A 72,089-nucleotide genomic window follows, 5' to 3' on the forward strand; every position below is an offset into this window, starting at 1 on the left:
TGACAACCCTCAATGCTAAATGTGCTTTGATGCTGAAGATCTACCCACGTGATCCTGAAATGCCACGTGCAATCTGGCTTTGATGAACACGATATTAATTAATTGTTATCTATTCATACTATTTGGTAGTTTATTTATTTACGTTGCGTTACACAATTATCGTATATTAATTAATTCATTATTTAAATTATTAACCGGGTCTTAACACGAATAATTTTATGGCAAATAAAGGTCTCTCGACGTTTCGACTAGCCATAAAATTATTCGTGTTAAGACCCGGTTAATAATTTAAATAATGTATATTAAACACGAAAGTTTAAAATTCATTCATTCATTCACACACATAATGGACCTTTTAAGAATTAAAACGAAGAGATGCGGCCGTTTTAATATTACTCATCTACGTCTTGAAATATTCTCTGATTTTGTAATAAGCTTTATTTCTTAACTTTTAATATTTTAACTGCATAATGAATTTATTATATCTATTTTCATTTTTTATAATATAAGGTAATTTATTATTTATTCTTATTGTTATGAAATAAGGGCTAGAACCGTGTATTTTTAATTATGATTGGGTTTTCTAAAGTAATTTAACTTAAATTTGTAAAATTACATTTGTTTCAAATAGCAACACCCAAATTACTTACTAGTTCTTTTTGTTCTGAAACCCTTCCGAATGTTTATAGATTAAAAAAGTATAATTATTCAAAAATGCCTACATAAATGTAAGTTTTATGAATAAAGAATTTTCTGTTTATATTTTTATAGCTTTGTCTGTTCCCTTAAAAATGAATACATATTAAAAATATAGCGAAAAAACTATTTTACCGTATGACCTTTTTGTTATTGTTTGTGGAGAATTTTATGTATTTGCTTTATACAAATTTGGTTTCCGATATATTAATAAATACTCAGAAACGTGTAATAAAAAATATTTGGGCATGCAAACATTTTTTGTCAATACAGACAGATATCTGTTATTTATTGTTAATATATACTACCCATTGAATACCAGCTATATACCTTTTCAAAGAATATTTTCATTATAACTATTTTTCAGCAGTAGACACAAATACAAATACATACTTCAAAAGAATATAAATGTTTGGTTTAATTAAATTAAATTTTAAAAAGCACTTCTGAATAATAAATGAATATTTAAATATTTTTGAAGAATGTTAAAACATTTTTATTCCGTACTTAAGTATTGAAACTCTAGTAAAATCAACCAAACTAACACACAGATTATACTGGATGCTGAAAAACTGGAAAAATAAACAACATAACTACCCATAGATAAAAATATAGTATTGCATGGAGATCGAACTAGTAACCATCAGAGGTAAGACCACGTGCTAACCTAAAGACCTAAGAACCTAAACCTAAAGACTACCAAGGTCATGAAGAATACAACCATTCTCAGATATGATTAGTACACTTACCAATACTCACAGATTTCTCAATTCTTATCAAATCTCAATTGCACGATAGACAATCTATTAAGTGTTTATTATGAAATGTGTTGTATAAAAACATTTCATATATTCACCTAGATACAATTTATCTTGAACGTGTAGGTAGCTATCATGGAAGCCCAAGGTTAAATTCTAAATGTTTATAGTTATTATTATTAATAGTGGTCGTTGGCTACAGCGAAAATCATAGACTATTGCTATTGAGTATGCATGATTACTAAGTCCCTCACTGCACACTGGAAATTGAACAAACTTATGACAAAACTAAGCCTATATACAACAAAAATCTGCAGATTTTCCTAAACTGAAGAGGAAATGCCACTACACATCTATATGGTTCTAACCCACTCATGCATAAATGTAATATCTCCTTTGGAAAGTTAGTAAGTTTTCTCCCGAGGAGATAAAAACCATTGCTAATAAGAATATCCATCAATTCTTGTCCCTGAAGGGTCTAGGTTGTGAACTCTGAAAAGGTGCGAGCACAACAGATCTATGTAGATCGCAGTGCTGCTTGTAAGCACCTGACAATAGCCGAAACAACCTAATAAAAAATAATAAAAATACAGCGAAGACGTGACTTGATCCCCTCAAACTTAAGGAAAAATGATTCTGATTCGGCCTTTTGTCCGGTAGATTATTAGAGTGTCGACCGTAAAGGCGACGGATGGGAGACCGAAATGCAAATGTTGAGTCGGATGTGTGGTGTGATAAGAATGAACAAGATGAAAAATGAATACATTCGAGGAAATATGAAAGTACCATCAGTGTCGGAGAAGTTGCAAAGTAATCGTCTGTCATGGTATGTGGAGCATGGTGATGCAGAGAAATAAGAGTGTATTTTAAAGACCTACTGTCTTTAAAATATTCTCTTCACATATGAAAGTGTGGTTAAGGGCAGAGGCAGGCCAAAAAAAGAGATAAATGGACTGTGTGAAGATGATATAGCAACAAAGGGACTAAATATCGAGATGACTGCGAACAGGGATAAATAGAAGAGAAAAACATGTAATATATACATAATACCGTACCGTGCGAGGGAAAGTGATGTGCTAAACAACTAAACTACCGACCATCGGCCGTAATGTATTTACAAATAAATAAATGTATCTAAGTATTTATATCAGTTGTCTAGTACCCATAACATAAGCTCTGCTTAGCTTGGTACTAGATAGCGCTGTATGGATTATCCAGGGTTATTATTATCAATAATAAATTATTATATAACTCCTATGTAATATCGTAAGAACTTCATTGTCAATTAATAAAAATTAGTACATATTTGCGAGCGCGCCGTGTATTTAAGATCATATTCACTTAGATATAATAAAATTTATCTTAAACGTGTGTGTATCGCTATCATAGAAACTCAAGGTGAAATTCTAAATATTCAGTTAATAATCTTACAAAATAGCCTACTTAGGATCAACCTTGTATCACCATTTTGTAGTACTAAATATTGATTATCGACTTTTTAGGTGATGATTAAAACATTTACATACAATTAGGTAAAATATATTTGCATTATACAGTTAAAAAGGATATACATATATTTTTAAAAGTAGATTCGTATAAATAAATAAAAATTAAACGAATATGGTAGTGGAATACATTCAGAACTTAAAATCATGAGAATTTAGTCCTCAGAAAGAGCGACACATGTGAGGTCCCACGAGCGCTCAATTCTAATGTTAGAAATGCTAATGTAACTCTGTCTGTCTGTCTCGTTTTCACATCAAGACTACTAAACTGATTTAAATTAAAGTTGGTACACAATTAGTCTAAACCCTAATAAAGGGAATAGTATAGTTTTTAATGCAAAGGAAAGGTTTTAAGGGATTGAAAGGGGAGACGAAAGTTTGTATAGAAAGTCGTCATTTTTTATGCTAGAAAATGAACCTTTTTCCTTGTCTTTTATTGGGTTAGATTATGGAATTTTGTTTTATGTTATCAAAGTCACTATAACATGCGGACGAAGTTGGTACAGCTAGAGTATAAATAAAAATGTACTAGTTGAATTTATGACAATTCTTTAAAGTGATGTAGTTAGGCGAACTCAACAGTATATATAGTGAAAAAAAATATGACATGCAGAAGAGGCCGTAAGGTTACGTGTGAATTTCTGATTTTTAATTTGTTTATAGATCTGATGAAAGTTAGCAGTTTATACGTGACCGTTATAGTATTCCTGGTGGAGTTGTATAACCACAAAGGAACAGGACATTGTAGATTGTATTCGAATCAAAAGTAACATGACTTTGAGGGTGACGCAGCTGGAATCGAGTCACAATGCGAGCTTCAAAACGCTCGCGGTCCGGGTCCCCACCAACATGCTGCCCATCTTCTTGAAAGAGTCCTCTATCCGTTCCGTACTGGCTGTATTAAATATATAAAAAAAATAACAATGTTTAAAGTCCACTCTAATTTTGTTATCTTGTGATCACAATTTTTTATTTGTTATATTAACATAATTAACAGTAAGTAAATTGCATTACATCATACGTTAAATGGCATGAAATTAATTTTTTTTTTTTTATAAAATTACCTACGAATGATACATATAAACCTTCCTCTTGAATCAATCTATCTATTAAAAAAACCGAAATCCGTTGCGTAGTTTTAGAGATTTAATAGGGACAGACAGCGATAACGACTTTATTTTGTACTATGTAATAATAATGACGATGATGATATGTAAGTAGCTACTTGTTTATCATTAGGGACAATATTTATATAAAAGTGATTATTGCCAATGGCCGTCCGGTAGTCACCCTATTTACATAAAAAATATGGCGATCTTTAATAAAAGATTAAGCTAAATTTTAATTGTTCAACAGATATTAATGTGCTGTACATAGTTAATGGCTTTTACCATTTCAGTTTAATAATATCGGCCATTTTATTTTTTCTACGGATATCCCGGTTCTTAAGAACAGTCCATTATCTGTGCTTCCTATGGAAATTTCAGGAAATCCTTCCTAAGTCGGCGTAATAAAAAGAATTTTTAAACAAAATTTCAAGTTACCGGATAGAGCCATTTAGGTTTTGTGATAATGAGACAGTCTATCAGTATTTATAAGTTTCATTAAATGATCATAATCATCTGTGTTTCCTTGTTCCAGATTTTTTATTACTATCATTATCCTTATATAAAATAAAGTCTACTAATATACTATAAAATAAAGTCGCTGTCGCTGTCTGTCACTATGTATGCTTAAATCTTTAATCCTACGCAACGGATTTTGAAGCGGTGATATTTTTGAATAGCTAGAGTGATTCAAGAGTATGGTTTATATGTATATAACACACCCGTGCGAAGCCGTGGCAAGTAGCTAGTTACATAGTATAGAATAAAGTTGCTGTCGCCGTCACTATCTGTCCCTATGTATGCTTAAATCTTTAAAACTACGCAACGGATTTTGAAGCGGTTTTTTTAAGTAGATAGCGATTTAAAAGGAAGGTTTATATGTAAAATATATGCACACCTGTGCGAAGCCGGGGCGAGTAGCTAGTATGTTAAATATTATTTATGTGACACATGCATATATTGGTATACTCTTTTGTTTAATTGTTGCAGCTGGTTCTAAGATCTTTTGATATTTAATTTATTGTCGTCAAATTGTGAGCATTGGGCGACCACTAGTATTAGTTAAAGTACAATAGAATGGTGAATTATAATCAATAGGGCCTGATTAATAAATCAATAGTTTAATCTGGTGACGACGTTAATCTACACTTACCTGCACTTGAGACCTTGACCGGTGTATTTATTTTGATACAAATTAAATCTTAACGCGACGTAATAAAGTTGAATATTATTTTGTGGTGTACAATAATTTGTCACGCACACTGTAGATCATGTCGTTGCACGCTTGAAAAATTAGTCGATTCTCAAATGTCTTACAAACATCACTATTGTTATGTTTTAGAAATTATATTCTAATATTTGTGAGTGATAATTATTTCTTGCTTTATTGTTAATGGTTTGTATCACTGTCACATATCACATATTTTTAAGTTCTTTTCTTGTTAATTATGACAAATTCTAAATTTATAAATTAAATGACTGGTTATGTTCTGTAGATGTTTTAATAAATTACAAAAATAACACTTAGGTAAACATTTCCCTCTATTTTTAAAATCACTTTTAGAAATCAAACGTTAATATTTATTATAATGTAGAATACATATTCATGTTTCAAGATATTAACAGATATAAATTAGTCTTTTAAAAAGATTATTATTCACTAATTATAGCTAACATTGTAAATTAATAAATGTAACAATAGACTTTTAAAAAAACATAGATTGAATAATGTATAAAATATACTACTACATTTTTTGTATCCTCCCAGCAAATATACCTAACCCATATTTAATTCTATATCAACTTAAATTTGCGGAAAAGGATCTCAACACATATTAACCCTAATCAAAGTAGGTGCAAATTTCTGAAAAATTTCTCAAAAAAAAATTATTTGATTGAAAATACACCCAATAGTCAATCGAATATAGTATTTACTACCATAGATGTAATTCTTGCTCAGACACTTGCATATTCATTTAAATCTTTAATTTAATTTACCATTTAAGTTCCAACCATTAAATCATATTGGAATTGTAATTCAAATATTATTTATCATTGATAACCTTTAGGTTATCAAGATACCTTCACAAACGACACTTTTATTAATTTAAACCAGCTCTTATTTATTTATTTATTAGCAAACAAAACAGATTACAATCAGTACAAGAATTTGATTAGTAGCGTGTAGTTTAATAAATATCTGGATTGTAATCCAGCACTATGTATGCCTAAAAGCTAAATTACATATACGCATGTAATATACGCTTATCCCAGACTTCGTCTGCGTGGAAATAAAAGAAAGGTAGTCTAAGCTACTGCTTATAACATTAGCTATTTGCGAGTAATAGTCCCGTTCAAATCGGTCTACTGTTTCAGAGATAAGCAGGAACAAACAGGCAGATAGACAATCTTTTTCAAAACCAATGTAGTAGTAGTTGTACAAACAATGCGTTTAGTTAAAAGCTGGTCAAAAAAATTTATCAGGCCTTCAGGAGTTGACCTTCAGGCGCTCCAGAAGTCCTTCCGCGGGTTTAGTGGCATCTGGACTCGCTATCTACATTTGAGTGAAATTGTGACCGACAGCATTGATAGTTTGTTGTTTATAAAAATAAAAATAGTTTTAACCTTCATAAAGATATATTAAACATTTTTAGTATTTTATTACAAATATAGTAAAGCCTTGGTAAGAATATACATAATATAATTGGCTAAGTTGTTTGATAAAAGATTCTCCAAAAATATATGCAAATATTACAATTTTTATTATTTTACGTGCTTTTTTGTAAATATTCAAGGATAATTTAAAACAATTGCATTATAGATAAATATATTCATAATTCTATAGAAGGTAAGACATTTGTTCTCTTCTTTATTCATATACTCTTGACACAATCGGCCGGTGAAGATGAAGGCCAGCTGCGATCAACAGCGTTAGTAGTCCGAAAAAAAAACTCATGATGGAGATAGATTGAGTGGATTATCTTTAATTATATTCCTTGATGATATAGCACCTCGCAATTTAGTCTTCATCTGGTACGGTTCTTGGCTGTACGAAAACATTGACTGCTGTGTAGCCAATGTCTATCTGATGTATCCATTGAATTGGTAATCTATACCGAAAACATTTGCTGTCAGAGATCTTTTGGGCAAGATATCTAGAGAAAAGAGAATAATTTAGCTCATGCTCTTTTAAATAATTTGGTTGTAACTTTACATTTTTATAAATGTGTGAATACAACATACCAGTAAGAACTAATTAATTATCAAAATAATGAAGGATCAACCAACTACTTGAGTGACTAAATAGGAGTCAGAAAAAAAGGAAAATAACAATTATCTTTTTTAATATTATATCTTCAGTACTTGTTATACATATCAATTCGTATATATATATATTCATAATCGTATAAATCTTACTAATGTTAAAAACGCGAAAGTTTGTGAGTATATATGGATAGATTCTTAGATGTTTGTTACTCTTCCACGCTTTTACATCAATATATTGACGATTCGGTGGTCTAGCGGTCCGTTTTCGTCCGACGGTCGCGGGATCGATTCCTCGCACGGTACAAACATTTGTATTTTGAGATTGATTGTAAGGGTCTGGATGTTTTCTATGTATATTATGTATGTTTGTTATGTTATATTATGTATTTGTATCTAGTACCCATAACACAAGCTTTAGCTAGCTTAACTTGGATCTACATGGCGCTGTGTGAATTGTCCTGAGATTATTATTATTAAAATAAGACATAGGCTATAAATTTCATGCGGATGAAACTGTAGGCACAGCTAGTAATGTTAGATAGTACTGCAATATCTATTAATAGTCACGCTTTACTTTTTTTATAGTTTCTAGTACTTTTCTTAAGTACTTGGTTTTCTCGTCATATATCACAATTATACTTTAATAACGAGAACAGATTGAGTAAATATTACTTAGTGTGGACATCCTCTTTGAAGTCGGTGAAATACAATAGTCAATTGTGTAAGGTATTGGCGAAATCTACGAGTATCTATTGTCGTTATCGGTCGATGTCTGCAGATGTTTGATGATAAAATGCGATACTGTCATAATATTGTTACTAGATGCGATTTTCCTGTTTCGGAAATCTGTTCATTTATATATCTATTTGTTTCTTACGACTTTATCTGAACAAACAAAATGTTTCTGTTCTCTACTTATTATAGTTTTTCGAGATAAATGATATAACATCTTGTTTGACTTAATTAGGAGTATTGCTGCTGTAAACCTACTTTAAAAGACTGAGAAATTTCATGCCAGCTCGTTACTAAATCTGACACCTGAATGGGATAAAAATCTTGTAAAAATAATCAGACAATTGTAATTAACCCAGGATTTCACATAGCGTCATCTAGTCCCAAGCTGAGCAGAGCTTGTGTTATGGGTTTTATTATAAATAGAAAACACTCAGACCGATACATTAGATACATCCTTATAAATAAATGTATTTACATCGAGCGAGTAATCAAACCCGCGACGTTCGGAAGTAAATTGGTGTGCCAAACAGCTAGACCACCGAGGCCGTCCATAATAAATAAACTTTATTTAAAGATATTACTTTCAGCCTTTAGTATTACCCCTGTCTAATATCTTATGTGTGATATGGCACCCTATCAGCAACCTTTTTTGATAGTTTTTCTTTTATATATATTTATTGTACTTTATTCTTTGACCCTTTCTTGATTTTGCTATGTTTTTTTATTGTGAAGCTGATTTTAATGCATAGATTGGCGATACCAGGAAACGTCTCTCATTTTTAACCTATTAATACAGATGTCAGTCATTGAAATTATAATTCAAACTCAAAAATCATTTATTCATGTAGGACATTTTATCTGCTTATGTACGCCATATTTTTCATATTAATTTTTCCCTACCGTCCATTTCAGTATATATATCCATTTGAGAAGTACTGGCAAGAAACTTAGTTAAATTACTTTTTTTTTTTAAAGCTTGTATATAGAATGTATATTGTTCAAATAATCGACATTATGTATCGACGTTGCCCCTAAAATTGAATTATGTAACTAATTATAGTATATTATACTTTATAAGTACAATACTAAATATAGTATATTATAGTATATTATACTAATTATACTTTACGTTTAAAAGGAGTCTTCAACAAGTACGAGAAGAATGTAGTTGTAAAAATGTGTTACATAAATGAAGATGAATGTGTTACCTAAATAGAGATGAATTTTGAATATTGTAATTTGAATTTGGAATTATGAATTTTGAATTTTGAATTACTTTAGCCAACATTTTCATTCACAGCCAAATTCACATTGACCTCAGTTACATAGCTATTATTTTTTTAAATTAAATTTAAGACTTTAAATTAGTCAAAAATATATATAGACTTAATTATTATGTCAGTAGGTATGTCTAGACTGTTCTATCTTACGGTACAACCATATATTATTCTTATTTAGCGTTCTAAGATCTAAAAGTATAAAAAATTGTCGATATCGTGGTATTGAGTATTATTATTGCTTAGGAAACACGAAGCGTGAACAATACTATTATTGTCAATGTCATGGTGTTTTCCTCTATAAGTACACCATGGTGTGACGAAAATGTACTTGTCTCAATGAAACCAATAAAATCTATCCATTGAACCAAGTTCTTATTATGGAAATAAACTTCTCAGACATAAAAGAATATGTAATAAAAATAATCTCAGGACAATTCACAATTCCTCTAGATTCAAGTTCGCTAAAACTTGTGTTATGGTCACTGGATAACTGATATAAATACATGTGTATTTTTCTTTTCGTAAATACGTATTAGATATAGAAAACACCCAGATACAAATAATTATACTCATGAAGACAATTGTTTGTGCCGTACGAGGATTGGAACCCGCTACTATTGGAAGTAAGGCGGTGTGATTTAATTTTTATGTTATATAATGATGATGATTCTTTATATTACAGATACATTGAAAAATGGAAAAGGATGAAAAGCGAGCATCAGTTGATAACTTCAATTCAACGTAAGATAATTTTAAGTTTTATATTAATACAGTTATCCTACGGTCATTTGAAGGTGTTGTCATCTGTTGAGATTATGGTAATTGTAACGCTTATATGCCCATGTTACGCTCAGTATATTTGTTTTTTTTTCGGACTAGCTTAGCTTCAGACGTTAGGGGCGAGTGCAGATGGCACTCCAAACCCGCGGAAGGACTTATGGAGCGGCTGAAGGCCAACTCCTGCCTGACGGATACGACTTTAGTCTGAGGGCACCACTAGGGGTTCGAACCTCGGCTCAGGCCGTCGTAATTTCGATCCCCGTTTGAATTGGACGGGAGGTCGATCGGAGCAGGATATTTGTGTGATTGGAGCGAGATGACTTTACTTTACTTCACAATGTGGGTACGTCGCGGGTTCGATTCCTCGCACGGTGCAAACATTGTATGTGGTATTACTGTTTGTATCAGTCTGGTGTTTTCTACCTATATTTATGTATGTATTTACCAACAAAAATATCTATTATTTATGTCAGTTATCTAGTACCCATAACACAAGCTCTGCTTACCGTGGGACTGCACGGCGCTGTGTTAATTGTCCAGGATTGTTATTATTATTACCTATATATATAAATAAAATTGGAGTGTCTGTTTGTAATATTGAAATAACCGTTTTTTACTACATGCATATGAATATAAATATATAATTGTCTGTCTGTCTGTCTGTCTGTTTGTTCCGGCTAATCTCTGAAATGGCTGGACCGATTTTGATGGGACTTTTTTTGGCAGGTAGCTGATGTAATAAGTAGTAATTTAGGCTACTTTTATTTTAGAAACATTAATTTTATTTAGAAAAATAAAGTATAATTCACGTTTCGTCCACGCGGGCGAAGTCGCGGGTACAGCTAGTTAAAAATATACAGATTCAATCAAAAATATCAGTGGGACTAAAAAGGCGCTGTATTAATTATCCAGGGTTATTATTATTACTAAGAAAGTATAGATTCAATCAAAAATATCAAATGTAAAAAAAATACAATGTTATTATTTATTTTGCAACATCACAGTATCATAAAAAATTGTGTGAGACCACGCAGTTCCCAAGTTAGTCATTTTATTGAATGACCGAATAAAAATAATGTGGGTCGATAACTAAAACTATGTACTGAACCGTTTTTTTTAATCCTTTATATTCTGAGACATCTTGACTTTTTAATGTTATATCTCTGGCGACCTCGGTGGTCTAGCTGTCTAGCACACCGCTTTACATCCGACGGTCGCGGGTTCGATTCCTCGCACGGCACAGACATTTGTATTCATGGGTATTTTTGTTTGTATCGGTCTGGGTTTTTTCTATGCATAATATGTATGTATTTACGAAAAAAATATATGTATTTGTAACTGTTATATATAACTAGTACCCATAACACAAGCTTTAGCTAGCTTAGCTTAGGTCTAGATGGCGCTCTGTGAATCGTTCTGACTTTATTATTATATCTTATATACAAAATTGTATACTAAAGTCGAGATAAAGTCTTTACAAATATCAATTGCAAGTCTTATATATAAAATTCTCGTGACACAATATTAGTTACCATACTCCTCCAAAACGGCTTGACCGATATTGTATTATTAGTATTTTGTAGCTACCACTTAGGGGTGTAAGAAATAGCTACAAAATAGGGTTGTCCACTCCTAACATTTTTTTATTTTTTTTAATAATGCGGCATTAAAAATACCTTGAACCAAATAATAAAATTTTCATCCTTCTACCAACAACCCCTATTTTTAATAGCAATTTTAATTTATATGGCAAAACAACTTTTGCGAGTATACATTGGAATCTTGTTTTATTTTTATTAGAGTATTATTTTAAACTTTAAACGAGATTGTTTACTGTTCATATAATCAGTAAATGTACAGATAACATAATATTGTAAATGTAACAATATAGAAATTTACATTTTAACATGTATGTATGTTGAATAAAAGATGTTTTATTGAACAAAGATCTAAACTATTATAAATACATGCTCATATGAGAAACTTTGAATATATCGCTCGAGGGAATGAGTGAACTTCTTGGTTCAAGTAGTTATATATATATGTATATACCTGAAGACAGAAGTTAACTCAACATCTTATTTTTATTCCGTACATTTTGCATATTCTGGAAAACTTACTTATAAAGATTAAAAGAAAATTTGATAAGAAAATAACAATTTATAAGGTATTTCCGCTTTTCTACCGTACATTTGTATTTATGAGTATTGTTTGTATCGGTCTGGGTGTTTTCTATATGTATTTACGAAAAAAATATCTATGTATTGTATCAGTTATCTAATGCCCATAACACAAGCTTTAGCTAGCTTAACTTGATCTAGACCCAAGTTAAGCTAGCTAAAGCTTGTGTTAATTGGCGCTGTGTTAATTGTCCAGGGTTATTTATTTATTTATGATTCTTCCAAATCATCTTAAGAGTTTCTAAGATTATGTGTACCTATATTACATATAAAAGTTGCTCGTTTCGTATAGATATAGTGTGTCGATTTAAGCAAAAATATCAGATATTCTGTTTGTAAAAAATATGTTGTAAAAAATTTGGAAGACTCAGAGTGTCATCTAGGATAAAACAAAACTAAACCTTGTTATGGGCACTATACCTACAACTCATAGGGATTTTCAAGTATTTTTTAATTCTATAACATTTATTACTTAATATCTTATTAATATCATAAACACGAAAGCTTGTGAGTATGGACGTATGTTTACTCTTTCACGCAAAAACTACTGAACGGATTTTGATGAAACTTTACAGTAATATAGCTTAAATATTAGAATAACATATAGGCTATAAATTTCACGCGGCTGAAATCGCGGGCACATAGTACGTATAGTACGTAATACATATATAGCAAACTCAAGTGTCCTCTAGTCTGAAACTGGGCAAACCATATTTTGGGTACTATACAACAGACATTATTAACTACATTTTGTCTCTTATATATTTACACCTTATATATACAAAGACAGGCATTAATATAAATATTCAACCTTATAAATATGAGTGGCTGTATCGTAATCGAACCCACAATCATCGGAAGAAAGTCATTGTGCTAAGTCACTATACCATTTGCGCTGTAGCATATTGCGAGTGACAGTTTCATTAATATTTCGTTTCACTCTTAAAAGTTGCCGCGATTTACAAATTATAATTTAGTATTTCAGCTGTACCACATTTCTATAATATTAAATCATTAATATAATTATTAACTTAAATGTAGGAATAGTTAAATGTAAAATTAGTAACTGTCACCCTCACCATAATACGGTGCACAGAGTATATACCATTGAGGTGAATGTTTTAAACCAATTGTTCATTAAAAGTTGTTCAAATTGTTAATAAATAATTTTTACTCGTTTACTTCATTAACAAAACTATTACATACGTCTGTGTGTAAATATCAAGTCGAGACGTAATTAACTACACCTGTCAATTTTGTATATATTATTATTGAAATTTCTATTATTTGTAATATTTTTAGTTTACAAAAATCAAAAGAACTCTTGTATTACATAGTTAGCTGCTTCTGCTGTGTCTTCACAATTTGCGTCATAACCATATACTTACGGATAATCCGTTGTGTAGTTTTAAAGATTTTAGCATACATAGGGACAGACAGTGACAGCGACTTTGTTTTATACTATATAATGATAACGAGCTGTGGCCGCGGTTTCACCCGCATTAAATTTCAATATATAAATTTTAATAAAATATAGTCTATATGTCATTCTGATGTCTAAGCTATATTACTGTATTTTGTAAAGTTTCATCAAAATCCGTTCGAGTAATTTTTATATGACAGAGCAATAAACATCCATACTTACAGACTTACGCGTTTATAATATTATATCAAGATTATATGAGCAATAAGAGTGATATATAATGGTCATATTTTAAATAAGTCCTCACTTAATCCAATGACAATTTTTGTATTTTCTTTATTGCGTAGCATTTGTCCTTGTTCATACTTTAGACCGTTTTTATGTATATATTTTATTGAAGCATTGCTACTAATTTTCTATTGTCATTCATGGCTCACTACCTGTTCATTGTGTAGTAATTTAGTGCCGTGAAACAAAAAAAGAACAATCAGAAACAGATTTGCCGACATGGGAACCGATTGGCGGTCGTCGTCTTTCGCATTGTAACATTCCCCCCCTTACCTATGAAATTGAACTAAACACCCATTCTAAATATCCGAGGATCATCTAAATAATAGATCATATAACGATGGAACACTTAATCTTTAATCATTTGGCCATATAAATAAATTATTGTGATCGTCTAGTATCGGTGGACCCGTTGTGTATATGTAGTAACTATAGATTCTTTTATTGGTATATGATGGAGTAATAACTGCGAGATAAATACATATCTCAATAATACAAATTATGATACAGAGTATATGTTATGAATAATAATTATAAGGTATATATTTGAATCATTGAACCATTATGATTTTAATAAATAAGGTGGGATATGCAAAGTAGGGTTGCAATATGCACCATTTGAAAGTGAAATGGGATGAGTATTCTCAGCACCAAAACAAGATTAATTTATATTATTAATTCAACATTACAAGTGGTTTCACCAAGCTTGCGATGCTGAAAGTAGGTAGATAAAATATAGTTGCCATAGGCAGATCGAAACTGAATTCAGGATCACTCACGACACAGAAGCTTACTTATGGATATTGACTCCTTCGGTTCTATGTGGCGATAGAGAGACTGTCAAAGAGACTGCCCGATCTCGAAACTAAATCCCAGCATCACTCGGTCACGTAGCTTACTTAATGGGGAATACCCTTCGGCTATATATAATGTGACATTGGAGATCAGACTGTAGATACAGTACGAGTCGTAACAGAAACTAGGAGGTCAATCAAATACCAGAACTTACTAATGGATAATCCTTTCGGCCCTATAATGTGACATTGGAGATCACCAGTAATTGCAGTACGATAAATAATAATAATAGAGTAGTGTGATAGCTCAATGCCATCAACACCACAATATTGGTCAATCCAATATATAATGTTGATAATTGCTATATTACAAACATAGCATATAAAGTTTATAAATTTACTTAATACCAAGAATACTCAAGGAATTAAGAATTAGATATGTGTGAATAAGAGCTGGGCTCTAATATGATTGATTATATGTAAATTAGAATTTCTTGCATGGCGAAGTAATCTTTATATTGATGAGATATTATAAGCGAGAAATATAAGTCCCATATCTGAAAATAGATGTCTGGATGCTCCACATAAAGAATCAACCAGAAGGTAATGTTTAGTTTGTAGAAGGACTGCATGTCCTGATATAGTAATCAGTAGAATTTGATTAATCACATAGTGAAATAATCATAATAATATAAATAATAGTGACAGAGGTCTGTGACCTGGATGATTGTTATGTATAGACAACCACTAGGTGGATAGTCGATATGATAGAGGACCGGAGTCCTGGATATAAAAGCCATGGCTTGGTAATTGATAAAATGTTTAGCCATAAAATGGATAGTCATAAAATATATTTTCATTGAGGACCGAAGCCCATAGATGTGATTATGTGTATGTATTTATATTTATATATGTATGTATTTATATTTATATATGTATGTATATATACACATATAATATGTATATATAAATTAAAGGACTAAGAGTCCTAATATTATTACACTGAATATTTACGCTCAAGTAATTAGTATTTATTATTAAGGCCAAAGACCTTAAAATAAACCTTTATTTTATTGAATTGACTGGAACAAGAAGAATAATATTAAATATATTAATTAATAAAGAACCGAAGTTCCTTAGAATTGATTGTAGAATAAAATGTAATATTATTATTACCGATATCTATATGTATATGGTTGGTCTTGTATTTCAATATATTCAAAATTATATAATAATTTTGATAATGCATCGCCCACATGAATCCGATTGCCCAATGGGTGATTGATAGGAATGACTGGAGATGTTAAGATCCCATGTCTTATTTATAGTTAGTTTATATATTATTACATTGTAGTTTTATTAAATAATAAACAATATAGTCTTATTATAATACTGGCTTAATTAGCAATTATACCTTATATGTACATGTTTATTAAACCCACTAGTTATGATGACGATTAGCCTTCATACCGGCCACTGATGATTCAGGGAGAGAACCACAAGTGGTGCCCGAGACTTGTGACTCGGGTGTAGGTTTAAAGAGCTCTTTTAGAATGCATTAACACTCACCTTCACTACTTCTGGGAACCTCCCAGAATTCATCTAATAAACCCCCCAATGCCTACAATATTCACAGTTACATATATATCAATGTAATCTCTTACAACCCTAATTATTAATTTATGCTATTCATATAAAATATATTTAACATAAAGGTTGTTACAACATTAAGTGCATATACACTTAATATTACTAATCTCAATGTGGTGATCTAATAAATGCATTCTTATACTTCAATATAATAATTCTATATTATAATTTAGCAATTCCTTTATTTATGAAATGCAAGATATATCTATATATCTATAAGGAAGTCATAGTGAACCGCATTGCTATTGCTTCTGCTGGTTAATATAATTATATTCAATGGTTAATTCGTCTATTAATTACTTATTTAATTTGTGCAATGTGTAATAAGTTGTAATATAATAAATATAATGCGTCCTAAACTTTACTCACACAATGCTGCATATCCAGAGTAGCAATATATCTCTATATTGATACACCAGCCATACAACATGCATACAATAAAACTTAGGGTGTGTGTCCTAGATAACCACTCAGTTATCAACTAAACAGAAATCCCTATTGGTTGTAGAAATCTCCACAGGGATCGTGGTCTAAAACCTTCATTACGAGCTTTGACCCATCTCTCCTCAAATGATGGAACATGTGACTTCATCATAAATTCATCGATCTGAGCCTCTCTCTCCTCTTGATGAAAACTTCCACAACTATTACAGATATTATATTTCCTTACTAAAGCCTCCATAGAGATTTACGGATCATAATATATCATCAAAAACTATTGGAAAATGTCACTTCAATAGTTCAATCATCGATACAAGTATTTTCCTCCTTCTAGTGAAGCCTTCAGTAACCAGAACCCTCCCCCAAGCGACATCTTTTGTGGAATGTATATAATCTTCGTATGGGTTAATTCATTTATTAATTATCTATTTACTTTGTGCAGTGTATAATAAGTTGTAATATAATAAATGTAATGCGTCATAAACTTTACCCACACAATGCTGCATATCCAGAGTAGCAACATATCGCTATATTGATACACTAGCCATACAACATGCATACGGTAAAACTTAGGGTGTGTGTCCTAGATAACCACAGTGTTATCAACTAAGTTAAGTCCCTACTGGTTGTAGAAATCTCCACAGGGATCGTGGTCTAAAACCTTCATTGCGAGCTTTGACTCATCTCTCCTCAAATGATGGAACATGTGACTTCATCATAGATTCATCGATCTGAGCCTCTCTCTCCTCCTGATAAAAACTTCCACAACCTATTTATTATAACTTCACTTACTTGCTAAAGTCTCCATAGAGATTTACGGTTCACATTTGATCATCATAAATTATTGGAAAATGTTACTTCAATAGTTTATTCATCGATACAAACATTTGCCTCCTTCTAATAAAGCCTTCAGCAAAACTATATATATAAGACTCAAAGATCTTCCTCTCATTACATCTTCCGTGTAATATAATATAGACGTGTACTAAATATTAACCATGCAATATCTACATATTCGAAATAGTAAACGTAATTTACTATCCCAAATAAGGAACACCACACAGCAAGACATTCAGTGTGAGTAATGAAATATTTGAAATAAGTAATAAATAGTTGAAATAAGTGAATGAAATATTTATTTTTGATAAGTAACTGAACTATTATTAGCCATCATTATAAGTACAATAGGGTTTTACTATAACTTCCTTAATTTACTTTTAGTTTAGTCGTAGTAAATTTATTATTAATATAATTCTCATATAAAATATTAGAGTTATCAACAACTGTTAAAGGACACAATTAAATTCATTAGCATCTAACGAGTAAATATACACATTTAATATTAAACTCCTAACCTTTCAACCTAACTAAAGAAAATAAATCAATATAACTCAGATTTATGTAGGTACAAATTGAGACTATTATCGTAATATAAGAAAGACACAAATAAACCATGCTCGTTAAATTTTATATTATAAGTAATTAAACTAAATCAATGTATTCGTCAACATATTAATTCCACGCAAATCATAAAATAAATAAACACATTTACATTTCCTATTTAACTTGGCAGTTTATCTAAAATATCCCAATAATACAGTCAAATGATAACAGACATACAGTATATTATGAGCACAATAAATAAAGTGAAAGAATTAAAATGACTTACCAATATGTTGACAAGAACGGATATTAAAGTATTAAAATCACTTACTAAAATCTCCTTATTTACGAATAGTAAAAGAGTTAAATATACACTTGTTACTCCTACGGAAGCTCGCCGACGACTAACCTTTCTTTTGATTCTTCATCCTTCCTAACAACCTTCTACCGACTTTGTTTTTGCCAAATATATATATCTAAACATAACTCAACGTGAGAACTTCGTTCTTAGGCATTTCACACTAATTATACAGGATGATTTTTAAATTTATTTTGTAACACTTTTCTTTATCCTAAATTTTATTTTGTTTTACAAATATTTTTCCTATATAATATATAAACAACCATTTACCGAGTTTACATAATATATTTACTTGTTTATTAATTTAATGCTGATATAACATTATAATAAATCGCAAACACATATATAATATGTAATTAATATTAAAGTCTGTAATAAAAATAAAAATGTAATTTATAATTTACTTAATAAATCATTATAATTATATAAACGTTAGTATTCATATATAACCGCTCATTCTGTTGATACTATTATTTTACATACTGTGTTTTTATGAAATTCTAATAAATTCCTTTCTATTATCAAAACCTGAACTAATGTTTCAATACAATTAATTCCTTAGAAGTCGTTTTCTATTTATCTATTTAAATCATGATCTCTTACAACGTAGTAAATTGGAACATCCTATGTATGCATGTCGGCTTTCTTTTGTTAAACACAAAGGATGCCGTTCTATTGTTCTATTTGCTAGTAAATATGTTTACAGAAAAATATTTAACAGTTCTTAATAGTTTTGTTTTTAACACACGTGTAATATCTGTAGATAGTGTGTTTGTCGGCCTTCTTTTGACGAACACAAAAGGATGCCGCCCTATTGTCTTTTCTGCTAGTAACCATGTTTACATATATGCATTTAACAGTTTTAATGGCTTTATTTTGACACACATGTAATACCTATAGATAGTTATAGCGAACTATCCTTTTCTGGTGTTGAAAGCTAAATACACAATATTGATTTTATTTAATATTTTGTACTATTTTACATATAACTTATTTTATGTATTTTATTTATCAAATAAGACGATGCTTCTACTACAATTATTTTGTCAATTAAATAACGGAATATATGCTAATTTATTCTATGTATGTATAATTTTTGAAGTGAATATTTTTAATATGTACATTTTTCTTGTTATTTCCTTTTATCGCCCATTTTATGCAAAATATGACGTAAAACTAAAATGAGTACTAGGCGAACCGTCACAGTCGACCCCCTAATTATCATGGAGTTTATCAGAATGATAATTACATTAGAATTTTCTACTAATAACTATTTCTTTCTTTTGTTTTGTTTGTTTTGAACTATTATTATTATTATTTTCTTTTATCATAATTTTATAAAATACGGTGTTAACTGAAATGAATACCAGGCGAACCGTCACAGTCAACCCCCTAATTATCATGGAGTTCACCAGAATGATAATTACATTAGATTTTCCTATAACATATTTTATTTTCATTATATAACATATAGTTTTTAAACTTTTGACAATTTATTTTATATTTATAAGACTGTTTCCTTTTATTAAGAATGACCAAACATAACTCTTTTTTTTTTCTTATGTGGTTATGTTTTGTAATATTGTTCCCAAAGCTATGCAATACAATATCTAACTTACGTATTGACGGAGATTTCAGTATGATTGACAATTTAATAAAACATATGCATCATTTATTTCTAATGCTACTAATAAGATAATATTATATACTAACGCTAATTGCAACCTGTATAGCATTCTAACCTATTTGGTGGTACATACTTTGTAGCAAATATTAATATCCAACCCTACGGTTTTTTTTTTTTTTCGACCTCAATGTTATTAATAATAATTCAAATTCAAATTTTTTTTTTTTTTTTGGAGAATATGCCACTCCCATCGATGCATCAATACAAAATATCTAAATTATGATACATTTCTTTCGATAATGCCAAATTTGACTATATTGATAATTTTGAAGGCCTTTTCTATTAATGGATTATTGAATATACTATTGCAGAGGCCGATGCCATTTCTAATAGAAGGTAGCAATTCGAAAATATTTATTCATTTCTAATAAATCTTTCTATCAAACCCCTTTAATTTCAAATTATAATCGACCCCCAACCTGCTACCAACGTGTAAACAATAATTAATAATTAGTTTTATGCATAATATTGTTATATCAGTATTTCTATCGACCCCAACCTCTTAGTAATTTCGAAATCAATGACATAATAACTATTTTGATACATGTATTATTTATATAATTAATTTTGTTATAAATATTTCTGTCGACCCCCCATCCTTTCGAAAAACCAATAACACAATAACTAGGTTGATATATATTATTTATATAATTAATTTTGTTTTAAATGTTTCTATCGACCCCAATCCTTTATTAATATCTAAAAACCAATAACACAATAACTCGCTTGATACATGTATTATTTATATAATTAATTTTGTTGTAAATGTTTCTATCGACCCCCATCCTTTAGTAATTTCGAAAAACCAATAACACAATAACTAGCTTGATACATATGTATTATTTATATAATTAATTTTGTTGTAAATGTTTCTATCGACCCCCCATCCTTTAGTAATTTCGAAAAACCAATAACACAATAACTAGCTTGATACATATTATTTATATATTTAATTTTGTTGTAAATGTTTCTATCGACCCCCATCCTTTAGTAATTTCGAAAAACCAATAACACAATAACTAGCTTGATACATATTATTTATATAATTAATTTTGTTGTAAATGTTTCTATCGACCCCCATCCTTTAGTAATTTCGAAAAACCAATAATACAATAACTAGTTTGATACATATTCTTTATATAATTAATTTTGTTGTAAATATTTCTATCGACTCCCAACAATTTTAAATTATAAGCGAACCCCAATTGATTAATAATTCGAAAACAGTAATTAATAATTAGTTTTATGAATAACATATTTATATAAATATTTCTATCGACCCCCAACCTCTCATTAATTTTAAAAAAAAATAGCATAATAACTTTACGTTTTATAAATTTTATTTATATAATTAACATGTTCTAATTTATAAGCGACCCTACAATTAATAACATGGTAACTAATTTGATACATATACTTTACATAATTATTTACTTGTTGCACTTATTCTATCGATTCCCAACAAGTTCTAATTTATAAGCGACACGCAATATTTTAGTAATTTTGAAAGCAATAAATATTAAAGGTAGTAACTAGTTAACACATTTACTTTATGTAATTAATTATTCGTTAAATTTATTCTATCTCCTCAACAGTTTTAATTTCTAAGCGACCCCAAAACTTTAGTAATTTCGAAACAATAATACATATTAACTAACTTAACACATTTACTTATATTTTAACCAGTGGACCAATTATCTAACTTCGATCGCAAAATTTCGCAATTATTTATTGTTAAAAAATGACGTCATCTGTAATATCAATTAGATTCGTACTAGTGGATTAGTTACCTAATATTTCACCTAATATTCCACTAGTCACCTAATATTCCATAAGTCCCCTAATATTCCACTAGTTACCTAATATTCCACAAGTCACCTAATATTCCACTAGTTACCTAATATTCCACAAGTCACCTAAATTCCACAAGTCACCTAATATTCCATAAGTCACATAATATTCCACTATTTACCTAATATTCCACAAGCCACCCAATATTCCACAAGTCACCTAATATTCCACAAGTCACCTAATATTCCACTAGTCACCTAATATTCCACAAGTCACCTAATATTCCACTAGTCACCTAATATTCCACTAGTCACCTAATATTCCATAAGTCCCCTAATATTCCACTAGTTACCTAATATTCCACTAATTTCCTAATATTCCACAAGTCACCTAATATTCCATAAGTTACCTAATATATTCGTAAATTTATTTTCATAATAGTATAACATATTAAATTACATATATTTACTACTCTCATCATATTTTAAAACCAATTCACTCAGTCACAGACTCCAATTGTGATCAAGTGTTCGAAGTGATCTATTTTAATAAAATTTTACTTATATCCCAATTCTGGCATCCTGGTAATCCTGGTTGCGGCGCCACACCAATTGTAACGTTCCCCCCCTTACCTATGAAATTGAACTAAACACCCATTCTAAATATCCGAGGATCATCTAAATAATAGATCATATAACGATGGAACACTTAATCTTTAATCATTTGGCCATATAAATAAATTATTGTGATCGTCTAGTATCGGTGGACCCGTTGTGTATATGTAGTAACTATAGATTCTTTTATTGGTATATGATGGAGTAATAACTGCGAGATAAATACATATCTCAATAATACAAATTATGATACAGAGTATATGTTATGAATAATAATTATAAGGTATATATTTGAATCATTGAACCATTATGATTTTAATAAATAAGGTGGGATATGCAAGGAAGGGTTGCAATATGCACCATTTGAAAGTGAAATGGGATGAGTATTCTCAGCACCAAAACAAGATTAATTTATATTATTAATTCAACATTACAAGTGGTTTCACCAAGCTTGCGATGCTGAAAGTAGGTAGATAAAATATAGTTGCCATAGGCAGATCGAAACTGAATTCAGGATCACTCACGACACAGAAGCTTACTTATGGATATTGACTCCTTCGGTTCTATGTGGCGATAGAGAGACTGTCAAAGAGACTGCCCGATCTCGAAACTAAATCCCAGCATCACTCGGTCACGTAGCTTACTTAATGGGGAATACCCTTCGGCTATATATAATGTGACATTGGAGATCAGACTGTAGATACAGTACGAGTCGTAACAGAAACTAGGAGGTCAATCAAATACCAGAACTTACTAATGGATAATCCTTTCGGCCCTATAATGTGACATTGGAGATCACCAGTAATTGCAGTACGATAAATAATAATAATAGAGTAGTGTGATAGCTCAATGCCATCAACACCACAATATTGGTCAATCCAATATATAATGTTGATAATTGCTATATTACAAACATAGCATATAAAGTTTATAAATTTACTTAATACCAAGAATACTCAAGGAATTAAGAATTAGATATGTGTGAATAAGAGCTGGGCTCTAATATGATTGATTATATGTAAATTAGAATTTCTTGCATGGCGAAGTAATCTTTATATTGATGAGATATTATAAGCGAGAAATATAAGTCCCATATCTGAAAATAGATGTCTGGATGCTCCACATAAAGAATCAACCAGAAGGTAATGTTTAGTTTGTAGAAGGACTGCATGTCCTGATATAGTAATCAGTAGAATTTGATTAATCACATAGTGAAATAATCATAATAATATAAATAATAGTGACAGAGGTCTGTGACCTGGATGATTGTTATGTATAGACAACCACTAGGTGGATAGTCGATATGATAGAGGACCGGAGTCCTGGATATAAAAGCCAATGCTTAGTAATTGATAAAATGTTTAGCCATAAAATGGATAGTCATAAAATATATTTTCATTGAGGACCGAAGCCCATAGATGTGATTATGTGTATGTATTTATATTTATATATGTATGTATTTATATTTATATATGTATGTATATATACACATATAATATGTATATATAAATTAAAGGACTAAGAGTCCTAATATTATTACACTGAATATTTACGCTCAAGTAATTAGTATTTATTATTAAGGCCAAAGACCTTAAAATAAACCTTTATTTTATTGAATTGACTGGAACAAGAAGAATAATATTAAATATATTAATTAATAAAGAACCGAAGTTCCTTAGAATTGATTGTAGAATAAAATGTAATATTATTATTACCGATATCTATATGTATATGGTTGGTCTTGTATTTCAATATATTCAAAATTATATAATAATTTTGATAATGCATCGCCCACATGAATCCGATTGCCCAATGGGTGATTGATAGGAATGACTGGAGATGTTAAGATCCCATGTCTTATGTATAGTTAGTTTATATATTATTACATTGTAGTTTTATTAAATAAGAAACAATATAGTCTTATTATAATACTGGCTTAATTAGCAATTATACCTTATATGTACATGTTTATTAAACCCACTAGTTATGATGACGATTAGCCTTCATACCGGCCACTGATGATTCAGGGAGAGAACCACAAGTGGTGCCCGAGACTTGTGACTCGGGTGTAGGTTTAAAGAGCTCTTTTAGAATGCATTAACACTCACCTTCACTACTTCTGGGAACCTCCCAGAATTCATCTAATAAACCCCCCAATGCCTACAATATTCACAGTTACATATATATAAATGTAATCTCTTACAACCCTAATTATTAATTTATGCTATTCATATAAAATATATTTAACATAAAGGTTGTTACAACATTAAGTGCATATACACTTAATATTACTAATCTCAATGTGGTGATCTAATAAATGCATTCTTATACTTCAATATAATAATTCTATATTATAATTTAGCAATTCCTTTATTTATGAAATGCAAGATATATCTATATATCTATAAGGAAGTCATAGTGAACCGCATTGCTATTGCTTCTGCTGGTTAATATAATTATATTCAATGGTTAATTCGTCTATTAATTACTTATTTAATTTGTGCAGTGTATAATAAGTTGTAATATAATAAATATAATGCGTCCTAAACTTTACTCACACAATGCTGCATATCCAGAGTATCAATATATCTCTATATTGATACACCAGCCATACAACATGCATACTATAAAACTTAGGGTGTGTGTCCTAGATAACCACTCAGTTATCAACTAAACAGAAATCCCTATTGGTTGTAGAAATCTCCACAGGGATCGTGGTCTAAAACCTTCATTACGAGCTTTGACCCATCTCTCCTCAAATGATGGAACATGTGACTTCATCATAAATTCATCGATCTGAGCCTCTCTCTCCTCTTGATGAAAACTTCCACAACTATTACAGATATTATATTTCCTTACTAAAGCCTCCATAGAGATTTACGGATCATAATATATCATCAAAAACTATTGGAAAATGTCACTTCAATAGTTCAATCATCGATACAAGTATTTTCCTCCTTCTAGTGAAGCCTTCAGTAACCAGAAACCCCCAAGCGACATCTTTTGTGGAATGTATATAATCTTCGTATGGGTTAATTCATTTATTAATTATCTATTTACTTTGTGCAGTGTATAATAAGTTGTAATATAATAAATGTAATGCGTCATAAACTTTACCCACACAATGCTGCATATCCAGAGTAGCAACATATCGCTATATTGATACACTAGCCATACAACATGCATACGGTAAAACTTAGGGTGTGTGTCCTAGATAACCACAGTGTTATCAACTAAGTTAAGTCCCTACTGGTTGTAGAAATCTCCACAGGGATCGTGGTCTAAAACCTTCATTGCGAGCTTTGACTCATCTCTCCTCAAATGATGGAACATGTGACTTCATCATAGATTCATCGATCTGAGCCTCTCTCTCCTCCTGATAAAAACTTCCACAACCTATTTATTATAACTTCACTTACTTGCTAAAGTCTCCATAGAGATTTACGGTTCACATTTGATCATCATAAATTATTGGAAAATGTTACTTCAATAGTTTATTCATCGATACAAACATTTGCCTCCTTCTAATAAAGCCTTCAGCAAAACTATATATATAAGACTCAAAGATCTTCCTCTCATTACATCTTCCGTGTAATATAATATAGACGTGTACTAAATATTAACCATGCAATATCTACATATTCGAAATAGTAAACGTAATTTACTATCCCAAATAAGGAACACCACACAGCAAGACATTCAGTGTGAGTAATGAAATATTTGAAATAAGTAATAAATAGTTGAAATAAGTGAATGAAATATTTATTTTTGATAAGTAACTGAACTATTATTAGCCATCATTATAAGTACAATAGGGTTTTACTATAACTTCCTTAATTTACTTTTAGTTTAGTCGTAGTAAATTTATTATTAATATAATTCTCATATAAAATATTAGAGTTATCAACAACTGTTAAAGGACACAATTAAATTCATTAGCATCTAACGAGTAAATATACACATTTAATATTAAACTCCTAACCTTTCAACCTAACTAAAGAAAATAAATCAATATAACTCAGATTTATGTAGGTACAAATTGAGACTATTATCGTAATATAAGAAAGACACAAATAAACCATGCTCGTTAAATTTTATATTATAAGTAATTAAACTAAATCAATGTATTCGTCAACATATTAATTCCACGCAAATCATAAAATAAATAAACACATGTTCATTTCCTAATTAACTTGGCAGTTTATCTAAAATATCCCAATAATACAGTCAAATGATAACAGACATACAGTATATTATGAGCACAATAAATAAAGTGAAAGAATTAAAATGACTTACCAATATGTTGACAAGAACGGATATTAAAGTATTAAAATCACTTACTAAAATCTCCTTATTTACGAATAGTAAAAGAGTTAAATATACACTTGTTACTCCTACGGAAGCTCGCCGACGACTAACCTTTCTTTTGATTCTTCATCCTTCCTAACAACCTTCTACCGACTTTGTTTTTGCCAAATATATATATCTAAACATAACTCAACGTGAGAACTTCGTTCTTAGGCATTTCACACTAATTATACAGGATGATTTTTAAATTTATTTTGTAACACTTTTCTTTATCCTAAATTTTATTTTGTTTTACAAATATTTTTCCTATATAATATATAAACAACCATTTACCGAGTTTACATAATATATTTACTTGTTTATTAATTTAATGTTGATATAACATTATAATAAATCGCAAACACATATATAATATGTAATTAATATTAAAGTCTGTAATAAAAATAAAAATGTAATTTATAATTTACTTAATAAATCATTATAATTATATAAACGTTAGTATTCATATATAACCGCTCATTCTGTTGATACTATTATTTTACATACTGTGTTTTTATGAAATTCTAATAAATTCCTTTCTATTATCAAAACCTGAACTAATGTTTCAATACAATTAATTCCTTAGAAGTCGTTTTCTATTTATCTATTTAAATCATGATCTCTTACAACGTAGTAAATTGGAACATCCTATGTATGCATGTCGGCTTTCTTTTGTTAAACACAAAGGATGCCGTTCTATTGTTCTATTTGCTAGTAAATATGTTTACAGAAAAATATTTAACAGTTCTTAATAGTTTTGTTTTTAACACACGTGTAATATCTGTAGATAGTGTGTTTGTCGGCCTTCTTTTGACGAACACAAAAGGATGCCGCCCTATTGTCTTTTCTGCTAGTAACCATGTTTACATATATGCATTTAACAGTTTTTAATGGCTTTATTTTGACACACATGTAATACCTATAGATAGTTATAGCGAACTATCCTTTTTCTGGTGTTGAAAGCTAAATACACAATATTGATTTTATTTAATATTTTGTACTATTTTACATCTAACTTATTTTATGTATTTTATTTATCAAATAAGACGATGCTTCTACTACAATTATTTTGTCAATGAAATAACGGAATATATGCTAATTTATTCTATGTATGTACAATTTTTGAAGTGAATATTTTTAATATGTACATTTTTCTTGTTATTTCCTTTTATCGCCCATTTTATGCAAAATATGACGTAAAACTAAAATGAGTACTAGGCGAACCGTCACAGCATTAAACATAAAAGTTATTATCATAATATATACTTTTGAATTGTTCCAACTTGTACTGGTTATGATACTCATATATATATTCGGATTAACATTATAAACGAACTAATTCGTAATACCAGCTGTTGAGTTTCATCACCGTACCACCCGCCAGAAACTAAAATACCATCCTGATCATCTGGATGAATGACGGTCCTACATAATACAGTTTTGTAGAAACTTTTTACCACGCACAACAACATTTATATTTATCACAATGTTGTTATGCAGAAAATACCAATGTGCGGAAATACCAATTTCCGAACCGATACGATATTGAAACCTACAACAAAAGAGCTTATTCTTTTTTAAAAGACCGACAACGCACTTGAAATTCTTCCAGTGGTGCTCATGGGCAGCGGTAATCACTTACCACATGTGAGCCGCCTGCTCGTTTGTCCCCTGTGCTATAAAAAAAACACAGAGCATAAATAAGGATAAAAATAGACTACATTTTATTTTAAAAAATAACCTGGATATAATGTGTTTTTAATATATAGTCTTGTTACATTCAAGACTATACATTAAAGATAAATATAAATAGTATACAAAAGCTGCTGTTCATAATCAAGTAGATAGAAAAGATGGCGCCAGTTTCTTATAAACCTAAGAGACTTTTCATTAGTTAATGCACCCGTACTCGAAACAGGGACCTTTATGTTAATTAGGCTTAATATAACTTGGAAATTACACGGAAAATATGCTAATACTGTGCTGAATAGAAAAAATGTGAAAAGAATTTGCGATTTAATTTAATTTGATTTCTGAATTTTATATTTGGCTATATTTTTCATGTGTCTATTTTAAATAAATATCGTAATTATTGCTTATCGGTAGAGTCTGTATTAAGCTATACATATTTAATTATACTTTAATGCATAATAAACATGTATAATATTTTAAATTACCCAGTGCTGAACGGAAACAAACAACCGTGGTTAATATAAACAATTACTTGTATAAGTGGCCTAAAAGTCTTAAAGTACTTAACTTAATTTTGCGTATGCATATAAGTTTGACATCAACTTCTACTTTAAATTTGACTTTAATTGTGACTGCAGCTGTAAGTGTCAAAGACTAAAGTAGTCTAAACTAACTACTTTGATGTTAACAAAATAATCTACTTAACTAAGGTAATTTTGTCATTCCTTCGAACTTCTTCTCTTATTTTCTATTAGGAATTTAAGGAAATTGAAGCTTGTGGATGACCGTATAATACAAAGAATTACCGCTAATCGAAATTCAATAGTTAAATTAAAGTAAATGTTGTGTGAATAAGAAATCTCGTTTTCTTTTTCAGGGCTGAATTGACAAGTAATCCTGGATTCCAATCGTCGCTGAGTGTAACATCGAAAGGAGATGAAAATTCATACAATCCGTTTGAAAACCGCAATTTGGAACATCCTAATTCGTGAGTTAATAAATTAATGTCTATTTTTATGGGATGCCAAATAAAGTATCGGCCTGCACGATGGTAAGTGACAATCATGGAAAAAGCCTCTAACAGTGACATTACGTTCTCATGTGATGCCCTCATGCGTTGCTATTCCTAAAGACTGAGAGATAACGCTTCCGTATTCAGTAATTTTGTTATTTCACCTCCATATCTTCCTTTAATGGAAACATATTTTACAACCTAAACAGGAAAAACCTCAAAACAATAGGGATAATAACGGGCCACTGTCCTTTGAACAAATACTTGTATACAACAGGTGCCACAGACAGTCCTCTTTGTCGGGGCTGCTTTGAAGCCGAAGAAAAGCCTGGCCACCAGATCCTGTAATATGTAGCAGTGGCTACAAATCCTCGGAATTGTAAGGTCGCTCCGTAAAGCCTGTGAAGAATCCAGGGGGAGCTTGGCTAGATACTATAGTAGCCTTGGCGAAACGAGAGGCTAAATGCGGAAACAGAAACCAACATACAAAATAATACAACATATTTTACAAAGCAAGCAGAGGACATTGTTCAGAGTCTTCTTTTATTATCTTATTGATTATCTATTTAAAATGTTTATGGCGTATACTCAAAAATATCTAAAGAGAACCGTTTTCTCTTTACAAACAATACTCGCTTCATTTACATTCATAACTCGGCCCAAGCATTATCATTTGATTTATCATTAGTCCTAATTCCAACCCAAAACCAACTGCTCTAAAAATTATTACAGGTACGAATATGTGACACGTTTATCCCAATTTACCTTTCCGTGCAACCCTAAAAGGCTTAAACCTTTTTACCTTCGCAAGATACCAGAATATAAAGTGAAAAACAGTATTGTAAATCGTGAAATATAATTCTGTCATCCATTTTCAACGGAGAAATATTCCTATGTCAAATTGTTTTCTTTATGGTTATATCATGAGCAAATTATTTATGTTACATTTAATCTATAAATATAATTGAATGTTTATTATGATTTTTAGATGTAATCTAATAACCATAATCAATTATGTTAAATAAATATTATAGGCGATAAAAGAAATCAAAGAATTGTCGTATCAAAGAAACATCACAAACTAAGTCCAAGAAGGGAAACCAGGAAGAAGAAGAAGAGAAGGGACTGATCAATAAAATGAACTGACAATTTAGACCTTGGTGTTCGAAATATATAGCTTCTAATATAAATAGACTAAGTGGACTGTATTCCACAAATTTACCTATATCTCACTGATTTCTATGCTTGTTATATGTTATATATATATATAACCAGGAATACATTTTTTATATAATCTTACAATAATTATTGCTACAAAATATATACAAAATTATTTAACTACTTTTAGTATTGTTTTAAATAATTTAGTGCTCCATTTATTTTGTAATGAAGCACGTTCATCCATGCTTATTATCTTTTTATTATAGCTTGTCACGAATAAAGATAAAAACTAGACCAATGTAATGTATATAATTATGCCGACATAAACTTTGTAAAAAGTTGCCAGTGTGAGTACAGTCACACTTAATCCAATTGATTGACAGCCAAGCAGTAAGATGTATAAAGCAGTCGAATTACAAGATAAAAGACATAAATACCCCTGGACAATTAACACGGTGCCATCTAGTCCCATGGTAAGCAGAGCTTGTGTTATGGGTACTAGACAACTGATATAAATACTCAGATTTTTTTTGTAAATATATGCATAATATACATAGAAAACACCCAGACCGATACAAACAATCATACTCATGAATACAAATGTTTGTGTCGTGCTTGGAATCGAACCCGCGACCATCGGAAGTAAAGCGGTGTGCTAAACCACTAGACCACCAAGGCTGTCATGATGATGCATGATTACCTTGAAGATATTTTCCTGTGGAATACCAGAGCATGAGTGGTATCGTAGGTGTCAAAGAATATCGTAATGTCGTAATGATGTTCATGTATTTAGACGATAGTAAACACTTACTTCCAGGACCATCAGCTTCTTTGACATTCCTATTTAATAAACAAAAGAACTTAAACAGTTTGCATAAAACTAGTTCTATTTGCGATTATTTTAACTAAATTTATTCTTTTGTAATTTTAGCAAATCTGTTTTCAAATTAACAGAGCATATATTTTAGTTTTTTTAACAACTACGTATTGACCTCAGCAGTCCAATGGTTTAGTAAACCGTCGTCCTTCCGATAGGCGGGGGTTCGATTCAAACATTCGTACTTATGACTATTGCTTATATTGATCTGTGTTTACGTATTTATAACACAAGCTCTGCTTAGCTTGAGACTAAATAGCGATGTGTGGTTTGTTTATGGCCACTATTATTATGGTACAATATACAGGTACATCAAAATTATCTTAATCTATTGCCACAGTTACGTATGTATGTATATATTATTATATGTATAGATATTCATGCAGGTATACAAATGTTTGCGTTGCGAACAACTGAATATCGGAAAATAAGGCAGTGTCCTTACCACTAGACCGTAAATAAACAAACTTTTGGAGGCCGATCGTTTACAGGATGTAAGGTAGGACGCTTCACAACTTTCCGTCATAAAAAAATATTATATCGTTACTGACGATCGACATCATACATTCATCAGTCATCACATTACACGCTCTATTTTCCATTAATCGTAACTGTCACATAGGTAAAATGTACAGAAAAGGAAATAAAATATAAATATAGCTATTCTACTGTTGCTCCAAAATATCTCGATGTTTATCGATTGTATAATACATACAGTATCATTTTACACCTGATAGGTGGCAATCATGCATATCAATCATTTGGTTGTAAACGATTACTGTAGCCCAGGGATTCCTGAAATACCAAGGGTGTCACGTGCACATTTCATACATCGACCCTTAAGAAACATTAATATACCCTTCTTGAAAAACCCCGTACTGTAGTCTCTAAAGAAAACCTCGGCAGGTAGTTCATTCCGCAATATATGTACGCGAAGCTTGTCGGAAACCACTCAGATTCCTGTGTGTGGGGATGAATTTCCTATCGATGGCGAGCGGTGGTAAAAAGTATCTGTAGCCATCATGTCAAACAGTCCTTCAGAACATTATACATATTCTACAGACTGTCCGTTGAATATTCCGTTGTGCATTCTTCAAAGCCTAAATCTAAGTGGCTCGGTACCGTCCGAGATATATGAAACACATAATTCACAAAATAAGCTGTTTAGCAACAGGAATATGGAATGAACCTTTAATATTTATCTACCGTGCTAAATGTCAGCAATAGTCAGGGGTAATTTATAGTTGTACAGAGTACTTTTCCTACACATTTTGACACGTGAAGAAAGATGTTTGGTGCCGGTTATAAGTCGTCAGTTTGTTAAGGGTACGGAGGTATGACAGCTTAGATCTCCGCAATGGCAAGGTTGAGGTATTTAAATCAAAATGCAGCATATTCAGCCGCTGAAATGGATGAAACATAAACATCAACGCACATGACTTTATACGGATGCAATGCATAATAAAAACAATTAAGTTTTTTCGATCTATTGCAATGCTGTTTGATCGTAACTACAGAAAATGTTTCAAGATCTGAAAATTTCAATATCATATTACTTCGGAAATACCATTGCACAAAGTCGTTGTGTGTGACAAAAGTTTCTGGAAAAATATCTGGTGGAGAACCGCCAATTTTCCAGAGTTATGAAGCGGCTGAGGAAAAGCTCCTGACAGACAGATACAACTAGAGTGTGAAGGAACCGATAGGAGTTCCAATGTTCTGCTATTCTGGGATTGTGGAAGTCTATTATGAGATCGTTGAGTGATGGAGAATACTATCAAATAATCATTTTTCAAATTTCGAAGTCATTGGTTGACGCTAGTTCGCAAGATTCGCTGTTTATGCGGTTTTAAATATATAAGAGTAGATACGTATCTAGTAGACAATACAATCTATTCCAATATTAAAAGGAGAACTATCTTCACTTTCTAAAGCAGATATCTAATTAAATTCACGAATTAATTTTGATAAATACGCAAAATTTTTCAATGCTTCATCCAATTACTATTTACCGTTAGATGTCTTCTATGGAATTTCAATTAAGAAGGTGTCTTTAGAAATCAAACGTGAGAGTTAGAAGTACAGCCAGCTTCATAAATATTTTAGTAACTAGCTGTGCCCGCTACTTCGTCCGCGTGGAATAGTTGACGAATGATGAATTTTCATGCAAACTTATTATATATAACTTATTTTAATATTAAAGGGTAAAATTTTGTACAAACTTTGAATGTCATATGTATTTATATTTAATCAACATTCGAAAAAATAAGTTTCAAACTCCTTAAAAAGACGATATTTCCATACAACCTTTCATCACCCCATTCAACCCCTTGCAATCGTTTTTTTATCATTAAACTAATTAACCATTAAAAATAGCATATGTTCTTTCTCAAGGTCTAGATTATCTGTGTACCAAATATCATTTAAATCGGTTCAGTAGTTTTGGCGTGAAAGCGTGACAGACACCCAGAGTTTCGCATTTATATTAGTAAGGATTATCGTGACTGTATTCGCGTGCCCGGGATAATGTGATTAACCATAATAAAAAATAATATCCGTTACCGTCCTAAATACAATTGAGTGTCAAATTTCATGACGATTGGTTGCGCCCTATTCAGAGGCAATAAAATAAACAAACTCGCTTTCACATTAATATTGCTAGTAAGGATAATATAAAAGAGCTCTCTTAATCCTTTATTTTAAATGATATAAAAAAGATATAGATAGAAAGATAAATATAGATATAGATAGATTTTATAAACATATATAAAAATACTTTAACTAGTTGGTCATTTTTATATAATTAAAAAAAACAAGTATAAACTATTATGTAAAGTTATCACATCAAAATTAGGCCAGTACACAACAAAAATCTGCAGATTTTGCCAAACTGAAGAGAAAACGACACTACACATCCTATATGGTTGTAGCTCACTCATGTATAAACGTAATATCTCCTTTGGAAAGTTTACACTCTATCTTGAGGAGGTAAAAACCATCGCTCGTAAGGATATACTTAATTTCATGTCCCTGACGGGTCTAGGTAACTCTGAAAAAGGGCGAGCACAATAAATCTATATAGGTCGCAGTGCTACAGATCCAAGCACTTGAGAATAGCCTAAACAACCCAGTAAAAAAATCACATCATGCATTGGAAACAACTAATGACCCTTCTACAAATCATTGAGCAGTTAACATATAGAGTTGGTATTGCCCGTAAGACAACATATGTATATGAAATGATATCAATATAATAAACAGTAATAGAATGATCTTAAAGAAAAAGATCTATCACAGTTTTATATATTTCCTGTTTTTTAAGATGAATCTATACAAACAACGGTTTAGATATATGTATGCGCAATAAAAAAAATGGTCACAGAAAAATATTTTGTTTTAAGTGATTGAAGCCTAACCACCATTTTGAATATATTCGTAATAGTACTTAATTAAAAAAAACTTTAAAATTTAGAATGTTTCAATTTTAAATTAACGGATCGTTTAAAATTGGAACATTCTAAATTTTTCCAAAATCCTGGTATCCTGGTCACCGCAATATACCCAGTTCTAGTAGTGTATTTATATGAAATGATTTTATATGCTTTAATTAAAATTGTAATTGACTGTACTTGATTAAACATTTTCTAATTAAATTTATTGTAATTTCGGTATATTTTTAATAGGTCCACTGAGATATCTCTGAAAAAAAAAATACATCGCTATGAAAGCACTTACGTACATTTGTACTTTTAATTTATTAAATTTTGTTAAACTTTGATAATAAGATTGATTATATTTAGGTAAAGGATAAAAACAATTAAAATGGAATAGAAATAATCTTCATTCAAACAAACTTGATATAAGCACTTTTGAATAGTCAGATTTTTCTACCACTCATTCGGAATGCAGTCTCATCACATAAAGAATAAGAAAGAATCTTGCGTGTCTCTTTCAAATAAAGGTTGATCAGAATTATTTATTTAAGAATTTTATGTGAATACAAACTACCAAATAGAAACGTTGAAATAAATAAATACTCACTTGAATAACAAAGTGAACATCTTTAAAAAATCTACATAAAACGGATGAAAATTATGGAATGTATTTAGATAGATTATAGAAAAGATGCCAATTTAGCACTTACTGCATTGATTCTATCATCTTTGTACTGTTTTAGCTTCCTATATTAAATTAGGCTTTAGGTAATACTAGGTTGATATTATATACTCTACGTTTCACTCCAGGCTGAAACATCTGTGGGAACAAAGAAAAATATATCTAATTACATATAATGTGGTAAAATAGCTACGAATAACATGTACATTATTAGGTTTATGTCTATAATAAAAGATATAAGAAAAACTACATATTATTGGGGAACTTTATCAACCTAATAAAACCTAAAGTAATGATGATTAGCATTTATGCTGTTTCTCCGAGCACTTGTGCTAGAAAGATCGTAGTCAGGGAACGGCCAATATCTTGAATTTATATTAAATCAATATACAAAGTCGCGGGCACAGTTAGTGCCGTGTGAAATAGTAGCCATCGATAGCATTTTTAATTATTTGAGCTAATTATAAAACGCTAAAGACACCAAATTCCTTACAAACTTTCATCCCCTAATTTATTTTACTCCCTTAAGGATAAAATTTTTTCAAACATATATATTTGAATATAATAATTATTTAATATACAACCTAATAAATAAGAATCAAACTTCTAGCTTTAAAAATGACGATACCTCCCTACAATCTTTCGTCTCCCTTTTCAACCCCTTAAAATCCTTTTTTCGCATTAAAGAATAGCCTATGTGTACTCTTTCTCTGGGTTTATACTATCTAAGTACCAAACGTCGTTTAAATCAGTTCAGTAGTTTTACCAGAAAAGCGAGACAGATAGAGTTACTTTCGCATTTATAATATTAGCCATGATAATGCAATAAATAGCGCGTTCAGACAAACAAACTTTTCAACTTTACAATATTATTATAGATTTATAATATTTTTTGCAACAGGGTTTTTGGATCAATTCTCCACCTGCTAAAAGCATGTCTCGGCTCTGGTATCCTGGCAATGCCAGCTGCCTTCAAGAACTGCGGGATGGTAACCGGCACTATAGGAACACTGCTCGCTGGCCTCGTTTGCACTCATACCATACATATATTCGTAAGTATTTATATATTTTTTCATACACATACAGACTTACAGAGACAGATATTGTACAATTCTATTGAAATCCTACGTCTGTCTCACGTATTTAAGTTACCAAGGTACAAAGCAAGATACTCTATACGCTGTGTGTATGAAAACATACAATAATAATAATCTCATGACAATTCACACAGCGCTATCTAGACCCAAGTAAGCTAGCTAAAGCTTGTGTTATGGATCTAGATAACTGATACAAATACATATATTTTTTTTTCGTTCAGTAGTTCATTAGTAGTAGTTCTTCATGAAGGTGGAAAGTATGATATGATATTGATAACGGTTGGTACTTACCACCAAACTAATCCTTACTGCACTCCTTACATTATGAATCGTATAAAAATTACAATCAGATATAAATAATTGCCTAAATTCTATTTTTATAAAAAAAAGCATATATATGTATATGCAGTAATTTTAGCATATATGTAGTTACTGTATGATATACGGCCTCTGTACACATAAAGCTATTCTGCATTAGCATATAGTAATTAATTCACTTATAAATAGTTTTGATGTTGTTCTTGAATACTCGTAAATAAATATTCACATTTAGTATTACTATGGATAGTAATTAATTTATTTATAAATAGTTTCTAATGTTGTTATTGAATAAATATACTCATATTTATTATATCTATTAGTATGGCTAAAAATGTTTTTTATAAAACTGTGGATACATAGATTTTCCAGACAATAGATTGCGTCAATCAATTCGAGCATAGCCATTTTGAAATTTTCCCAGAAATCCTCACAAAATGGGTTATATTTGGAATAGGTGCCCGTTATGAATATAACTTACACCCGCATTATGGTTTCCAGAAAATATAGTTCTGTGAACAAGTCCGAAAAATAGAATAAATGCAAAAATATAAGGTTTTTATAATTTAACAATTATGTTCAATTCTAAAAACCAATTATTACGTCTGCGTTTTTTTAATGCAATAGATGGGTATTTGTTCAAGTAAACATAAATGTCAGATAGCATTGATATCGGTTCACCCGTGTAATCATAAATAGTAACGAATAGACAGACAGCTTCACTGTTAAATTTATAATGTTACTATTATTTGCCATTTATCGTTATACTACCTACTCACCCTGGCTTCGGACGAGTGTACATGTATTATATATATAAATCTTCCTCTAGAATCATCATTCGTAGAGCAACAAACATCCATCCATCCAACTTTCGCGGTTATAATAATATTAAGAGTATAAATAGAGGTTATTCCGATATTCTCGACCCATTGGCTTTGCGGCGTGATATTGCATCTCTGTGCATTTTCTACCGCATATATCACGGGGAGTGTTCTGAGGAATTGTTCGGATTAATACCAGCTGCTGAGTTTCACCATCGTACCACCCGCCAGAAACTGAAATACCATCCTGATCATCTGGATGAATGGCGGTCTTCCATAGTGCGGTTTTCTAGAAACTTTTTGCCCCGCACAACCACATTGTGGAATCACCTTCCAGCAATGGTATTTCCGAACGGATACGATATTGAAACCTTCAAGAAAAGAGCTTATTCCTTTTTAAAAGGCCGACAACGTACTTGCAATTCCCCTGGTGTTGCGGGTGCTCATGGGCGGCGGTAATCACTTACCATCAGGTGAGCCGCATGCTCGTTTATCCCCTGTGTTATAAAAAAAAAATATCATGAAATATTATTAGTAAATAATTTAAAAACAAACCGCACACCATTTTGCCATAGTCTATATGATTATTGGCACGTCTTGGGTTTATAAACCCTTAATCTTATGAGTCTGAATCTGGCTGATACAGATTTTATGTATTCATGTATATGTCTGACTGAACCACCACTAATATAAACATCAATAACAAACCAATTTAATCCGAGAGACGGCGAGTGGTGGTTTACTCCATACTGCATTCAAATAAATCTATATCATCGCTTAGCTAACATTATTAATTCTAAAAAATTTAATCTACGTAAAACGTATAAAATTAGAATAAAAGAAACTTGTACCAAATTTCCGATAACCAAAATTTATAAACCATCCTATAAGACTGTTTGAAATTTTTTGAAAATTTTCTTCTGTACAATAATAAATAATAAGAATATTCCTGTAATATTTACATAGAGCTTTAGTTCCTCGCTAAGAAGAGCTTATGTATATATGTAGAAGGCGCCCAAATCAATACAAATAACTCATACTCATAATTATAAATGTTTCTACCGTGCATTATTTCACACATTCCAACCATCTCTTTTTCGGCCTTCCTCTGCCTTTATAACAAACCAAATTCATATAATAACAACAACAAGTCTACATAAATAAGAAAATGTAAATTTCTTCTTATTATTTTAGGTGAAAGCATCACAAAATATTTGCATCGACGCGAAAAAACCTTCAATGAGTTTCGCTGAAACCTGTGGAGCGGTCTTCACTTACGGACCGAAAAGATTACAAGCTTGGGGTGAATTTGTCAAGTTCGTATACTTTTTCAACAACAAGTTTTCTAGTCACGTCTTAATCTTGATTTGTTGGTGATACAAGACCTAGAAAATATAGCCTTCCATTAATACGACTAGTATCCGTACATTACGTAACTTCGGATTGTATAAAAACAATATTTTACGGTCTTAGAATATATCACTTTTTATAATTCACTAGCTTTTGCCTGCGGCTTCGCTCGCGTTAATTTATCCCCTTAGGGGTGAAATTTATCAATATCCTTTCTTAGCGGATGCCAACGTCATAGTAGCTTTATCATAGTAGATTGGTTTAAAATTGAGAAAGTTTCATACAATCCCTTATTTTATCCTCTTGGGGGTAGAATTATTCAAAATCGTTTCTTAGCGTCCCTTCTTTCCTACGTCATAACATCTACCTGCATGCCAAATTTCAGCCCGATCCGGTTAGTGGTTTGGGCTGTGCGTTGATAGATCACTATGTGTAACTTAAGTATAAGGGTGACCTCAAAGTTATAACTGGAGATTGTAAGATGTTATTATAGTACAATAACGAGATTTTTTTTATACTTGATTCTAAGTTAGATTCTTATAATATAGACCGCATACAATATAGACTATATTCTATGCGGACAATACCGATTATATATTATTCAGGTCAGTCATTTCTAAAAATATATAATTGGTGACTTTTTGTTGACCTCTCAAAATTTGTACTATTACCCTTTGTAATAATTATATATAGATATAATATTATGTTCAAAGTACTGTTTATAGGCTCTAAATATGTTATTTACATGTTATATATATACATATAAAAAAATATTGATTATAATATTTATCATATATAACAAATATATCTTACCTACTTTTGTGGCATTGTGGTACTTATATGGTAGTAGAATAAATATAATTACATTTATATAAAGCTATAATATAATTTATATTTTAGTATATATAGAAATATTTCTAAAAATAAGCCATATCTAAAATATTTAATGAAGTTCTATTTATTTCTGAATATAAATTTATTTGATATCTAGATAGAAAATTCTAATTTCCGTTGTGAAAACCTCTCAAAACAAGATATGCCTATTATATCTATTTTCTGTTAGAATAATTTGACCGTTTTATATTCTCAACGTCAATGATTCCATTGCGATTATTGGACAGAATAAGGCAGTACAGATACATTTCTTTAATATAAGTTCTCGACCTGGTTTCGTATGTATATCTAATAATTTTTAGTTTTATTCTGCTACTAGCTGACTCGCGTAACTTCGTCTGCATCACACTTACTTGATATTTCGCCCAATTTACATATCTTTTTAAATTATAGCCTCTGTGTTATTCTAACGTATAAGCTATATTACTGTAAAGTTTCATACCGATCCGTTCAGTAGTATTTGCGTGAAAGGGTAACAAACATCTATGTTTTTTTATACTCACGAGTTTGTCCATACTCGTAAACTTTCGCGTTTATTATATTATTAAGATTAAGATGATATTTGGTAGTCCAGAAAAATGACAAGTTCAGATATTAATAATAAAATAATAATATCTAAGGACAATTCACACAGCGTCATCTAATCCCAAGCTAAGCAGAGCTTGTGTTATGGGTACTAGACAACTGATATAAATACATGGATACATTTTTTTTGTAAATAAATACATATTATACATAGAAAACACCCAGACCGATACAAACAATCATACTCATGAATACAAATGTTTGTACCGTGCGAGGAATCGAACCCACGACCATCGGATAGTAAAACGGTGTGCTAAACCACTAGACCACCGAGGCTGTCAAGATAAACAACAACATACCGTCATGATTTTTATCCTAGATGAGATAGTTAGAGGTTTTGTCAATTGTTGACGTTTAGTGAACGTAACACTTAACTTGGCCCTTCGCTCAGTACATTTTGAATCTAAGGTTACAGAGAGCTATCCTACCACGGTCTCTCAAATTGATTTTTGGTTTGATATCGATGATTCTTTCACCGGAGTGTATAAATTTACACACAAATTTGTTTTTTTGATGTATATTTGAACTCACGACATCTTACATAATTCAGGGCATTAAACCACTAAACCATAACACTCTCATAGATAGGTCTTAGGAAAAACTCCATTCCAAAAGATATCCTTATCTGTAAAAAGTTTCATTAAATTTGTTCAACAGTTAGTACGTGATGCTTTTATTAATACATCACGCAGACAAAGTCGCGATAGAAGCTAGTAGATTATACATATCTAATCAGATTTGGGTAGGCCTATAAAAATGATTACGTACTTCAAACGGCTCGAGGACAAAAGCAAAATGGTAATTCTTTTTGTCTGTGTTATGAATGATTTGATATATTATTTCATCAAATAAACCTTTTTGTCCTGCATGACAAACAAATATAAACATTCTCGATTCTATTGTGTAGTATATTTAAAACAACAATGATATAGATAACATGTTATTTTTAATTTGCTAAAATATAACAGTTAACACTTGAAAAAGAATTATATATTTAAGTCGCTAAGTTTTGCTCTAAACATATTTAGATTTACTATTGACACAAATAAATAATAATCATTTTGTTTATTTTTTATGTTTGTTGCCTAAGAAGTGAGAACACTCTTATTGAGAACAACATTTGAATATTTTTTTTTATTTTAATATATAGGTGTGTATATATGTATACCTATACTTTAACATTGACTTCGTTTAAAATTCAAATTTCAATCAAAACATTTAACTTTTTTTTTATACTACTATGGTGGCAAACAAGCATACGGCCCATCTGATGGTATATGGCTACCGTAGCCTATGGACGCCTGAAGCACCAGGGGCGTCACGTGCGCGTTGTCGACCCTTAAGAAACCTAATATACCCTTCTTGAAAAACCCCATGCTGTAGTCTCGTGAGAAAACCTCGGCAGGAAGTTCATTCTACAATCTAAGTGTACGCGGGAGGAAGCTCCTCTAAAATCGCGCAGTCCGAGAACACTTAGGTTCCAGCGTGTGCGAATGAATTCCCTGTCGATGGCGAGCGGTGCGATGGTAAAAGAGAGTAGGATTACATAACATAGCTATTTTAATTATAATATTTCTTGTTTCAGAACTCTAATAGATTACTCAATGACTTTGACATACATAAGTGTGTTATGTGTGTATATTGTCTTCATTGCATCTTCGTTTAAAGAGGTAAAATAAACATTATTTTATTACAATTATGTTCTTAAACGGAAGCGTTAAGGATAGTCAAACCGGTTCTGTTAAGGTTTCCATAATCTTTGTCCTTTCCTCCATCACAGATTAAATATACTATCTTTTTCGTCAAGCTGAAGAGCAAACACATCCTATCTGATTGTAGCCCACTCATGCATAAACGAAATATTTCCTTTGGAAAGTTTACACTCTATCCTTAGGAGATAAAAACCATCTTATCCTGAGGAGATAAAAACGCTCTGAAAAACAATATGGCGAGCACAATAGATCTATGTCGGTCGCAGTGCGGTCAAAACTGATAATAGCCTAAATCTCCCAATAAAAAAAAAAGACTTACCTAGTACCGGTAGGTACTTATCATAAAAATAACCCATATGCATTCAAAATTCTGTATCGATCTGTATCTCTAAAAATTGGTCGCTAAGTCATGATAGGCTTCTTAATATGTTTATATATAATTGTAGGTGCTGGATGTAGCCTTACCAGAGTACCAAATATCCATTCAGATGTACTGTTTCCTAACTCTGCTACCTCTGATAATAATCTGCCAAATACGAAACCTGAAATATTTGGTGCCGTTCTCAGCAATCGCCAATGTGATGATCATGATTGTGTTTGCCATTACCATGTATTATATGTTCGTGGATCTACCGCCCTTGAGTGAAAGGGAGATGGTGGCTGACATATCTCAATGGCCATTGTTTTTTAGGTAAGTATCTAGTTTTTTTTTCTTTTTGTGACTTAACATTCCCGACAAGAAGTAGTTTCCATAGATAATGTTCTGGGTTGATGGCCAATAGAGCGAATTTAGGAAGATAACTTATCAAAATTGTCTGTGATGAAGATGATCTACTACATTGTACAGAATTCGAAATGAAATGAAATGGTGTTTATTTGGGAGAGGTTTAAACACACAACACTCATGATTTCAATAAACTTAATATCAATAAATAACAACATCTTTGTCTGAGTTCTATCATAGGATATACAGGATGAAAATTTTAATTCAAGTTACGGTTGGATTCACATAGAAATAGAAATAGGAATGATCTTTATTCAAATAAACTTAATATAAGCACTTTTGAATAGTCAAGTTTTTTTAGCCTACCGCTTATTCGGAATGCAGACAATCATCACAAGAAGAATAAGCAAGAAACTTGTGTGTTGCTCTTTTAAATAAATATTGATTTACTTATTTTTAATTAAAGCCAAGGATTAGGCATGCGACAATCAACATAGAAACCGCTACGCACTTAATCTTTGTTCAATAAGATAACATTGTCAGCGTTCTGAATTTTAAGTTAAATATTTTCTACAAAAACATTATTTATAAATTCTTCAATTTTATAATAAGCTTTTTTACAAAGAAAATATTTTATGACACATTTTTCTGGCAAATTGACTACAGACTCTTGTTGTAAAATCTTAAGCAATTTCCATAAAATGAATTACTGACTTTCGTCAAACGGCACTTAGGTAAAACTTACACATAAAGAGTGATAAGTAGCAAAACATTGTATTCTAATTTGTCACCATATGGACGTAAATTTGTATCATAGTTTATATATATACGTTCCCTGAACGTCTTAAGAGGATTAAGCAACAAACCATGTTATAATAATGCAAGAGGAAGAAACTCAGTTCTTCAAACTACAATAGATTTGATAAAAATATAATTTGGTACAGACTAAGTTGTATATTTATTAAATCTTTTGCCCATTTGTGACTACTCCAGGCTATAGCTGGAAATCAATGTTTACCTACTCTGAGCTACAAGATATGACCCACTTGCACTGCTGCATATAGCACATAGAATCTAAAACATACACACATTTTATGACATTTGCGGTGTAAATACTATATTATATTTTTCCTATGTAGACAATCAGAAATTAAAATTAATTTCTAGACACTAGTTAGGCTGAGTAATATAAAAAATGAGCTAAATCGGTGTCTAATAAGGACAACCGTATACCTAATTGTAAAATAACAATACTACATTGTTCTTTTATCATTGTAGCACTGTTATTTTTGCTATGGAGGGTATTGGCGTGGTCATGCCAGTGGAAAACGAGATGGCGAAACCGCAGAAGTTCCTCGGATGTCCTGGAGTACTGAATGTTTCAATGGTCATTGTGATAGTTCTATACGCCATCTTCGGCTTTTTTGGATATCTTCAATTTGGAGACGACGTCAAGGGCAGCATTACTTTAAACCTTCCTCAAGACTCTATGTAAGTATTACACTAATTTTTAAACATTTAATTTGTTTTGTTTATATTCATATAGAAGAACGTCATGGTTTAATTTTCATTCATAGTACCTGAAAACGAAACTTGTTTTCGCAGTTGAAATTTGAACAATTTCACAAAAAACCACCATGTCAATTAAGGTTTCTGACTGATCCCGACGAGGAAATTAATTCAACTTTAACAAATGTGAAGTGTTTTGATTTGTTTGAACGAAAGTTAGACCTACTAGTTTAGTAACAGCTGATTTTGATCTGAATTTAAAGGGAATCGGCATTAGTTAACTGTTGGCGACCGACCATCGCGAACACTTTTGATATTATTAATACTTTAATAATTATTATTTTTAGAACTATTCCTTTATATGTCATGTTTTTTTTTATATATTTCACATATTGTCTTACCGTAGTTTGCAGCAGTATAGTAATATATTATATCGTTATAATCTACCTGTTTTCCCTATTTAGAATCCATCGATTCGTTACACTAACCATAACAATTTTAATATGTTTGTCGCTAATATGACTGACAATGAACTGAATATCTATACACCAAAAAATAAAGCTTTAAATATTTGATTGAAAGTTAACCCTACTAGATTAAAAGCAAATGATTTTTATTTTGAATAAAATTAGCTGAGTATATGATATTATTAATAGTATAATCATAAGCTTGTCTCTAATACAGCTTTGAATGTATATACAAATAAAATTGAATCCCTAAATGTGTTGTTAAGCGCAGAACTCGTGAAAGGTTGGAGCAATTAGCAAGTTTTTATATCAATATTTACTTCAAGTTTGAGTAAGTTTCTTATTAAGAGGAATCTTTGTACAATGTTCTCTGTATTGGCACCTCTGTCTCGTATATTTCCGCCACGCAATTTGCTCTGTATAATATTTTTCAGTTAATTAAAAGATAGTGAAATTACAGGGTACAGAGTTAGTAGACATTAGTCATCCGAGATGGCAAAGAATGACTTGTATTATGTCCTTTGTCGTATTAATCTGACGTAATAGTGCTGTTACTGTACCGATACCACTTACCATAAACTTAGGGCCATTAACTTCTTTGAATTCAACCATTTATAAAATAAAATTAAGAGAATCTAATCATTATTACATAGTATAAAACAAAGTCGCTGTCGCTGTCTGTCCGTCCCTATGTATGCTTAAATCTTTAAAACTACGCAACGGATTTTGAAGCGGTTTTTTTAATGGATAGAGTGATTCTAGAGGGATGTTTATATATATAATACATAAACATCCCTCTTGCGGGGTGGGTAGTTAGTTAATAATATTTTATCTCTTCCAGTATCGCAGAATCCGCCACATTATTAATGGCAGTTGTCATATTCCTCTCCTATGCACTACAGTTCTACGTACCCATGGAAATGATAACACGATTGCTGAAGAAAAGACAATCAAACAGATATGAGAATATCATACAAGTGGCTATAAGGATCACATTGGTTACTATTACTGGTGAGTTTTTATTATTAAAATCGGATACATGTTTATCTATACATATAAATAAAATTGGAGTATCTGTTTGTAATATTGAAATAACCGTTTTTTATTACATGCATATGTAATTACGGGACATACACCAAAATAACCATTTTTACAATTTTTGTCTCTCTGGCTGTCTGTCTATTTGTTCTCACTAATCTCTGAAATGGCTGGACCGATTTTAACGGGACTTTTATTGGCAAATAGCTGAAGTAACAAGGAGTAACTTAGGCTACATTTATTTTAGAAAACTACATTCCTTTTAGTTGAATTCCACGCGGACGAGGTCGCGTGTACATCTAGTACTATATATTAATGAAGGTCAGGATCGAACACCTAATTTTAAACCCATTCAACAGTGTTCAAGGATAATACATATACAAACATTACCGATAGGCACAAACAATTATGTTTATATTATTAGCAGTATAAGCAAGAAAGATAAACACCCTTGAAAATTTCATGTATATAGTATACGATAATAAACAAACTGATACTGAGTAAATACGTAATTTTGTAAATATAATACATGTCATAGAATTCGTACGAAACGCCTAAAGAAACTTTATAAGCAAAATAAATAAATATAGCAAAAAATCATAATGTAAATTGCTAACAGGTAGGTACGGAAAAATATATTTTTTGTCGTATCCAGAAACTTCGGAAAATTGTGAAAGTTTGTTAAATACGTGGATAATAAAAGTAGAATTTATCTTATTTCCTCTTTGTTATACTTCTCTTGTTATTGAAAAAACAGGCCGTGATGTTATATTACTATTCATAGATCCAAAATGTAAGACGTGTAGAAATTTTGATGATGTTGGTAGAATTATACAATTTTGTCACTAAAATTTATAAAAAATAGGGGCATACGGCATAAACGTGGCCAACTGTTCCTTGCTTACTTAATAGAACCTTTAAAAATATTTTTCCAGTGATAGTAAAATTCTTTAAGCATTTTATTCTTCATTGCTCTGCATTTTCACTAAAATAATTAATATGTCTTTTATATTCATTTACTTAACTTCTATTTTATATTTTCTTTAAAATTTTTAATGTACATAATGATTGTAGTGTTATACTACACTTATTTGATATTTAAGACTTCTTATATATCTTAATGTATTCGCTGTTTTCTCCATAATGTTATCACAATAGTTGAATTTACTCTGTACTACAGTTACACATGCATTTTAACACATGCACATGGACTACAATTATGTTTAGCACTAAAAGTATATCCTTTGTTCACAGTTGCCATTGCTGCAGCATTCCCAAATTTGGAGTTGGTAATCAGCTTCGTTGGAGCGGTGTTCTTCTCAACTCTTGGACTTTTCATTCCAGCAGTCATTGACACCGTCTACCATTGGGAGAGAGGTCTTGGGAAATTCAATTATATTCTTTGGAAGAATTCTTTGATTGGTATTGTTTCAATTATTGCGTTGGTATCTGGAGCATATGTGTCTATTGTTGGTATGATACAGGAATTTTCTGGTGATCACGACGTCACTTTTAATAACGAGACTTTATCTTATACGTAGCCTTACATTACAATGTTGTAAATAGTTCTAATTATATTTAATGATCATCATTGCCTGTAATATCTACTGCAGGATGTAGATCTCTTGAAAGCAATATGTGAACCTTCGCTTTCTATAATTAGAAATAATTAGACTACAGGATCTGAAGGTCCCATTCAAATTCTTTTAAAATTGAAATTAAATGTTCGTTTTCTTCAGAATTCTCAATCTATTTGTGTTTCCACCATAGGTAATTGACTACTAATAAATAAACAGATTGCATCCGGTAACTGAATAATCCTGTATAGCAACATAGTGGTGCTGTTATTATTATTATTATCAAATTCTTTGCCGTGTCATGTGCTTGATACAAAAAAGTAAAATCGAATATGGTATGTATCTTGTAGGTATTGTAAATACAATAAATAGTGATGATATTATATTTGTCAACCGTAATAGAAATGAAGAGGTTCTCTAATTGACTGCATTTTTTTGTTTGTTATTCTATATTTTCACGAAGACTGTACATATTTTAGTGATACACGAATCCATACATATAGCTATTCCCGTTTTAATTATTACTTGTTAGAACTGAAACTGTTATTTTTAAGTGAACTAAGACACATTTGCAACGAGAGTGATTCTTATTCTAATAGTGTATTTTATCGAGGCATCAGTGAATGATACAACGTAACCAGATTACCAGGGAAGATCTCGTGACCTCATGGTGGTAACCCAACAGGTTACATATAGTGTTAGCAATGGAGAAATAGTATCAAATACTGAGAATCCCCTTTACTTAGTGCAAGTTAGCATTAAGGTTTACATTACCAACCATCCGACTTAGGAATCTTATGTATAAATATTAAAGTGTTTTATTTACTATAATGAATAATGAAATACTTATCATCATTATTATTTATAACTACAAGTATCAGATTAGAAACATAATTAACTTGTATGATTTTCTAAGAGTGTTAAGCGATTTGATGCATGAATAATTTAAACCAAATTGGATCTTTAATTATATTTGTGCCAACATAAATTTATGTTATGATATAATGTGCTTTGTATATATATCCTTACAATGCTTTATATATATATATTTCGAATTTGTTGTATAGAATTATAACAAACTTAAAACGATTAGAAATATGACCAAGTATGTGATGAAATATAAACTTGACTTATAGAGTTATATAAAATATACGTAGATTAAGCGATTTTATTGCGCGTCATTATTTGTTAAATTAGTAATTAGGATTTTATGTACCGTAATAATAAATATTTATTTATGTATTATCTACTTTATGTAGAGCCGTGAATGCATTGTAAAATTTTGTACATATTTAGCTATTAAATTATAATTTATTATTCCTTTTTTATTTTATTTCTATTAGTGTAATGTTACACACTAATGTAACACCGAAACGAAATTTACGATCTGTTAACATCGAATATTGAATGAAAAATGTAGATTTTTTTTTATTGGGTTGTTTGGGCTATTGTCACGTGCATGGACCTGTAGCACTGCGACCTACATAGATGATGCTCGCCCTTTACAGAGTTCGCTACCTAGACCCGTCAGGGACAAGAATTGAAGCATATTCTTAGGAGCGATGGTTTTTATCTCCTCGGGAAAGAGTGTAAACTTTCCAAAGGAGATATTTCGTTTATGCATGAGTGGGCTACAACCACTTAGGATGTGTAGTGGCGTTTCACTTTTGCATTTATGATGTTAGTAGTATTATATGTATGTTAATGAAATTTTATGTATATATAATAATATATATATTCATTCATTCATAATTTAAGAGCGACGCTGTTGTCGGTGGAGCTCTTGCCAGATTCCACGATCTTCCATCATTGTCTTAAAAAAATGTAAATAGAACAGTTTATGATACGTTTAATATGCAAATTCCATATCTTAAGGTTTATGTGATGTGATAGAATAAAAAAAACTACTATCCACAAGTACTTAAGAAGTAAATTTGGAAACAGCTTGTTTGTGTTTCTACTTCATTTTATTACTAAACGTTTGATTAAATTTACAAATTTCCCAAGACATACATAGGTGGAATGGAATTAGTATTAACTCTACGGGTAGCTCCAAATTTAGTGAAAATATTTACCTACAGGCAGGTCGAGTATTACAGAGTAATACATACCTGAGAGGTTTGCACCCGCATCTATGAGATTTCCGGGTCGAGGACGTTCCCAGTTTTACCACAGTGTAAACAGAGGTAACAACATGCAGGTATGTCGTGCTAATTACAGTTTATAATATACAGAAAAACTTGGAATGGACAAAATTAAGAAAAAAATATATATTCCAACTTACTGTAATAATGTAGAGAAGGACATTGAACGAGAAAAGAAATATACGGACAATATCCATTTGCGTTAGTAGACAGAGTAACTTGAAATCTATGGTAGTGAAACTATTAGCTTTCATAAATTATCTTTCCTTTACAAAACATATTCGCATAATACCATTCGTAGATTCCTCAATATGTTTAAAATAACGAAGATGCTCTTTTTCCGTAAGATTACAGTGATTATCAGTTTGAATACCTACTCATTTTTTATGGCCCATATCTGTTTGCTGTTGGAAATCTTTCAAATTACATAATCGTTTCCTGTAGTATAATAATCATCGTAATCTATCGTCGAGTAGTGTTGGAAATATTATTATAATTTACTATTCTTTAACTACGTAAGAAATAAAATCCCATCAAAAACATAAATGTGAAATGATAGCCGAGTCTAATATTATGATATATGCCTTGATTGTTGACTTCTACGACAAAAGAGATGAGATCTAAATGGGTGCCAAGTTCAATGGTCTGTCCTGAAATGTATTTATAACAATATAAAATATCATTTCTTCTTATAACTTAGGATAATATACTGTAGCCTAAGTTCTAACTTGGCCAGTTCTCATATACCAATTATTACTTTCGATTGCTAGTTACTACTAATATTAAAATAGGAACCGACAAGTAACATGTTTAGAACTTGCGAAGGCTACAGTATATTTCGTATATGAAAACTAGCCAAGTTAGACCTTAGGCTACAGTATATTATCCTAAGTTATAAGAAGAAATGATATTTTATATTGTTATAAATACATTTCAGGACAGACCATTGAACTTGGCACCCATTTAGATCTCATTTCTTTTGTCGTAGAAGTCAACAATCAAGGCATATATCATAATATTAAACTCGGCTATCATTTCACATTTATGTTTTTGATGGGATATCATTACTTTTTGTACATAAATTATACTAGGTACATATTTATAACTAAATTAATACCAAATTATTTTTGATAAAATACTGTATTTTCGTATATTTACGGGGTATAATTGTCTTTTTTTTGTGTTATTTTCTATATTTTCTTGTAACTTTTAAATGTTCAAGTGCAATGCCAATTCAGTATCAGGAATTTTTGGGCAAATCGGGTCGGTATAACGTCCACAGATGATTGTACTCTACAATAGAGCTCTCGTGACTTGGATCTAAATTGTTAAGATGTACTCCATCTAAGGTTTTAACTCTGGAGAGTCCAACGTAAACCTGCCCTTTATTAAATATAGAGGAGCCTATGTTGAGACGAGGACTGCCAAAACTAAGGCCTTGTGATTTGTGGATAGTAATAGCATATGTTAAGCAAATACGGAATTGTTCTCTTTCAACATATACATTATTTAATATCTGAAACTTCGTATTGACACGTTATAGTTCGTAAAGACGATTATGTAACAAATTGACTGTTATCTATTGAATTCTCAAGAAAACAATTTGTTACCAATGAGTTCTCATTCTCGAGTTAACTATACATTCCTACTTATAACTATACTAAAATTGTTATTAATTTTTGGTTTAAATTATTGTCTATACCATACGTATTTACTAAAATAATGTAATAATAATATAACCACAAATATATAAGTATAATTTAAGAAAACTATGAATTTCGTAGCATAAATCGCAACCTTATAGGTTAGATATCGAGAAACAAAACATTGAGACATATGAGGGCGGCTGCCATTCGCTCGGACAGGTTCGCGTCAACGTTTTATCGCACCGCTCCCACACGGCGCCGCCGCGGCCTCCTATACCGAAATGCCTATTATTTAATAATTATTTATAAAAATAATGATTTTACACTATCGATGTGCGCTAAATATTGAAACAATAATTAATACCAAATCTCAGTTAATAACATAATAAATACGAAAACGACTATACTCCTAGTTATAAGTACGAGTATATTTTAGACAGAATCTAAATTATAGCAACTAGTGTTTACCGCTCAATGCAATATTTGAAGTTTGCTAGTTATCGACACTGATGTGAAGGGGTCAACGTAAATTGGTAATGATCGACGTTTTCATACAATATTACTTTCCGTCCAGTACAAGATGAGATATTTCGCCAGGGATCAATGTCAATTGGTGGCTATCGACGTTTTCATAGAATTTTAGTATTCGTCCAGTATAAGTTGAAATAGAATCAATTAAAGTGAAAAATTGTAGTAAAATGATAACAAACCATTTAACAGTTTCAGATATTTTCCTTTATATTCACCTAATTACCTATCTGCATGCCAAATTTGAACTTCCTAGGTCATCTGGAAGTGGGTTATAATTTTGATCTATAGTTGATCAGTGATAAAAATGACGATTTTTGGACATTAATATCTAAATAACCGTTTGCGATATGTTTATGAAATTTGGAACACATATTTATCTCGCAAGTCTCAATATATGAACCAAATTTGACAGGTTTGTGTGAAAGAGTTTTTGAGTTATGAGGGGGTCAAAAGTGGCTCCAAATGGTTCGTGTAAATATACACACGGTGCTGCTTGCCAGTTTACTTGAAACTCGGCTTGACACGCTACCGCGTGTCTAGATTTAATACAAACATACATATAGTTACAAACGAGCATTGTAATAATACTTAACTATGTCATTGTGAGTACAACGATTCTGCAAACCGCAATTATACTCGTAGATCTGTAGGGAATCCCAGACGGATGTTTGCAATTATTTCTTTCAATATTATATCAATGTTTTTTTATGAATTTTCCATATGAGTTCAATTGTAAATTATTTACATTACAATCTATATATTGTGTAAAATGAAAACATTGTCATTATCAAATTAATGATGAAAGATTATTTATATAGCACTTTCTACAAATAATAATATTAGTTAATACTATATAAATATCAGAACCGATTTATATATATCATGATTAACATAAATATAAAGTATATTATGAACCATGATGTACATACTATATACATTTTTTCACACTATTGTACTATAGTACAATCTGTGACTTCACTATTGCGCAACGTGTTGTTTACTATTTCCGTTGAAATTATAAAAAAAAATCTATTTTAATGCTTACTCATGTTATAATAATAACCTTTGTACAGATTTTTACACTAGTACTTTAATGTTTATGTGCATCTGTTAGTTAATTAATCCTTTTGCAATTATACAGACATACATTATTATATGTATATGGTATATGTGTTTATTTCGCTAGTACTTATCAAAAATAACGTAGAGACTGTTTGACGTTACATCACTGCAAGGAGATAATAAGGGAATTTAAGTTGATAATGCTGCTTTATTGAATTACAATTTATACATTGAGAATTATGCAACAGATTTTCTTGGTCATAATTTTCCATTATAAAATTGGTCATAATTTATTTACCAGGCTTAGGAACAGTTCTATCTATTGCCGTTACAACCATTTCGTCAACAAAAGTATTAATACTTAAAGTCACTGTTAGATTTCCAGTTGGATAAAATCTACTGGAGAATGTAACCTCACCATGCCCGCAGAACAACTCAATAGAACTAGCATCTACAAAAATATTCCAAAGCAATATATGAGTATATGCAGGTTTCCAAAAAGTGCGTCTAATGCCGTCCTCACCTCCACGGTCCAAAGTGACTAGACCTTTTTTATAATCGTAACTGATCGTCAACTTAGCTGAACCGTCATCTGACTCAATAAATAATTCCAAATCTAAATATGGTATTGCTCTTATAATAATTTCGGCAGACTTATCATGCAGTGGTATAACATCACTTCCGCGTGCACTCTTAGCTAAATAAATTAACTTTCCTCTTATAGCTGAAATCTCATTCACCGGTTTCTGAATTAAATTATTTTCTTGTGATAAATATAGCTGCCTCGGAATAGTCATTTGTCCAGCCCAGCCGTGAACACTTTCTGGATAATTTTGTTCCCACATACTGAACCACGCTACCAATATTCTACGATTATGCGAGTCTAATAATGTCTGTGTTGCGTAAAAATCATGACCATGATCAAGTTCTTTAAATTTGCTGATAGGGTTAAAGCGGTATGTTTCGTAATCAAAAGTTCCAACAATGTAACCTGTTTGGTATATATTTCTATATTTATCGCCTTCAGGTTTTATGCCTTGAGGAGAAAATAGTAAAACAAATAGTCCATCGATTTCGAAGAAGTCTGGACATTCCCACATGTATCCAAGAGTCCCGTCTGATTCTGCCAGAATTGAAACTTGATTCCAATGTTTTAAATCTTGAGATGAGTATAACAATACGCGTCCTAAAGTATTGTTGTTAAAAGAGTTTCCAAGCACCATGTAGTAAGTATTCTTGTGTTTCCAAACTTTAGGGTCGCGAATATTAGGCTGGTATTCAGTACCATTTATAACTGGATTGTCACTGTATTTCATAACATCAACTCCATTTGTACTCCAGGCTAAAGCTTGATACTGTTCATGATCAGGTTCTTCATTGGGACGGTTTATATTTCCTGTATATAATAAGTACATTGTATCATTTTCTATAATCGCACTTCCAGAAAACACTCCTGATTTGTCGTACCACTCATCTGGGTACATTGCTATTGGAAGATGTTCCCAGTGGAATAAATCTGGACTCCTTGCATGTCCCCAATGAGCTATTCCAGGTTCCATACTGCTATTTGGATTGAATTGATAAAAAAGATGATATTCATTATTAAAGTACGAGAATCCATTAGGATCGTTCATCCATCCATAGGGAGGTGCTAAATGGTATTTTGGATAAAACGTATCGTCCACTGCACTAGCACTGCTTTTATAAACATATAATGTAAATATTATGTACAGATATGTTATGAAGGTCATATTATTCACTAAATAATATCCGGAAAGTGCGCAAACAGAGGAGCCTCGTACGCCAATAACTTGCTTCCATATAGACAATGGCTTTTATAGCGTGAGGTATGCTATTTGGCAAGTCGATGTCGAAAAAAATATTTACATATAAGCGATTATGCTTTAGCGCATTGCTTTACTTTTTGATCACTGATACAGTCTCCACGCAAAACAAATAGATATTAGGTATGTTTTATCCATTGATATGCTTAATTTTATTAATTTGGGTGGTTTGTATTATTATGTACATTAGTAAGTATTTAAATAGGGGTATATAGATCGAGATCGAGATCGTTTATCAGTTTATCAATTTCTGAAAAATTACAAAATAAGAACTAGTCCTCCCGAATGACAACGGATAATTGCTTTCACGGGGATTACATGATGTAACATAATATTTTAATCATATTTTTTTCTTTCAGCGATGTTGACATGAAACCTTAACACACAAACGGACAAACACACTTCTGTCGGGTCGTCACGTCGTATTTACGATTTTATTATATATAATGATAATTATAAAGGTGACAGAGAGGTTGAATAGTAATCGTCTATCATGGTATGGACATATAATGCGTAATGCGTAATAAGGATAATATTTTAAGAAAGGTGTTACATATGAATGTCAATGGTTATAAGGGCAGAGGAAGGCCGAAAAAGAGATGGATGGACTGTGTGAAAGATGATATGGTAAGAAAGGAAGTAAATAACGTGATGACTGCGAACAGGGATGAATGGAAGCGAAAAACATATTACGCCGACCCCAAATAAATGGGATAAGGAAGAAGCAGATGAATGATAATTATAAAGATAGGTAGGTATACTACTTGCTTCCACTACATATGACCATAATAAAATAATTCCCTTTTGACACGTATAAGGTTCGTACATTATATTATTGTGTCATTCCTGAAGGTCTGAAGCCATTTATTATATTACTATAGACGTAATACATCGATTAAGATATTTACGAATACAATAACATTGTTGTAGTCAGTATTTAACATCACAATCTGCCCACGATTCTTTTCTTTTTCAAGTTTTACACATTTTGTTGGTGTTTACAGAAGTCTGTTTCTGGATATTCATAGATATAAATGAATATCTATTTTCTTAGTCACGCCATCATGCGTGAAACGCTGGACCGATTTCGCGAATTCTTTTTTTGTTGTTTTTGTTATTGTGAGAATAAGGTTCTTGCGAATGAAAAAAACAAAGTTGCACAGAATGCGAATTCAAGATTATTAGTTTAGACAGGACAACGTCAGGTTAATTAGTAAACTAATATTGTTGTGTTTTAATATAAATTCATTAAGTCATGCTACTTATATGATAAATCTCATGTTGATTAGTTAAGCCGTTAAATTATCTTATCTGTGATGGAAATATAGAAAATAAACTCACTTTCGTATTTACATTTTTTTTATATGAATTGGATTCGCCAACAAGCTGAAAAATTACTGAACAGACGGACATAACGTCGTCATGAATATAAATGAAAATACTATTGGCACAATAAAATTTGATTGACGGCCTCGGTGATCTAGCGGTTTAGCACACCGCTTTACTTCCGATGGTCGCGGGTTCGATACCTCGCACAGTACTAACATTTGTATACATGAGTATGATTGTTCGTAACGGTCTGGGTGTTTTCTATATATATTATGTATGTATTTACAAAAAAATATATATGTATTCATATCAGTTGTCTAGTACCTCTAACACATGCTCTGCTTACCGGGGGACTAAATAGTGCTGTGTTAATTGTACAGAGTTATTTATTTATTTATTTTGACGGCCGTAACACATGTCAAAAGTTGCAATTCTTGAGTATTACAGGGCAATTTCAATCTAACATAGGGTAGTCAATGCTTGAGTATTAGAGGGTAATTTCACATAGGGTAGTAATAAAAAGTATCGTAATTTATTTACCAGGCTTTGGTAGTTCCATTACTACATTCATATTGTTCAAAACATTTCTTATTTGCGGTAATTCAATTGCCTATTAAGTTTTATTTATGATTGTTCCGAACTAAGTTGAATTTCTTTTTAGTATATTTTTCTATTTCTCCTTCACAATGATATCTTATTTTCTTTGAAGGTGATATTTATTCTATTTTCATGGAATTCTTATAAAATAAATTAAGTTGAATTTATTTTAAGATATTCTTTTATTTCCCCTTCACAGTAATAACTTATTTTCTTTTAAGGTGAAATTAATGATGGTTCGATTTTGAAAGAATTCTTATTGAATAACATAAATTGACTTTATTTTAAGATTTTTTTCTCTTTCCCCTTCAGAATGATATCTTATTTTCCTTTTTCTCTTTTTTTTTATACCACGTATGTGGCAAACAAGCATACGGCCTTACGAAACCTTAATAAACCTTTTAAGGTGATATAAATTTATGATTATGTTTTGATGGAATTCTTATGTATTATATTCGGATATATTGCGGATAGTTCTGCCAATGGCAGATACAATCACTACCCATCGCGTGTATTCTCTTTTACTAATAAGCAGGACCTTCCCATTATACCTTAATTATTATAGGATTCATGAAATGTATGCGCTATTAATTTTGTTATAATGACACAATATTTCCGTGCATTTATGTATACTATAATGAATGTGTATAATAATGTATAATATAATTTACATGTCTCATAAAATTTTATATTGTAAGTATTGTTGTACTAATTTGTACAAACTATCCCCAGTAGTTTCGTACTATATAGTACTATATGAAATTTAAATTAACGATTCTGAAATGTTTCTATATACGGTATAATTTTCTGTCACCTAAACACATACGGGTCTAAAATATATAATACACAATTACGCTCTTTGACGTGGGAATCGGCTTTTATACATGAAATAATGTATAAATATAACGTGACAAAAAAAGAACGAGAAAGACCGTGCGGGCTGCCAGTTCATCTATTCCCGCGCTCTTTGTAACTGTGAGTGCTTTAGCGCCTTTTTGAAACAATTAATTATTTACCATTGCGGTAGGGAGGACATCTCACTATAGAGTTGATACATAATTATAGATTTATTGATAATTAAAAATCTTAAACGTGCCCTTGGAAAATAAATCTGTGGAATCCTAATCTTAATCTATACATAGAAATAAAATTGGGGTGTCTGTTTGTAATATTGAAATAACCGTTTTTTACTACATGCATATGAATATATATATACGGTACATACACCAAAATAACATTTTTTATAATTTTTGTCTGTCTGTCTGATGGTCTGTTTGTTCCGGGACTTTTTTGGCAGGTAGCTGATGTAATAAGGAATAACTTAGGCTACTTATAATATTTTTTTTTATTTAAAAAAAAAAAGTATAAAAAAATATTCCACGCGGACGAAGTCGCGGGAACTGCTAGTAATATTATAAACGCGAAAGTTTGTGAGTATGGATGTTTGTTACTCTTTCACGTGAAAACTATTGAACGGATTTTGATGAAACTACAGTAATATAGCTTATAAATATAATAATGCATAAGCTATATTACTGTAGTTTAATATATAGGCTATATTTTTTATTGAAATTTAACGCAAGTGAAACCGCGGGCACAGCTAGTAAAAAATAAAATTATAAAATACAGTGAAATGATTTGAAACATACCCTTTATCATGCACGAGATAGTGATCACAATAGTAATAACATGAACATACACGATTGCATGTGTTGGATCTCCCGCGCTAAATTGCACTCCCAATTGCGCGTGAAAGAATGTCGTGTAATGCAGCTAATGTGCTCTGCAAACGAAATATATATGAGTACATAATGTAGGTAGACAGTATAAAATATCGAATCGAAATAGCGTCGAATTGACTTCATTAATATATAACTTATTAAAAATGTATTTAATGAAACAAAACCGTTTATTTTATATCAGTGAGTGCTGCTTGTAGGGACCGGTCTGCTCTTATCACTACGACTGATTTAATCTTATTGTGTATTTATATTTGACCCTAATAAATTAGTGCTGGTTGGTAGTTTGTATTCACACATTTGGACTTGTAAATGTGAACTTACAAAGATTATTTAAAAGAGCAACACACAAGTTTCTTGCTATTTCTTCTTGTGATGAGACAGGTCTCCGGATGAGCGGTAGTTAAAAAAAATGTTTATGAATTCATATATTCAAAAGTGCTTAAATTAAGTTTATTTATTTTTTCCATTACCTAGGTTTATCAAAACCAGACTATAGGGTTAAAAATAGACTTAAATAATAATAATAATAAATCCATTTATTTATTGCCAATATCAGTATAGTTACACATTTATAATTTATACATATTTAATATGATTGGCAATAGGTACAAACTCAGCTATTGCTGGGCTGATGGGCGTCCAGCGCTGGTTTTCAGTTTGTACCTACGCAGGCGTACCTAATCACACGTGCTAGATAACCATACCACAACATAATGAAATAAAAATTTAACAAACTAATACATAAATAATAATAATATCCATACAGATACACACGTGACATGCATGCAATGCATGTGTATCTACGCAAAAAAAAACACATTTTATGTCGAGGTTTGTCGCCGCTATCCAAGCGCTGTCTCTGTCTATTTAATATAATTTTCCTTAAAGAATTTAGTTAATTTATAGTACATTACTTAGCAGCTAAATTCATACTGCCTTATCAGATCATTGTCTATATTATAAAATGTAAATACAGCATGAAGTTCGTTGGTACGAGTAAGGAAGGAGGTAATGAAAGAGAAGCGAATATTCGCATTTTAATTCTACGTATACAATTATTTTAATTATTTGCAACAAAAATTGAAGTTACTAAAAATATCCTATAGGAATATATGCTTTGGACTTTTTGTCTTTAAACATTTTCTATCGTTTTTATTTCTATGCGACGTCGTTCTAAAGAATCCAGCTGGCAGAATATGACAGATTTCTGCGTCCTGTTTAGTTAGAACAAGTATAGATAGAACCCTATTTTTAGATTTATTCTGATTTTATTGCTATGGGTTTGGGTCATCAGATAGCTATAGCTATATTGTAAGTCGTAAGGGTAAAGGTCGTTTATTTCCACATATATATATGTGTTTGTTATCTATACAACTATATTTGTGTATATGACATATAATAAACTAGCTGTACCCGCGACTTCGTCCGCGTAAATAATGAAAAAATATTTAACTCAATTAACACAATATAAGTCAAATAAATAAGTTTCATCGTTTTAGCTTCAAAAATGATAAAAAGTAAAAATAAATATTTAATCAATAGGCTAAAAAATAAATTTCAAGCTTCTAGCTTTAAACATGACGATACATCTATATAACCTTGGATCTACCCTTTCAATCCTCTTGCAACCCTTTTTCACATTAAAAAGTAACCTATGTCCTTTCTCAGGATCTAGTCTATCTATGTCTGTTTCAAATTTCAATTTAAATCGGTTCAGTATTTTTGGCGTGTAAGCGAGACAAACAGACAAAGTTACTTTCACATTTATAATATCAGTAAGGTATTTAATAAACTAACCCTAAAAAGACAAAGAAAAAAGTTTAATCATTCTAGCTTCCACAACCACACAAACAGCAAATTTCCACAATAACTTTCATTCCCTATTTTATTTTACTACCCCCCCTCCCCCTAAGAGTAAAAATTTTACAAACATTGAATGTCATATTTATTGATATTTAAACAACAGCCTAAAAATGAGTCTCAAACTTCTAGTTTTAAAAAATGACGATTCTTCCATACAGCGTACCATTGCAACCCCCTTACAATCCTTTTTTCATATTCAAAAGTACCCTATATTCTTTGTCCGGGTGTGTGTAACTGTGTACCAAATTTCATTTAAATTTTTATTTTGTTTTGGAGCGTAAGACTGACAGAAAGACAAACAGAGTTACTTTCACATTAGTGGGGTATTTAAAAATCTACCCCAAAAGAACCAATGAAAATAGTTTCATCGTTCTAGTTTCAAAAATTACGAATTTACATAATAACTATCATCCCCTATTTTATTTTACCCCCTTAAGGGTAATTTTTTTACAAACAATGAATGTCATATGTATTTATATTTAATCAACAGCCTCAAAAATAAGTTTCAAGCTTCTAGCTTCAAAAATGACGATTTTACATAAAAACTTGCATCCCCTATTTTATTTTACCCCCTTAAGGGTATTTTTTTTACAAACAATGAATGTCATATGTATTTATATTTAATCAACAGTCTCAACAATAAGATTCAAGCTTCTAGCTTCAAAAATGACGTGTTTACATAAAAACTTGCATCCCCTATTTTATTTTACCCCCTTAAGGGTAATTTTTTTACAAACAATGAATGTCATATGTATTTATATTTAATCATCACTCTCAACAATAAGATTCAAGCTTCTAGCTTCAAAAATGACGTGTTTACATAAAAACTTGCATCCCCTATTTTATTTTACCCCCTTAAGGGTATTTTTTTTACAAACAATGAATGTCATATGTATTTATATTTAATCAACAGTCTCAACAATAAGTTTAAGCTTCTAGCTTCAAAAATGACGAATTTACATAAAAACTTGCATCCCCTATTTTATTTTACCCCCTTAAGGGTAATTTTTTACAAACATTGAATGTCATTTTTATTTATATTTAATCAATAGCCTCAAAAATAAGTTTCAAGCTTCTAGCTTCAAAAATGACGATTCTTCCATACAATTTACCCGTTCTCAGGGTCTAGACTATCTGTATACCAAATTTCATTCAAATCGGTTCAGTAGTTTTGGCGTGAAAGCGAGACAGACAGACAGAGTTACTTTCACATATATAATATTAGTTTTTGTCACAGCACAAAAATATATTTTTATCGTTTCCGTACAAATAATAATTTTACAGTATTAATCTACAAACCAACATTTTGTTTCTTACAATCAACTAAATAATTTAAATAGTTCCATAATATATGGCACAATGAAAAGGTCATTTATTTTATAAAAAAGACAGTTAGTTTTTATTTTAGTGAAAAATAAGAAAATTCTATTTTGATACAACAACCATATATTTATTAATAGGTATTAATATAGGTATACTTTATTAATTTTGTGTTAATGCTTTTTAAATAAACACTCACACATTATTTCTGTATAACCTACAAAAATGGGTAAATAATTTAATTTCGGATAGTGCCACACCACAACATTCTTTAAAAAATGTAAATAATAAAATGTGAAGAAATTGTGATTGTTATTAAGTTTTTTTTTTTTTAAGTTTGTCAGAACAGGGAAACAACATTTGACATTTATTATTATTTAACATTGGACATTGACTTAAATTTTTGTAATTTATATTGTAAAACTTTAAGTTGGGCTAAACAGGACTTGTATCCAGAGCCGTAAAACAAATTAATAAAAAAAATCGCCAAATTTGTCTCGCAATCGGCCAATTTCAGGTTTAAAGAAAAAACACATACACACGATATACGATTTTATCATAAAAAAGAGTCAAAAAACAATATTTTCACTAAACGTCAACGTCATGTTTCCGGCAAGATCTTTCGTTTTACATTATGTTATCTGTGGTTTTGTTCTCTGTGATGGATACCTTATTGGCGCAAACGCACGCGATGTGTTGATTGGTTGTTAGCTAGTGAAATGAAAAGATGACGAATAAGGATTCAACCGCATAAAGATAACCTTGTATTTCCATTTTGAACCCCTTACAACCCTTTTTACGTATTAATAAGTAGCCTATGTCCTTCCTCTGCGTCTAGACTATCTGCGTACTAAATTTCATTTAAATCGGTTCAGTAGTTTTGGCGTGAAAGCGAGACAGACAGACAGACAGACAGACAGAGTTACTTTCGCATTTATAATATTAGTAAGGATAATAATAATCTCAGAACAATTCACACAGCGCCATCTAGACCCAAGTTAAGCTAGCTAAAGCTTCTGTTATGGGTACTAGATAACTGATACATATACATAGATATATTTTTTGTAAAAACATACATATTATTCATAGAAAACACGCAGACCGATATAATCAATCATACACATGAATACAAATGTTTGTTCTCGTACCGTACGAGGAATCAAACCCGCGACAATCGGTCGTAAAGCGGTGTGCTAGACCGCTAGACCACCTAGGTCATCAAAATATGTATAAAAGTCTTGTGCGTTTGACCTAGTTTGCGACTAACTACTTAGACGTCATAGGTTCGAATCTGCAAATCACCAAAAATATTTGAAATTTGGTTCGAAATAATTCTAGTAATTTATTAAAAATTTTGTTAAGTTATCGTATATTTTGTACATATATACATATTCTAAAGTAATATATGTATATATATAGATAGTTAGATTAATTATATATTACTATACTTTATTTGTGCGGTTTAAAAATAATACCATTATATTATAAATTATTTTTAAAACTTACATTCTTGACGTTTTCGTATTACATATTTTTTTATGTGTGGGTGTGGGTACAGAAATTTAATAAAATTATTATATTTTCATCTATTTCAATTTCTGCTGAAGAAGTAGAAGCATAAAATATTGCGTGTCAAATTACATTAGAATTCATTCACACCTCGACGGTTTAAAAGCGGTTCTAAAAAGTAGACAATAAACAAACAAACAACAGAGGTACAATAATATATTCATTAAATTTCTGTACATATTTATAAACCTGTTATATATGTATACAATATACTGGATTATTTATTTTATCTGCGATGCAATTGGCTCTGTTATCATCTTTCTCCTTCCGATGCAAATATGCTCTACGATATACGATATGGGCGAGAGTTATGTTTCATGCCACATTTATTACATTCATTGGTCTAGGATATACATACAATATGAGGAATATTTGTTATACGTACGTTTACTTATAGATACGCCTTTAAAATGGTTATATTAATGTGATTAATTCTTATTAGAAAACCTAACTTAAGAATAAAGACTTATTTTATTTTTAGAAGGCCTCGATCATCTAGCGGTTAATCACAACGCTTTATTTCCGGTATCGAGGGTTCTATTCCTCGTAAGTTACAAGCATTTTGTAGTAATGAGTATAATTGTTTGTACGCTATGTATATTTTTCTATGTGTATTGTACGTATGTACTTACAAAATATGAAATGTATAAAACATTTATATCAGTTGTTTAGTACCCAAAACACAAATTATGCTACATTTCGCTTTGTAAATTGTCCTGGGTTGTTATTATTACTACTTTTTGTGAATAAACTATGTAACTAATATGTAGATATATAAAATTTTAGTCATGTTACAAACGAAAAACGTTTATATAACCACATATATATACAGATATACAGAAATCAAGTAAGAGGTAAGAAATTTATTTCTCCTTTTCTTTTTCAGTTTATTTGAAAAATTAATTTCTACGAGCGCTCCCTGTTTGACAGGTAAGAACAGTTACAAAATGTAAGCGAAATTAAAGTTTCCTTGAAATTTCTTAATAAATTTCATTTCTTAAACTTGCCTTTCTAAATTAATATATTGGACTAATGAAGTTAGTGAGACCAATAAATATCAACTATTCTTCCAATACTATTATTGTTATGGAGGACCCAATTACATTATTTTGGCGGTCTTGATGTTCCAACGGTTTCTCACCTCCAATGGTCGCGGATTACATTCCTCGCACAGTAAACTCTGCTTAACTTGTGACTAGATAGCGCTGTGTGAATTGTCCTACTTTATTATATCATTAATTATCTATATTCTCTCTCTTTCTCCGGCTTTATCGCATCTTAATTGGGGTCGGTTCTCTTAATTATCCGTCTACAGACACTTCGAATCTGGATCGTCATTGGCTCTAAATTGTCACATGTTAGATCTTTTTTGATGGCGGCTATCCATGTAAGTCGAGATCATCCGCGTTTCTTTTATTTTGAATTAACGTTTATTCAGTACTTTGCTCGTCATATGATCTTCTCATGACGTGACAGTACCAACGTAATCTGGACTCAGTCAATTTATGCTGGACAGGTCGTACTTTGAATATTCCTCGCAAGTAATAGTTTGGCAGTCTATATTGATAATTAATAATATTGTCTCATCTAGGGCACAATCCTAAGTAATTAATAATTTGATGTATACTAATAAGCTTCTTTGAACAAAATATGTATTTGAAAATGTTTAATAGTGTAGAGTATTGGAAACTATTTATTGTGAATCAAGGCAACATAATATATTAATTACAAAAGTTTTGCCTTCCAACTGGACTCCGGCATATTTTATAAATTAATATATTTTATACAAAATTACATGTTACTAGAGGGTCTTTGCAAATATATTTTAGAGCACTAAACTAATTGATTACCAATATTTTTGTAAATATCTCACTTTAGAAATGTTTAAATATATTACTATAGTAGATTGAAGTAACGGCGTTGGTGGTCTTGCGGTTTAGCTTCCGATGTTGCGCATTTGATTCCTCTCACGAGGCAAACATTTGTATTCATGAGTGTGATTGTTATTGGTCTCGGTGTTTTCTATGTGTATTTTGTATGTATTTATAAAATAAAATAAGTATTTCTATCAGTCGTTTAATACCCAATATCAAAGACTTAACTTGGTATTAGATGGCCCTCTTTTTTTTATAGCACAGGGGATAAACGAGCTTTCAGCTCACCTGATGGTAAGTGATTACCGCCGCCCATGAGCACCCGCAATACCAGGGGATTTCAGTGCGTTGCCGACACTTTAAGAAAAAATAAGCTAAGCTCTTTTCTTGAAAGTTTCAATATCGTATAGGTTCAAAAATACCATTGCTGGAAGGTGATTTTACAACGTGGTTGTGCGTGGAAGAAAAGTGTCTGTGAATTGTCCATAGTTTAGTATATTACAATAATAAACATTATATATTAAAGAAAATTAAACAAAATACAAACTTATTCTTCCAATAAATCCTAACCTTTTAATAGTAGAAGAACCTACGACACACAGATGAAAAAGGTTATTTCAATGGAGACTTCATATAAATTCATCTCTCTGACTTTATTATGTCGCTAGCAATTTCCCTTTCAAGCTACGTTCCCTTTTAAGGTCTTAATGTTTGAAATTACAGAGAACGGAATCAACAGCTTAGTCTTTGAGAAAACAACGCATGAGTGGTACCAAGGGCTTCATAATGTTCTAGCGACCCGGCTACGTACGGATGCATTACAAATCTTTGAATTTCTCGCCTTGTTCTATGCTACAACATACATGTATTATGCATATAAACATTCCTATTGAATTACTCTATCTATTACTGAAAAGTGCAATAAAATCCTTTGCGTTATTTAAAAGATATAAGCGAACAGACACCGGAAGCGACTTTGTTTTATTACTATGTAAAGATTTTCTGAATGTTAGTGCTGTTAACTGCTGTTCATTTGTGTAGAGGGCAATTATTGTATACCATGATACGCCGTAAGCGTAATTACAACGTCAGTTGAATAAAAACTGGATTAAACTTTTCTACCAACTACTGAGACACGAAAAATGGATTATAACGGCCTCGCTGGTCTAGCGGTTTAGCACACCATCTCACTTCCGATGGTCGCAGATTCGATTCCTCGCATAATATAAACTTGTATATTCGTGAGTATGATTGTTTGTATTAATCTTGATGTTTTTTTCATGAATTGGGTATGTTTTTTTATTTAGAAAAAATATTTAAGGTTCTATGTTCGTTATCGAAAACGCTAACACAAGCTCTACTTAGCTTGGCACTAAATTACGTAGTGTAAATTGTCCTGTGTTATTATTATTATTATCGTTGTTCATTACCTCAGCTTTTGCTGGTTTTTTATGCTTTATTATTATAATTATTATAGAATCTCGTCATTAACATAATTTACTGTTATTCGCCGTTAATTCACGTCAATTGACGTGGTTAAAGCTCTATAGAGGTAGTGTTTTATTTTTGAGTAATAATTTTGAACTGTAACATATCTGTTTTTTTTTTAGTAAGTAGTAGTGTTAGTACATTAAATAGTTATATATTTTTCATGTAATTGGAATGCCAAACAAGCTGATGGCTGACTTGGTAATAAATATGAACCGTCGTCTATATAAAGAACAGAACCACGGGCATCTCACCATTCATGCGTTGATGATTCCCGAGAACTAAGATGTTATGCCTCTTACCCGGAGTTTAACTGCCATATCTCACCTTCCAGAAGAATCACAGCTTACAAATTAAGCTGCTTGGCGACTGAAACAGGAGACTTATATTCGCAGATAACTTACAGAGTCTGCTACTGATCATTATCAAATTGATACTAAAATTATAATAAAGAAATATATTCACGACTATAATCTCAATGGGGATGATCAACCTATTTTTTATTAATGATGATGAATTAGTGATGCCGTCATGGAATGATAATTTCCAGTACCGTAATATAAACTCTCATTTTTATTTACTCTTGGTCAGAATTTAATACATACGAGGTCGAGGTGGTAAAAATGCAAATGAAATTTATATAGTGAAGGTAAAGGTAACAGAAAAATAAAAAATGAAAGAAAATACTGCATGAAGTAAAAAAATTATCGAACTAATGTAACCTAAGAGTGAAATTTATTTATTTTTAATAAAAAATAACCAAGAAAAGAAAGTATTAATACTATTAAAGTATGAAAATAGAAATTTAAGTAAGTAGAAAACCGCTAGACTACAATGCCCTATAATTAAAAAAATATGCATTATGTAAATTCCTTTTAAGTACAAAATTTTCATATTGAAAGCAATAAAACAGATGCCAGACATATCTCAGTATGGCTTATAAAATGTTACCTCCTCTGTTGTCCTGAGTTATTTAATTTCATTTTAAGCGTAGGTGGCATATCAAAATATACCATTAAAGAACAACAAATAATAAATGAGGTATGTGTAACAAAAAGTGCTATTAATATTATATTTTGTTAAATGGAATATAGAAAGGATAGGATACAATAAAAAAAAAATATTATTTTCTAATTAAAGAACATATTTATATTTGCGGTCGTAAAATGTATTACGCAGTTTGTATTGTTAATGATTGTGAACTGTAAATTATACATATACTAGCAGTGCCCGTGGTTTCACCTGCGCTAATATTATTAAGATTATAAGACTTTTTAGATGATTTTTAAAACCCTTGTGAATATTACAATATTTTTTAAATAAAAAACAGCCTCTATTCGCACAGGGTGAGAAAAAGACTTGCAAAATTCATAAGGGTTTTTAAAAGCCTTACGAATTTTACTATTTTTTTTAAGATAAAAGACAGCCTATAATCTCAATGAGAGGCTATATATGCCCAACATACAATACAATATATTATACAAGCTTGCCATGAGACTTGATGGCCCTCTGTTAATTGTCCAAAGTTATTTATTTATTATTTTCAATATTATGAATAAAATTGCAGTATTTCAATATTTATCCATACATATAAAATTAACATTTTCAACCATATTTTTAGTAAAATTTATTATTAGTTTTAATTGTTTCCAAATAAATAGTTAAATCTGTTTTCAAATACATTGTTGAATCTCGGTTACATGAAACTACCTATCAATACATATTACGTGTTTAGAGTCTAAACCGACATCACGGCAATCTCTCCTGTTGTCCCTTCAACAGATTATGCTTGGGAACATTCAAATGTCGACGCATGCGTATAAAAAATCACGAATATTTAGAACGAACTAGTCAGTACATAGCTTTCCCGCCCTGTAGATGCGTTTGAAGTGCAAAAACGGCGCGTTTGAAAACTTTTCAACTCGTACCAAATAAGAAAATTAGCTTGTAAAATTATGTGTTACACATTGTAAATTGTTATAAAGTAAATTTAGTGATAACTTTAAATTATCGCACCGTATTTGTGTTTAAAGTGAAAATACTAGTGCGTTAAACTTTTCAATCTAATATTTAGTATGAAAATGTATTAGTGAAATCATGTGTTATTTATTATTAATTATTAAGTAGATATAGTGAAAACTATTATATAATTCAATTCATAATTAAATGTGGTTTAATTATTATAATAAAATTATGTGTTCAAATTTCTATCCATACATAGGTGTTGTGTTCTTTACGCATTTAAAATGTATTTGTGTATAGTGATAATTACATCATCCTACTTTTAAACTGAAAATCGTAAGTACTGAAGACATATTCCATTAATTATACCTATATGTTTAAAATAAAATATTAATATGATTAGCAAAATGTGGATAAGAAAAATATTGTCTCAATAAAGCCTCTGACTACTTCATCTGGGGTTACAATAATATATATTATATTATATTATATATATTTATTTCAGATTATTATCCATAGTGAAAGTAATGTTTTTAATATAATATTATAATCGTGCTGGTTTATACTAGGCGATATATATTTTTGATATCTATAATAATAAGCAATTAACTTATTTAAATTAAATTAAATTCTGTAATAATTTCATAAACCTAAAATATTCTTAGATTAGTTCTTTTTCTATTATTTTTTATTATCAGAATGAGTGGTAGAATAAAAATAATGTTTCTATTCAAAAGTGCTTATATTAAGTTTATTTGAATAAAGATTATTTGTATTTCTATTACTTTTTATAACATTATTTTTATGTAATATAACCATAATATAATGATTACCAAAATATTATAGTATTTATTACCTATAAATAGTATTTTGGTTTTATGTATCTAATTTTATAACGGTGAAAGAAAATGGCATATTGAATACAGATTTAACACCCAGTGTAGAAAACAGCGAACAATATGTAGTGTGAGTAATTGAAAACAACGATTGTTATAACTATTAATTCGTTATTAAGAAACAAACCTAGTGAGATATGGATACTTACAGTACAGTTTAACAGCCATATATTACCATATCTATTTTTTGTAAGATGAAGTAAAAAACCCAACTCAGCATGTATCATACCACTTTTTTTATTTGTTATCTATTCTATACATATAAATAAAATTGAATTGTCTGTTTGTAATATTGAAATAACCGTTTTTTACTAAATGCATATGAATATAAATACGGTAATACACCAAAATTACATTTTTTACAATTTTTGTCTGTCTGTCTGTCTGTCGGTCTGTTTGTTCCGGCTAATCTCTGAAATGGCTGGACCGATTTTGACGGGACTTTTTTTGGAAAAATAAAGTGAAATTCCACGAGGATAAAATCGCGGGAACAGCTAGTCTTTAATAAAAGACTTAATAAGATAAGAAATCTCTCTCTCTCTTCCTAGCTATATATATCACATGGTAGGGAGGTCCTTTCCTTATTTTTGTCCGTCACTTTATCCTATTCCGGCCATAGTCCTCAGAGACCTTGTACTCGATCATGTCCCTATCCTATCCCTGCCCCATCTTCCCATCCCTTCCTTGGTCTGCCTCTGCCTCTTCGACCAGGAACAGAAAGTTGCAGCAAAACCTAGGTTTCCCACAGGCGACTTACTCTTCATGTGTCCATACCATCGCAGCTTATTTTCCTGCATTTTTTCGGCAACATCGCGAACAGCCAGACTTCCTCGTACGTACTCGTTGCGGATTTTATCGAGCCTGGTTATACCGCACAACCACCTCAGAATCTTTATTTTTGATAAGATAAGAAATAAAACGTAAAGGTATCAGGACAGCTGATCGATTGGATTTGCCTACTACCGGGTTGCAAATATAGGTTTGGTTAAACCTTACATATTAGTAATGTAACTAATAAAAAATATACTTTTTTTAATGGATGATAATGGAATGGTACACCTTCTGCGTTAAGGTATACGCTGGCGGGGCAATAGTGGAGGATGATATGATTAGCATGAGATCAGGTCAGTTAGCCCAATGTGTTGCTACATTCGCCAAAAAATTTACATGATGGTTTCCAGGAAGAACCGAATAGAGATCAATCTGATATTACATTGCTAATAATAGGGTTATTATTACACATTACTAATAACCCCTTCACTCCTGTAGAGATACTAGCCATCGTTCATAGTTTTATCTGTGCTTTTACTAACATTTCTCTCTCTCGATATTGTTATCAGATCAAAGCTTATACTAGGTTTGTTTGTTTGTTTTGTATGGGATTATATAACGCTAAGCGCTTTAAGGTTGTTAGATGTTTATTTTAAAACTTACGTAACAATCAATTCCTATGTAACTAACTTTCTATGTATTTATTTTACAAAGTCTGCCTTGTCTGGTACACGTAGTATAGATACTGTTTAGTTTACAATTATGTATAACTAGCAGTGCCCGCGGTTTCACTCGCGTTAAATTTTAATAAAAAATATAGTCTATGTGTTATTCTGATGTCTAAGCTATATTACTGTAAAGTTTATCAAAATCCGTTCAGTAGTATTTTCGTGAAAGAGTAACAAACATACATATGCATCGCCCACATGAATCTCTGTTTGCCCTATAGGTGACTGGAAGAAAATGCCTCTAGGTGTTAAGTCCGCCATGTGCACCTTTATTAATATTATATCTGTGCATTAAAGTTTAATAAATAAAAAAAAATATTCAGAAACTTTCGCGTTTATAATATTATTAAGATTAAGATTTAATAATGAGTAGTCTATATATATATACCCTATAATTATATATATATATATATATATATATATATATATATATATATATATATATAATACTAGCTGCCTTGCAAACGTTGTATTGCCTTATAAATTAAAATCGCTATTAAAAATAGTGGTTTGTGATAGAACGTTGAAACTTTAGAGTTGTAGGTATTTTTTAATGCCACAATATGAAAAAGTAAATATGTTGTCCAATCAACAACAAAAAAGAATGTTAGGGTTGGACAACCCTTATCATTTAGGTGTATGAAAAATAGATAGTCATGCATAAAAAATTTCATAAAAAAGGGTCAA

The 72,089-nt window shown here is 30.8% G+C and overlaps 2 protein-coding genes across 2 annotated transcripts; one reads left to right on the forward strand and one right to left on the reverse strand.

Moving 5' to 3' along the window:
* Positions 1–5,370: 5,370 nt before the first annotated feature.
* On the forward strand, positions 5,371–49,305 carry LOC131853200 (proton-coupled amino acid transporter-like protein pathetic). The gene is made up of 10 exons (XM_059204034.1): positions 5,371–5,461; positions 10,030–10,088; positions 29,656–29,766; positions 36,846–36,996; positions 39,375–39,496; positions 42,595–42,679; positions 43,168–43,412; positions 44,724–44,936; positions 46,263–46,432; positions 47,714–49,305. The coding sequence occupies exons 2-10, from the start codon at positions 10,042–10,044 to the stop codon at positions 47,998–48,000; spliced, it is 1,431 nt and encodes a 476-aa protein (XP_059060017.1). The 5' UTR covers positions 5,371–5,461; positions 10,030–10,041; the 3' UTR covers positions 48,001–49,305.
* A 4,404-nt stretch (positions 49,306–53,709) lies between these two features.
* On the reverse strand, positions 53,710–56,474 carry LOC131853375 (sucrose-6-phosphate hydrolase-like). The gene is made up of 2 exons (XM_059204243.1): positions 56,464–56,474; positions 53,710–55,114 (listed from the first exon to the last, which is right to left on the reverse strand). The coding sequence occupies exon 2, from the start codon at positions 55,051–55,053 to the stop codon at positions 53,710–53,712; it is 1,344 nt and encodes a 447-aa protein (XP_059060226.1). The 5' UTR covers positions 55,054–55,114; positions 56,464–56,474.
* Between the last annotated feature and the right edge of the window lie 15,615 nt (positions 56,475–72,089).

Source organism: Achroia grisella, unplaced genomic scaffold (assembly GCF_030625045.1).
Source record: "Achroia grisella isolate CSIRO2021 unplaced genomic scaffold, CSIRO_AGI_Agris_v1 utg900, whole genome shotgun sequence".
NCBI lineage: Eukaryota > Metazoa > Arthropoda > Insecta > Lepidoptera > Pyralidae > Achroia > Achroia grisella.

Bases quoted from the DNA above. Each gene is read 5' to 3' on its own strand.
- LOC131853200 (XM_059204034.1), top strand. From the start codon at position 10,042: ATGGAAAAGGATGAAAAGCGAGCATCAGTTGATAACTTCAATTCAAC. The intron at 39,497-42,594 runs GTTCGTATACTT...TTCTTGTTTCAG, and splicing joins GCTTGGGGTGAATTTGTCAA to AACTCTAATAGATTACTCAA. The intron at 46,433-47,713 runs GTGAGTTTTTAT...CTTTGTTCACAG, and splicing joins CACATTGGTTACTATTACTG to TTGCCATTGCTGCAGCATTC.
- LOC131853375 (XM_059204243.1), bottom strand. From the start codon at position 55,053: ATGAACGATCCTAATGGATTCTCGTACTTTAATAATGAATATCATCTT.